Here is a 72,089-nt window from a genome sequence, read left to right on the forward strand (position 1 = left end):
ATCGTCAGCTCATGTATCAGGCCTGAAAGCACTCAGACAAGCAGATAAATGATGTTCTGCTGAAATTGGGAGACGCACCCTGTTAGTCTCTGTGACTTCCATGCAGAATTGTCTCCCACCCAGTCCTCTGGGCACAGCTCCTTTCTGGAACAAGAGCCTGGATTCCTTGTCAAAGGTCAATGCCCACTTGACAGGAGAGATGCTGTTTTTAAGATTTATTCTGGAATCCAGATGGCAAGTACACATTTAAAACAAGGCTTGTTATTTCCACAGCACGTTTTCCCAAAGGGGCCTTCTAGGTTTTTCGTAGGAATGACAAACTGAACACGTACCGGACTCATTTCTCTGTCTGTGGTTTATTATGGGGGAAAGTTGGTGGCTTGACCAAATCAGCGATGCTGTGAGGTCTGTCAAGAGATGTTTATGGATTATCTAATATAAGTAAGGCTGTGTAAAGTCTGCATGGGTTTCCAAGCTTCACTTAGATTCTGAGTAAAACAGAGAATTTGAAAATGGAACTATCCAGAAAACTCTGGGTTCTGTGATCTTTGCCAGCCCACACTGCATGTCAGGAAATGTTATTAAAACCTGTTGTTGGGGCAACTGGGTGGCTCAGTCGGTTGTGTCCAACTCTTGGTTTCTGCTGGAGTTGTGATCCCAGGCTTGTGGGATTGAGCCCTGTGTTGGGCTCCACACTGAGCAAGTAAAGGAATGAAGAAAAAAAAAATTGGTGCAAAATGTTTGCAACACCATTGTCAATCAAATAAGTGTTTTCTTTAAAAAGTAATATAAGGGTGCCTGGGTGGCTCATTGGTTAAGTGTCAAACTTCACCTCAGGTCATGATTTCATGACTTGTGAGTTCAAGCCCCACGTCGGGCTCTGCACTGACAGGTCGGAGCCTGGAACCTGCTTTGGATTCTGTGTCTCCCTCTCTCTCTGCCCCTCCCCTGCTCACACTCTGTCTCTCTCTCTCTCAAAAATAAATAAACATTAAAAAAATTTTTAAAGTAAATGATATAAAATACATACTAAGAGTCCCAACTTGGCCACCAACACACCAAACAAGTTGGGTGAATGCCCCTCCATCTCTGAGTTTTGGTTTCCTCGTCTGTAAAGTCAGGCTGTTGGAACAGAATGATCCCATTACATCTATTGCAGTAGGAAAATCTATGATTTTGTGATTCTACCCAAGACACTCTTCCATTAACACTTAATTTCTTTTAACAGAAAACAGATAATAAGCATCAAAACAGCAAAACACATGTTTTGTCTTTCATCGTTAACATACATCTCCCAACACTTAAATCCACAGTATGCCAAACTGCATTACATAATTACCATGCAGCATCTACTGGTATTAACTACAAGTGCTATCTTTTGCCAAGAGTCAGTTTCCAAGAATAATTAAAAATTCTGACCATTGAAATCTTTACAAAGTGCACGCATCAACCACTAATACTCATTCTTATTTTGCTGGGATTAACTTACCTCTCGTCTTATTATCATAATTGGTAGTAATTCCCTTGTTCTTCCTTAGCTGAATAATTCAATGGACATTTAGGGGAACATTAAAGGAACTGGTATTTTCATAATGTAAGTAGAGGCTGAGATACAGTTATTAATTACTTTCTGGAATATGAAGCAACAGATGATGAAGCAACAGATGAACAGCTATTTTTCATTTCCACAAAGAACAAAGAAGGACTAAAGCAGCAACAAGAAATTTTGTGATCATAAAAGAAGACGTTCTGATCATTGTTATTTTGTAGAGGTTGAAACCAAGAAAATTGGCAAACTTATTGTTCTGGATATATTTGAAAATATGGCAGATCTATTTTGGGTAGTTGAATTGAAGAACTTCTTGAAAATGAGACAGATTAACTTTTCTTCTAGTCCTATTTGAGAAATGGTAGGAAGAACACTACCTGTTCTGCCTTAGGTCTTCCAGGATCACTTCTCCCTAATTCCAGATCTTGGTATCTTCAATAGGCAACCAAGAACATCTTTCTATTTACTTCTATAAATATTGACTCTATTTCTGAATTTGTATCCTAAATAACAGTGCTAAACATAGTTTCCATTAAACTATGTATAAGCTCAGCCACATCAAACACCCACGTATACCCCCAAGGAAATTTGGAACAGACTATCTTGCTTCAGCATTTCCAAGGAAATTTGGAACAGACCTATCTTGCTTTGGCATTTCCATGGAAAAGGTTTCTGAAGCATTTTGGCACTCCTTTGGGGTTTCATAAGCAAAAGAGGAATGGTAAGATTGTTATCCATTGCCAGATTCTCTGCAAGTGGGGGAATGGAAGAATGGGCTAAAACAGGACTTGGCAATAATTAAGCAATAAATTAATATTAATAATTGTTATTTATGTATTCTTTCCTATAGTCCTCACAACAAACCCAAAGCCATACTCTCAGAAATGTTCTCACCTAGGATTGCACAACTAGTAAATAGATAAGGACTTGAATCCAGATAAATGTCTGTATTTCCAAAGTGTTAATGATTCAGATATCACCTCACGCCAGTCAGAGTGGCCAAAATGAACAAATCAGGAGACTATAGATGCTGGAGAGGATGTGGAGAAACGGGAAACCTCTTGCACTGTTGGTGGGAATGCAAATTGGTGCAGCCGCTCTGGAAAGCAGTGTGGAGGTTCCTCAGAAAATTAAAAGTAGACCTACCCTATGACCCAGAAATAGCACTGCTAGGAATTTATCCAAGGGATACAGGAGTACTGATGCATAGAGGCACTTGTACCCCAATGTTTATAGCAGCACTCTCAACAATAGCCAAATTATGGAAAGAGCCTAAATGTCCATCAACTGATGAATGGATAAAGAAATTGTGGTTTATATACACAATGGAATACTACGTGGCAATGAGAAAAAATGAAATATGGCCTTTTGTAGCAACGTGGATGGAACTGGAGAGTGTGATGCTAAGTGAAATAAGCCATACAGAGAAAGACAGATACCATATGGTTTCACTCTTATGTGGATCCTGAGAAACTTAACAGAAACCCATGGGGGAGGGGAAGGAAAAAAAAAAAAAGAGGTTAGAGTGGGAGAGAGCCAAAGCATAAGAGACTGTTAAAAACTGAGAACAAACTGAGGGTTGATGGGGGGTGGGAGGGAGAGGTGGGTGGGTGATGGGTATTGAGGAGGGCACCTTTTGGGATGAGCACTGGGTGTTGTATGGAAACCAATTTGACAATAAATTTCATATATTAAAAAAAAAGTGTTAATGAGAGGAACAATCATGGGCAACATTTTCAAACAGATGATTTCTGGTTTGGGGTCTTTATGTATACATTTCAACTGCATTCATTTATCTCACCCTATTAATTGAAGATGATTAATTATTAGAAATTCAAAGTGGTGAAGAAAAAGTGGATTCATTAAAAAATGATATTGGATAGCCATCTAGGAAAAAACAAAACTAAGTTGGATCCTTTCCTGTTGCATTCAAATTGTTCAAAGATTTTAATACAAGCAAGAAACGAAACCATGAAAGTAATTGAAGAAACAGGAGGGGGAAATTTAATAATCTCAAAGTAGGGAAGGTCTTTCGAAGAATAATACAAAACTCAGAAGAAATAATAAAAAAGTATGATAAATTAGACTTTGCTAAAAATAAATTAAACATGGCAAAACCATGATAAGCAATATCAAAAGAATGCCAACACCTGGAAAAAATTGCAATTTGTATCATAATCAAAATTTTCTAAAATATGAATAATGTCTACAAATTAACATAGAAAAACATGCCATGACAGGATGTTGATAATGGGGGAGGCTGTGTTTAGGGGGGTTAGGCTAGAGGGCATATGGAAATCTCTGTATCTTTCACTTAATTGTTTTTCTTTCTGCTCAATTTTGCTCTGAACTCCAAACTGCTGCAAAAAATAAAGTCTCTTTTAAAAAAGCAAAGCCTACAACCATCCAGTAGAAAAATGGACACAGGATATAAAAAGATAGCTGACATGAAAAAATTTAAAATACCTCTTGAATATAAGAAAAGATATTTACTCTAACTTATAATAAGAGAGAAAAAAACACCATAAAGACACCACATTTTGTTTATTAGGTTGGCAAACATTAAAAGGTCTTATTCATACATCATGTTGAAAAATGTGAAGAAAAGGGTGTTATAACAATCCCTCACACACTTCTGAGTGGATTGCTACACCGTCCATATAGGGCAACTTGATAATGTCTCACAAAAATTTTAAATGCACACACTCCTTTTCTCCAGGAATTCATCATTCTGATATAAACCCATATGTGCGAAATTTTATATGTACAGTGTTATTCATTTTCAAATATTCATATTCATTTTTTTTGTGTAACAGCAAAAGATTGAAGATTCATATTCATTACATTTTGTGATAGGAACAGTTTGGAAGCATCTTTGGTGTCTGTCAATAGGAGACTAGTTAAATCAATTACCGTTCATTCCTAATGTTTGGTTTGTGGGGGGATGTTACTGCCATGCTTTTTTGACTTTCATCAAAAGGAGTTGTTCCTAAACATTCTTAATTTCTTGCTCCATTACTTGCCGAAGTGAGTTGCCTAATTAGTGAGTCTGAGTGAGAAATCGGGCCAGTGTAAGTGAGCCCGTCCATCTTTCCTTTCAGGATGTGGCTGCTTCACCAGGTCATGAGCCTTTTAGGGAGGGAGCTGTGTAGGGAGGCTTGAGGCTCTCTGAGCTGTTTATGACTGGATGGTAAGTCTGTCTAAGTTGGGGTTTCAGTATTAGGAAATTGTTGCGCATCTGGGCTACATTCTCTAGTATCAGTTTATCAGTAATACATATATTTTGCTGTCCATCTTCTTTGAACTTTGTCTTATTTTCTCAGTGAACTCAAAACTCGGGTAGGAAAGGGACAGCTGCCATTTACTGTGTCTCTCTTATACAGTGCATACCTTTGAATCCCATCCTTTCACCCAAATGAGAAATCTTTTCTGCTGAAGGTAGGAGATCATCTCCAAGTCAAATCGAGGGAGAAAACGCAAGGTGGAGAACACCATGTGCAGAATGTTATCATCTGGGTAAAAAGAGTGGAGGAGAGAATATATGTACGTCCACGTCTACATGACATACCTCCAAAATGGTACACTGGAAACTGATAGCATTGGCTGTGTCTACACAGTGGGAGAGAGAGGCTAGGGACAGAGAAGGGAGGAGATTTTCTGTGGTGTTGACTTCTGTACCTTTTGGAGTTTGAATACATGAGGGTATATGAGCATATGAGCTCATTTCTTCTGCACTACATGTTTTCAGAATTATCTTTCTCATCCCCGCTCTTTCTTGCTCCCCCTACAAAATTCTATTTCTTGAGTACGGGTGTTAATAAAACAATATAATGACTATTCTTGTGCTTTCCTCTCCCCTGAAAACTAAGAAGACCTCTTCCTGACCTTCTTTCCCCAAGAAAGACTCTTTCCACAAGGTTACTGGGACTTGGCGATTAAGAATCAGGAGACAGGGAGGGGCTGGTAACAAGTTCAATTGGAAAGGAGGCTGGTGGGGAGCTGACATTGTTTGAAAGAGATTGGTACAGATGAACTGGGATGTATGAGGAAAATAGGTAGGAGAGAAGTATGGACTTCTGGAGGTATCTCTGAGAACCTGTATCAATTCCATGCTTTTTGGGTTCTAAAAGGACCGTGTGGGTCACAGCTTCAATGGACTTAACAAATATTATGGCTTGGAGCTGAAAACAGGCATGATGGTCTTGCTGCCTTGGATGGCCCCAATATCACCATCCTGCAGACACATAAATCAGCTTATGAGGATTAAAACCCTCCCATAGATAGACTTCTACCAATTCATTTATAGAAAGGCATAGCCTATTACCTAAGCCACTAATGAGTCATCAAACCACATATCTATTTTCTTTTCTTCCTAAAGAATATAATAGGGGTACCAATAGCCTTAGGGTATTGGTAGTTCCCAATGACCAGTTTTCTTCACCACCAAATACCAAATATTATTTGATATCTTGGGCAGCCACTCTGGACACAGCTAGTTTAACCAAAACCCCCATGCCCTAAGGCTCTGTTGGAGGATCCCCTCCCACAATGAGGAGAGCTCACCTTAGACCCTTTTCCAAACCCACTGACCCTACAGTCCACATCTTTCCCACACTGACTACTTTTCTCTCCCCCAGTTTAATCTCCAAAATGCTCAATTTGGCTATTCATATAAGACTTACATTTTCATTGATGGGACTGGCTTGCCATTTATATGTAAAATACAATACTCCACAATTCTTATGCAGATCATTAAGAAGCATTACATTGTCTTTGTTACAAAGACATGAAATCCTGTTCACATATTTTCAGTTTTCACAGTTTGTTGCTCACATAGCTCATAACTTGGAAATACACACACACAGGGAACCTTGGGCTTAAGTGAGATTTAGTAACACTGGTCCTCACTGCTAAGATCTGTTAGGGAGTTTGTCAGAGTCCTTGGGTTTCCAGCATTATCATTTGTTTCTATGACGATGGTGGTGATGGGAAATAATCACCAGCAAGGACTCTTATCCTCTAGACAGAGAGGTTTGAGGTATGAAGACAGAGCAGCGTAGAAATTTAATTTATAACTCTAGGGAAAAAAATTTTGCCACAATAAATGTTGACTGTCATTCAGATACCTAAGCAGAAACAGAATTCCCTATGGAATAGAGACTGCTCTGAAATATAACAATAAGGAATCTTTTCTTAGACTTTTTATTATTATCTAGGAGAGCAGGAAGAACAAAGACAGCTTAAAAAATGATATGCTTTGGATGTCTTTCAAAGCTCTGATTTTATTTTTGGCTATCTCCCCTACTCATGGAAGTCAAATTATCCTAGCTAGACACTGTTTTCATTTGGAAGTGCTGCTTACAACAGGAAGATAGCATCAAATTTCTATCATACATGTACTTTTGAAACCTTATTGCAGTTTTCCTATGTTTCGAAATCCACAGTCTTTCTTGCTCCAAGGAATCACTAATCCATTGAATCACTTATGGATTAATGAATTTGAGTCTCTTCATCTGCTACACAGAACTGTGTTCCACTTAATGAAACATCACAGGTGAACTATCCTGTCTTCCCTAAACTTCAGTGAATTAGGGTGAATGATGGCAAATGAACACTTCTTCCCTTCTGTTCAAGGAAAGCTGCTGACACCAGGCCACACATCAGGCAATGCATATCAGTGCTCCCTCCTCTGATGCAAGGAAGGATAGGGAGCCTTCACCCGGAGAGAGCCCTGCAGCTGGGAAAGCTCAGAGTCCCTGCCAGTGGAGGGATTGGTCAGATAACCTAGAACAACAGTAACATTCCAGACTTGTAGCCAGAAAGGCAACTTGGGACAAGGAATTCTGCCTGTCTGAGCTATTGCCATCAAATACTCTTTTGCCCAGATTCTACCTAAAACCTCCCATGTCTTCTTGTTTTTCTTCCTTGGGATAATCCCTGCGTTTCCCATTTCTTTGCAGCCCTCACATTTCAGATCGTGACTTCAACTTGGAACCCTGATAAGCTCGGCATTTAAAGGGCTAGGCAACATGTGGTCTTATTGCAAGTATGACACAGACAAAGGAAGGGGATATGTGCTAGCGGTAAATATTATAAGGAGATGACAGTCATAATCATGCTTTGTTCTATTTTCTGTTGTGATGAAAAATTAGACCTACTAAAATCGTGACTCATCTTCTCAATTTATCCATCTGATTACAGAATGTTTGATGGTTCTTTCACATTCCCCACTGTGACGCATTCTGTTGCCCTCTTTGAGATTCGGGCATTAGATTGTGGGGAAAGGACAGGCTACAGGCACCTTCTTATGCCACTGGTATGGTTAAGAGTTTGAGTATGCTTAAGTGCTATTTTGTTGCTCTAAACTCACATGCATGAATGATCCTGCAATGAAGTCTTGAAGGATGAGCAAATGCTACATCTTGGTTAGAAGACAGCAGCTGTAATCAGTCTCTGCTCAATTTGGCTGCAAATGACTAATGATTAGAGCAAGGTTATATTACTCCAAATGCAGGTCACTTCTTAAAGTTATGGCCTTGATTAATAGAAAGCTGCCTTGCCACTGTACTTTAAAGAACAAGATTGCAGTCCTACTAATTAAGGTGATGGTAGAAATACTCTGTGATTTAGCAATTCAGCTTATAAGCAAAGTGAGTTTGTAAGGGAATCCACACAGCCTCTTGGCTCATCTGCCTTTACACAAGTCAAGACACCAGGGCAGCTTTTAGGCATCCCTTGAGAGTCTGGAAATAAATTTGCCTCTGACAGTTTGAAAATCCACATATGGGATCGATTACCTGTGGGAGCAAATTCTAAGGGATTATCAATAGGTGACTACAAAACTTCAAAAGTTGTGATCAGGCAGTAATTTCAGAATGATTAATCAGCCTATCTCAAGATGGCAAGAAGCAAAGACCCACTCGGGTTGCCTCAAATAAGGGACAACTATTGTAAAGAATCACAGGGAAGTGAAGGATACTGGAGACCTTCTCAAGAGCCTCACAGACAGAGATTGTAGACCCTGCAAGTCTGCTCAGGAGTCAACAAGAGCCAACAGAACCTCTCTTATCAGAACCAGATGTCACTGCTCCTCTCCACGCTTTGCCATTGCAATGAGTTTACAATTCCATGTTTCTGCTTCATCTTCTAAATTGATTCTGTTCTCTCCTTATGTGGTGGTTTCTGCTTATGTGGAGGCTTTACTGCCTCGTGGCTTGCTGCCCCTCTTCATTGCTTCCACTGCCTTTTTGAAAAGTACCTTTTGCTTCCACTGACCCAGTGGCCAGCGTCCTCTGTGGGTGTCCTTCGGGTACACCACTCCTCAAGTGAGAGGATTTAAATAGGTTGGCCAAATTACTGGTGCACAGCGTCTTGCCAGACAGGAGTCTCATATCAAGCTGCCTGGCAGGCCTCCAGCTACGTGGAAGCCTCTGCCTTTGGGTCACTCAGCCTTGTCCTCATCAGCTGTAGCCAAGGGAGCAGGAACATATGGTATAAAGATGACTCACAATGTGTAGGGGACATTTCAGAAAGGTGTAGCAGGTACTCTGAGGACAACTAGAAGACCTCCTTCTATGGCTGACCCGGTACCTCAGGAAAGCAAGGCAGGACTATAACTCAGGAAATGGAAGCCTGGCCAATTGTATTGTGTGCGTGAATAGACATATTTCCAGAGGACGAAAAGCAAAATTCCAGATCACAGTGGTAGTTTAATCCCTGTCCAGCAGGGGGCATACCCAGACAGGCAAGCTCAGGGGTCACCCAAAAACTCCATCTATAGTAGAGATAACGCTGTTTCCTTTGACGCCATATATTAACCTTCCTTGTTCTGAGCCCAGACATACCATGCAGTCTTTAGATAAAGCCACCTTTATGCAGTCCGCATGCAGGACAAGTGTGAATAGCTTTGCCAACATGAGTATGCTGGTATATCTAACCGTCAGTTTTATTTCTCATTATAAACAGGCATTCTGGGGTTGTGTGTGAGTGTGTATGGACATGTGTGTGTGTATATATTTCTATATGACGTGTATCGTTCTAGAAAATATAGACAGATTTATACAACATATACTATATAATATTTTATATTATATATAATATATAGTCTATCAATATATTCTCATATATGATAGAAATACATATATTATATATGATAGAAATATATAGATAGATGTAAACAGAATTATATAATTGTTATGTATTTCTATAATATATATCATATATTCTATTACATACATTCTATTTATATATACCTATCTTTAAAAATCTTTTTTTTAAGTTTATTTTTTTATTTTGAGAGAGACAGAGACAGAGTGAGTGAGGGAGGGGCAGAGAAAGAGGGAGAATCTCAAGCAGGTTCTGCACTGACAGCGCAGAGCCTATGCGGGGCTCAAACTCATGAAATCATGAGCCAAAATCAAGAGTCAGTCACCTAACCAACTGAGCTACCAAGGTAGCATATATTTTTAAATATATATTTAAATATATGCATATATTTTTAAATATATTTATAAGCATATATTTTTAAATAACATTTGCCGATGTGAATGTATCCCCAAGAGATAGGAAAACTCACCAAAATTAAGATTCTGGGCCTGTAAAGTTGAGGACCAGCCACGAAATATGATAAATGCCTCCAAGGTGAATTTCATCTTCTGGGGCTCTAGTTCAGATTCAATAAACCTTCCTTGTACTCTATACCTCTGCCCCACCACGAACAATAAACTTGCTATTTGGAACTTTAATACAAAGTACTTCTTTCCCAAGAGAATCCCATTAGTATCTATTTAATAATTAATAAGCATGATTTTGATTTAAGCAGACTATTGGCTATTAACACTACCGGGTTCCCAAAGTAAGGTTTTCAAACTGAGCTGAAGAATGTAATTGAGTGGAAGAAAAAAAAATGCTTAAAGATGTCCTTAAGAACAATCTGAAATTGAGATAAATATATTATTATTGAGGATTATGGGCTCAAACTTGGCCGTTACCATCACAGTCTGCCTCCTGTTCACAGGCACAGCGCACTTCCGTCACTGATAACTCACGCGCACACAAACCGAACTTGGCCAGGGTGGCATGTGGGTGAGGACCGCTCCTCTCACACCTCACTGAGGATGTCAAGGCCACTGGTCCCTTGCAGTGTAAGTGAGCACAGTCCGGAACTGCACCATGTACAGCCTGCATGACTTCATGCGTTGGTACCACATCTGCAGGTGATAATGTGAACTCTTAAATAGACTTGTGAGAGTGGGCGGAGAACAAAAGACAAGAAAATGATGGAGGTAATTCGAGGGGCAGTAGCTACCTTTGATATAGAAAAATACTCTTCTGAAATGTGACCATTGTTAGCTAGCTGATAATTAAGTTGTTAAAATAATTGAATAATTATCTTAAATTCCCTTGCCAAATGTTGTTGAGCAAAGGCTCTTTCATGTGAAGAATAACGTAAGCATTACTGAATAGAGTAATTTGAGTATTAAGACAGACGACAAAAAAAAATATGCTTTGAGAACCTTACCATTAAGTTGTTTAGAAGGAAAAGATCAATTCTGGGGAAGAATGTGAGGGTATTCACATTATTCCAATAAACCTCATAGCATGTATTTTTGCTTTCAAGTGGGTGAGAAGGGGTAATATTGATGGATTCAGACTTGGGTGGAATTGAATATTTAAGTATTTTAGCAATTTCTAAATTACTGAGTCTGTAATTTAGAAATTGTTAATTTCCTTTGTTTTTCTTTACTAACTTCTGTAAGTAACCCAGAGCTATCACATACCTGTTTATAAAACGCTTTACCATTTTACTTTCTTTTTATTTGATTTATATAGGGTCTCAGTTTAAAGTACCAGTGTCTCTTCACTTTTTCTTTTGAGTTCTTAGAAAGCATAAAAGAAATATAATTATAGACAATTAGGGAACAAAAGACTCCACCGTACACACATTTACTAAAAGCAATCAGTGATGAAATGTTTAATGCTCAAGCTCAGAAAGAACCACAGTTGCTGGCTGACAGCATTCTTTAAGGTTCTGAAAGAAGTAAACTGCATAAGGAGGAAATATTGCTTTGTGCCTGGGGCCGTCTTGAGAGATGAACGGTAAATATAAGAACTCGCTCAGGGTGGGTTTACCTTTGGTCGGTAATTCCAGAAAGCACACTATATATCTTCATTCTTTGGAAATTGGCTTCTGTGAATTTCCAGTGTGTGTGTGTGCGTGTGTGTGTGCGTGTGCGTGTGTGTGTGTGCGTGTGCATGTGTGTGTGTGTGTGTGTGTGTCAGAGAGGGAGACAGAGAAGGTGGGGATGGGGAGAGAGAAGGAGGGAGAGAGGGAGGCTAGTTATATGCAAGAATGTCTCACTTCTTTCAATCAGAAAAATCATTTTGAATATAAATTGTTTGATTGTGGGGGTGGTTAAGAGATCTTTTCTGCTTAAAAGTAGCAATTCCCCACCCCATTAATTCCTTATTCAAAGTTCTTCATTTGAACACTGATGTTTGTCTCCTGCTCAGAGCTGCTGTTTTGGAAAGAATCCTGCCACGTTCATTAACCATTGAAGCATCCAGGGTTCTTGTTGCATTATCTTATTAAATGAGCGGTTATTTTTATGATGCATTATAAAAAAGCACAAGATCTACTTCCTGTCATGAAAAAAACCACCCTGATTAAAAAACAAATCTGGCAGAATGGCCTCAAAATTTGATTTTGCCAAATTGGCAATGACTGTGAAAACTGTTAAGATTTCTGCAAAATAGCTTTAAGATGAAACCTCACCAATAACTATTATTGCAAGGTAGAACAGCACTAAAATAACCAGTGTGAGGAGAAGAATCTGGCAAGGCAGAATGGTCTGCATCATATGCTAAAAATGCTTAGAAGCATTTAAGGTGAGCATGAATCAGAGGACTAAGGAACATGATGTGAGCAAATTGAGCACATCTCCTCTCGACTGCCTTGTTCCACTCCCCCTTCCTCAACTTTCTCCCTTCCAGTACAATCTCCATGAGGCCATAGAAATGTTTCTTCTTAGATTTTAGCCAGTTAAAACTCCTAGATGTTCCCTTCCTATTTACAGATGAAGTCGAAGCTTGTTGGCACCGTAAACAGGGCCCTCTGAGTTCTGATTTCTCTGTCTCTCCAGGTGATGGCCCGCCCCTAACCTCATGGGTCCCCCAACCCCTGCAAGTACTCTCCCCATCTCTGAATTTTATGCTGAAGTTCCTTCCTACCTTGTCTGCATTTCTTTCTTGGTCAGATTCAAGTTCAGAGATAATTTCTACAGGGATTCCTCCTCAGACTCCTTTTCCTCCTGCAAGCGTATTGTTGCATTATCTTGTAATGGGGGGGGGATCATTTGGGAAGGTATCTGCTGGATGTGGGCATTTGGTATTGGGGTTATTGCCTTTAAGTTGTAGCTGCTGAAGCAAGTACACGGACTCTATAGGTTGGATGCTCATTTGGGTGACTTAAGGATGCTGATGGAAATTTTATGGTAGAGGGCGCTGAAGTCCTCTAGGTCCATCTGGACAGCAGTAACTTACATAGCATTTGTATACATTTTTTTTCTTTAGTTTATTTATTTATTTTGAGAGAGGGAGCATGGGGGAGGGACAGAGAGAGAGAGAGAGAGAGAGAGAGAATTCCAAGCAGGCTCCACTCTGTCGGCATAGAGCCCAACGTGAGGCTTGAACCTACAAACCGTGAGATCATGACCTTTGTCGAAACCAAGAGTCTGACACTAACCCGGCTGAGCCACCCAGGAACCCCATTTTTATACGCCTTCTATTTAAGCTTGCATTTGAACCTCTTCGGGGCAGTAGCTTTCTCATTTCTGTGTCCCACTGGCTATAGTGTCAGGCAGGAAATTTACTGAAGTACTCAGGAAATGCTGAACTGGATATTTTACTTAATCAGAATAAGCATGTTTTGAATATTTCACTCTTAATGAACAAAGACTAACTTTCCTGAGAAAATGATAGTGATTAATAAGTGAATCAGTTTTTAACATTCGCAAGGAACTTGATACATGCTTCATTTAACCCTCATGAATAACTTCAAGAACACAAATCATGGTATAACTGAAGCCACCATCAGAGGGACACAAGAGACTATTAGTTTTTGCCTAGCTCCCTCTCCCTGAGTCTGGCGTCATCCTTCACCTCTCTCCTTCCGTGCTGCCATCAGGCAAATGCTGTGTCACGACCAAGACAGTTTGCATGGCTGAAAGCCAAGATATCTCACAAAGTGACTTTTACTACAGTAAATTCCCCCATGGTCCAAGGCTTAGCCCTTAGTAATAACAGTTAGAAATTCGGTTATAAAGGCTTTGTCAGAATCTTAATATTCCCCCTCAAAGAAACTTTCCCTGAATTCAAAAACACGGATTAGGCATTCTTTCTAAATAGTCCCATAGGATTCCACATTTACCTCTTTCCAAGCTCTTAACTCTCTATATTGTTAATACCCATATCTGTCTCCCTTATCAGACTATCGATTTCTTGAAGTCAGGACTGGTCCTGTCTCCTTATCTATATCTCCCTGTAAGTAGGATGCCAATACATGTTTGATAAATAATGAATGAATGTGTGTATTCAGTTTGAAGATGCTTACTCTTTTGAGCAAATGTCACAAGATTCTGAAGTTTAAAACTATATTGTCGATTTAATAGTTCTCAGAAATATAGCTACTAAAGTGTGGCGAACTTCACTTCTTTGATCACAAGGTATGTGGCATTTGATCTGCCCATTTCCAAGATGACTGACTCTGTCAGGGCCACATTTTAGTCCTGTGACTCTTTAGTTTGTGCTCTCATAGCTGACCAAACTTCTATTCTCCTGGGCGCACTCGTTTCTAGATACATGTATACTTCCAGTCAAATTTCTATTGATTCTTAACAGCCTGGGAGTCATTCTAGTTCCTCAGGATGGCCTTGCATATTTCTTCCTGATCCACTACATGAAGGGGGTAAGATTTGGACTAAAATTGATGTCTTTTGCTTCCTAGTCCATACTGCATCTTTCATTTTAAAAAACATTTTGTTAGGGGTGCCTGGGTGGCTCAGTCAGTTACGCGTCTGACTCTTGGTTTCAGCTCAGGTTTCAGCTCAGCTGAGCTCAGCTGAGCTTGGTTTCAGCTCAGCTCTATACCATGAGGTTCATGGTATAGAGCCCCACGTCAGGCTCTGTGCTGACAGTGTGGAGCCTGGCTGAAATTTTCTCTCTCTCTCTCTCTCTCTCTCTCTCTCTCTCTCTCTGCCCCTCCCCTGCTTGTTCTCTCTCTGTCTCTCAAAATAAATAAATAAACTTTAAAAAAAAATTGTTGAGGTATAATGCACATGAGAAAACTGTACACCTCAATGAATTTCTGTAAATTGGACAAAACTCTATAACCATCAACCAGACCAAACATTATCATATTCTCAGGAACCTGAAAATGCACTCACTCTCCCTTGCAGTCACTATACCATCCCACTTGAGGGGCATCCACTGCCTCCAGTTCTGAGCATAGATTGGTTTTCTCTAATTTTATGCTTTATATAAATGGGATTATATAGTATGCATACTTTTTGCATCTGTCTTATTTTACTTAACATTATGTTTATGACATTTACCCATATTGTTGTAGTTACTCATTTTCATGGCTATATGGTATTATTCTATTTTATGAAAAGATCACTATTTGTTTATCCATTTGATCTTGACAGGTGTTTGGATTGTTGTCAGTTTGGAATTAGTATGAATAGGGATGTTGGGTATTCCCTTCCCTTAAAATTCTGATCATATATCTCAAATTTTAGAGACAGAAACACAAATTCATTCCAGAATGAATCAAGCCAGTTATTTTTAAAATGTTGGTTTTACCTTAGAATGTCAAGGGTGGCATAATATTAAAAATTGTTGAATATAATTGGCAACATTGAAAGTTTAAATGAGAGAGGAGTATGATTCTCTGAAGAGATACAACTTGTTTTCAATAAAATTCACTATTGATTTTCTTTTTTAAAAAATTTTTAATGTTTATTATTTTGAGAGAGAGAGAGAGAGAAGTGAGTGGGGGAAGAGCAGAGAGAGAGGGAGACACAGAATCTGAAGCAGGCTCCAGACTCTGAGTTTTTAGCACAGAGCCTGATGCAGGGCTTGAACTCATGGATCACAAGATCATGACCTGAGTAGAAGTCTGATGCTCAACTGACTGAGCCACCCAGGTGCCCTAAAATTCACTATTGATTTTCAATAAAAACTGTTAGTAAACTAAGAAAAAAGGGAAATTTTCTTACCACATTAAAGGGCTAGAAAAATCCTATAGCAAACATCATACTTGTTTAAAGTGGGAAAAAACATTGTCTTTAAGATCTGGAAAAAGACAAATATGATTTTTCTCACTACTATTCATTATGCTGAAGGCACTAGTAAACACAATCAGATGTGAAAAATAAAGTTGTCAGATTAATGAAGGACGTGTTATTATTCATAGATTATATAACAAAAAAATAAAAAACTACACACAAAATATTAGAAATAATGGATGTGGAGAAAAGGGGACCCTTGTACATTTATTGGTAGGAATGCAAACTGGTACAACCACTGTGGAAAACAGTATGGAGGTTCCTCAAAAGACGAAAAATAGAACTATCCTATAGTTTAGAATATCTATTTCTAGGTATTTATCTGAAGTAAATAATAAACACTAACCCAAGAAGATAATATGCACCCTCATGTTCATTGCAGCATTGTTTATAACAGGCTACAGCCAGGATACAGAAATGACCTAAATTTCCATCAGAGGATGAATGAATAAAGAAACTGTGGAATGGAGTATTTTTCAACCATAAAAAAAGAGGGGTGCCTGGGTGGCGCAGTCAGTTAAGCGTCCGACTTCAGCCAGGTCATGATCTCGCGGTCCGTGAGTTTGAGCCCGGGCTCTGGGCTGATGGCTGGGAGCCTGGAGCCTGTTTCCGATTCTGTGTCTCCCTCTCTCTCTGCCCCTCCCCCATTCATGCTCTGTCTCTCTCTGTCCCAAAAATAAATAAAAACGTTGAAAAAAAATTAAAAAAAAAAAAAGAGTGAAATATTGCTATTGTGACAACATGAATGGACCTTGAGGGCATTATGCCAAGTGAAATAAGTCAGAGAAAAAGAATATTGTATCTTTCTGGAATGTGGAGTCTAAACAAACAAACATAAACTCACAAATACACAGAACAGATTGGTGGTTGCAAGAGGTAGGGATAGGGGTGAAAGAAATGGGTGAACTGTTGTTGGCTTTTTTTTTTAGTTTAAATGAATGGAATATAAATTTTAAAAATAAAATAAGTAATAAAAATAAATAAGAATTTAGCAAGTTTGCTGGTTGTAATATAGATTTAAAAAATTGAATTTCAATAGATGAACAAAAGCAGGTAGAATATATAATTTTATTAAAAATATAGAATTTAAGTAGCATTAAAAATAAATCATCTAAAAGTAAATCTAAGAAAAGAACTCTTACAAAAATAAATTTAAGAAAAGAACTCTTACATATCAATAAGAAAATGGCATGAAAATATTGACAAAAGACTTGAGAAGGCATTTCATTGAGGAATTCTCTGTAGTATAGAAATACACACACGAAAACATGTTCAGTCTCATGAGTAAGCAAGGAAATGCATAGAAATTCACCAGAATCCATTCTTTTTCTGGCACATTTGCAAAAATTGTGTTGTCATGGATATGGAACAACTAGTAAACTTATGCACTGCTGGTACTATATATATCATTTCAGAAAACAATTTAGCATTATCTAGTAAAGGTGATTTTGTGCAGTGAATGTAGCTCAACTATTCCACTCCTGGATACATACCTTAGAGAAAAACTTTGATGTATATAAATGTCTATCTACAGTAGAATGGAAAAAGAATTAGAATCATCATATGAGAGATTACTATATATCAGGGGAAATAAACACATTTCAGCTGCCTGCAAAAATGTAGATAAATATCAAGAACATAATATTGAACAAAAAAGCAAAGTTGAAGATGAATATATACCATATGATTCCATTTATATAAAGTTTAAAAACAGAAACAACTAAGCAGTATATTCTGAAGTCATTGGTGCATATTTGGTGAGTTTATAAAGTAAAAAATTTTTAAACTTTTTAAATTTATTTTGAGAGAGACAGAGACAGTGTGAGCGGGAAGGGACAGAGAAAGAAGGAGAGAGAGAATCCCAAGCAGGCTCTGTGCTGTCAGTGCAGAGCCCAACACGGGGCTCGATCCCATGAACTGTGAGATCATGACCTGAGCCGAAGCCAAGCTTAACCTACTGAGCCACCCAGGTGCCCCAAGTTTATAAAGTAAAGCAAGGAAATGGCAAACACAAAAAATAGGATAGTTATCACTGATTAAGGAGGAAAGAATGGGATGAGTTAAGAAAGGTACACAGAGAATCTGAAAGGTCACAAACAACAATGGACTTTACTTTCTTCATCTGCATGCTGGGTTCCTTGACAGGGCTGATATGCAGCTGGTACAAACTGGTAGAGCTGGACTAACACATCCTTACTAGTCCTAAAGAGTTGCTTCAAGGAGACCTCTGAGTGTCCCGTCCAAGCACTTGCATTGCTCCGCCCTCTTAATTCATTTGCATGCAATTTAATTATTGAGATTTTGAGTTTAGACCGACTATGTTACTATTTGTTTTCTCTTTGTCTCACCTGTTTTATGCTCCTTTGTTCCTCTCTTTCTGCCTTCTTTTGGTAGTTTGTATTATTATCCCATTTTCTATTTTTTTTATCGTTTAGGTTGGCATTCTTGTATATTTTCATTAGCGGCTATTCTAGAGATCAAAACATGCATCCTTAACTCATCACAATCTAACTCATACTAATACCTTACCACCCTTGCAGAGATGCTGAGAACAGTTTAACTCCTTTTGCCACACTCTCAACGTTATACTATAGCAATATATAATACTTACGCAACGTTATAATAGCAATAATATGTATTGCTATTACATATTTTGCTTCTACGTAAATTGCAAGCTCCATGAGACGTTGTTGTTATTGTTGTTTTAAAGTTACCATTTTTAATTACCTGAATTTTTATCCATTCTTATGCTCTTCATTCTTCCTGTAGTCTTTTGTGTCTGTCCAGAATCCCTTTTCCCTCAGCGTGGAAAAGGTCCTTCAGTACTTCTTGTAGTGCGGGTCTTCTGATGATGAATTATCTCAGCTTTTGTCTGCTGAAAAGTATTTCTTTTATGGTAATTTTTAAAGGAAAATTTTCTGGGCAGAGGACCTGAATAGACATTTTTCCAAATAAGACATCCAAATGGCCAACAGACACATAAAAAGATACTCAACATCACTAATCATCAGGGAAATGTGAGTCAAAACCACAATGAGATAGCAGCTCAGACCCATCAGAATGACCAGTATCAAAAAAGCAAGAAGTAACCAGTGTTGGCAAGGACGTGGAGAAAGGGGAACCCTCATACAATGTTAATGGGAAGGCAAACTGGTGCAGCCACTAAGGAAAACAGTACAGAGAGTCTTCAAAAACTTAAAAATAGAACTACCATGTAACCCAGTAATTCCACTTCTGAGTATCTAGCTGGGATAATTCAAAAAGACATATGCACCCTTATGTTTTTGCAGCATTATTTATAATAGACAAATTATTAAAGCAACCTAAATGTCCATCAATCTAAATAAATGTATAAAGTAGATGTTATATACATTACTTAGCTGTGAAATAGAAAGAAATCTTGCCATTTCCAACAACATGGTATGCCAAGTGGAATAAATTAGACAAACAAAGACAAACACCATATTATTCTAATTTTATGTAGAATCTAAAAAACAAAACAAACAAACAACAAAGAGAAATAGACTCATACATACACAGAAAAATCTAGTGGTTGCTAGAGGGGAGGAGGGGAGATGGGCAAAATAGGGGATGAAGAAGTCCAAACTTCAAGATATAAAATAAATAAGTCATGGAGATGAAAAGTACAGCATGGGAATATAGTCAATAATATTGTATTAACATTACATAGTTGTTAATAAATTGTGGTGACAGATGGTACCTACACTTAAGGTGGTGGGCATTTTGTAATATATATAATTGTCCAATCACTATGTTTTACACCTGAAATATAATGATATATGTCAACTATAACTCAATTAAAAATAAATAAACAGGAGCACCTGGCTGGCTCCATTGGTTAACCCTCCAACTCTTGATATCTGCCCAGGGCATGATCTCGCAGTTGTAAGATCGAGCCCTGCACTGCTCTCCTCCCTGAGTAGGAAACCTGCTTGGGTTTCTCTCTCTCCCTCTCTCTCTGCCCATCCCCTACTTTTGTGCTCTCTATCTCAAAATAAATGAATAAAAATAAAAAAAATAAACAAATTTTCTCACTTGTCATAGAATTCTAGATAGGAAGCTTTTCTTTCAGCCTTTAAAGATGTCATTCTATTGCCTCCTGTTTCCATAATATCTGTGCAAAACTCAGATAAAACTTATTACTGATCCTTTGAACTTAATGTGTCTCTTTTGTTCATTGCTTTTAATATTTTTATCAGTTATTATGTTTTTCAGTTGTATAATTTCTGTTTATTTTTTACAGACGTCAACTCTCTGGTGAAAATTTCCAAACTTCAGTAATTTTTGTTCCCAATTTCAATCTTTTTTTTCCCAATAAATTACTTGCAGTTTATGTGCTGTAATGTTCTCTGGTTAAAATATTTAAGTACACGGTTTTGGAGAAAATTAGCAATCTTTTATGAAATCTGGAGGTAAACCTCCTCATGGCTTCTTTCTCACTCCAAATCTGTTTTAGGATTCTTGTTTCCTAAAAATTCTTTAAGCTTTGATTTATCTGGATGGGGGGAGGTTTCTTCACAGAAGGGAAACCCAAAGTATCCCCTTAATTGCTTAGACTGATGATATTACTTCAATATCATATGTATGTGACAGACATAACCTTCCCCGGTTCCCTTTACAACGTTATTCCTGACGTCTTTAACTTCAGATTTATCTTCCTAGCCTGCTGCTGAGATTATAATTTGATGGCAAACTACAATGTTAAACATATTATGGTTGAATCAAAACTCAGCAAAGGCAGCTTGATACTTTGTGAAAGGTGTGTTCTCTGGGAAAATGTGAACAAATGCTATAGATCAAATGTTTCATAAGGGCATGTCCCACTGGTCTGGCAAGCTGATGGATTCCTTGAGGGCAAGGTCAAGGCTCTAAATTCTCTTCAGCTCTTTTGACACTACGTAATATAGATCTTAGTATATATGAGAGGAGTTCAATAGATGTCTGTTGTAACTATTCAAAATTTGATGTGACAGGAAGAAGGTATTTCTACACCACTTCAGAATTTAAGACCAAGAAGTAACTGATTATCTACGAATTTAAATTGGTAAAAATATCTCAAGAATGAGATTACACCACATGCACTTTTAGAGAGAAACATTTCCAATGGCATCAGGTAAAGTTGTTGACAATAATTAAGCAGCCTCCTACTATATAGCACCTATCCTTGTACCCTTCTATAAGAAGACGCCAAGAAAGTGTGGTTTGGACCAATCATTCACTAAATATAGTTTTAAGAACAGTCAGCACAGAAGAGTTAAAGTTTTTAAAACACATTATATTGTAAATACCTGGTAGGAGAAGGAGTGTGTACAAAGTAATTGCAACTAGCAGATGTAACAGGCAAGCTGAAATGGCAGAGGCTTTAGCATAATAAACATTTTGTTCTCAGTCAGTCAAAACCCAGTGCAGAGTTGATGGCTAACTCCATCATAGGCTGTGCAGCCTAGAACATGTGACCTCAAGGTTACCAGGGCACAGCAGACAGGGATAGAGAAACTGGGAAATAACTTTAAGCATTGGAATTACTTTACACATTTTCCATTGGCCCAAACCCAGATATGAAACCTAAGCAACTACAAAGGAGGCCAAGAAATGTTAAGGACAATGAGTATTTGGTGACCTAACAGTCTCCTCCATGGGAAAGATAGGAGAGAATATCAATACAATGTCAAATTGATTGTTTGGCCTGGATGTTTAACTCTTCTATTATTCAAATAGTATATATGGGTATAGAAACAGAAATCTGACTGTGATAATAACAGGGGTTGCTGGGTTTTTAAAAGCAGACATTTCCCTTTATTCATTCAATAAGCATTTATTATTGGATGACTCTAAGCACAGAACCCTGTGTGACACAATGAAGTAGAAATGAAGATAAATTAGTCAAAACATTTTCCTCAAGGAACATAGAGTCTAAGAGTGAAGATAAAGACAAGTGAGAGAATGTGTACTCTATTGTCATTTCTTTTTTTTAATACATTTTTTTAAACGTTTATTTATTTTTGAGACAGAGAGAGACAGAGCATGAACGGTGGAGGGTCAGAGAGAGGGAGACACAGAATCTGAAACAGGTTCTAGGCTCTGAGCTGTCAGCACAGAGCCCGACGCGGGGTTCGAACTCACGGACAGTGAGATCATGACCTGAGCCGAAGTCGGACGCTTAACCGACCAAGCCACCCAGGCACCCCTCTATTGTCATTTCTTTTGTCTGTCTTCACAAACTGCTGTGTTTTGCATTTGTTAACAAAAGGAAGCTCAACTCCACTTCCGGGTTATATACCTCAGAGAAATGGAAACAGGATATCCAAAAGGTACCTGCATTCCCTTATTTGTTACATCATTATTCACAACAGTCAAGATATGGAAACAACATAAGTGCCCATTGATGGATGAATGGATAAAGATGTCTGTGCATATACACAATGGAGTATTATTCAGCCATGAGAAAGAAGGACATCCTGTCATTTGCCACATCATGAATGGATCTTAGGAACATACTAAATGAGATCAGTCAGACAGAAAAGGGTAAATACTGCATGATCTCACTTATACGTGGAGTCTAAAAAAGCCAAACTCATAAAAACAGAGAGCAAAATGGTGGTTACAGGGTCTGGGAAGTAGGGGGATAGGAAAGATGTTGTTTAAGGGCGCAAATCTGCAACAAGTAGTAAATAAGTTCTGCAGATCTAATGTACAGTAGAGTGAAAAAGACAACAATGTTGGATTAGAATCATCAGACTTGCTAAGAGACTAGATCTTAATTATTCCAACTCCTAAAAAGAAATGATAATTATGTGGTATGATATAGGTGCTAATTGTCCCTACAATGACAATTATAATATATAAATACATCAAATCAACAGGTTGTGCACCTTAAATTTACACAATGTTATATGTCAAATGTATTTCAATTAAAAACCCACTTAAATGCTATTTCAAGTGCTTCATTTTTTTTAAAGTGGGAATTGTATTCTTATCGGCTTCTGCAGGCTAATGGTCAGCTGTTAAATTAGTATTAAAAACCATGAATATAGATAGCTGTAATAACTTTGGTTTCACGTGGTGGGAAAAGATTCTTCCAGTCACCTGGGCTCCAATTTTCCTCCTGCCACTTACTAGCCCTATGACCTTCAGGAAGCCAGTCACCTCTAAGGCCTTTGGTTTCCCTACATTCAAAGATGTTCTCTAAGGTCTCTTCCTAGCATGGATTCCACATTTGCTTTTCCTTTTAGGTTTGACCTCATCGTTTCTCCCATTCCTCTTCTCTTCCTACTCAAATGCCTTCCCCCACTTGTGCCTGAGCACCCTATTCTGGTGCCCCAGATGAGATTGACATCCCCCAAAGAGGCTCAGTCTCTACACTCTGGACCTTCCTGACTCTACTGTAATATGCTCTTGTTCTATGGTCCATTCTCTTAGGCCCTATTTTTGGTTCTAAGGGCTTAGCTAATCACCTAAACTAACAAGTATCAATGTGTTCATAAAGCTGTTGCTTTGTTCCAATCTCAAGTAACAGAAATGCTGGACAAGTGTAGTTTTGTGGAGAAACTTTCTTCCCACAAAGAGAACTGCTGTGAGGGTAACTATGAGGTTGTTTGGTTGGTGGGATAACAAGAAAAACCTTGCATCTCTTGGCCAATCAATTGTCTGTGCCTATGACCAATGAGAGAAAGAGAAAGAGAAAGAAAGAAAGAAAGAAAGAAAGAAAGAGAAGGAAGGAAGGAAGGAAGGGAAAGAAAGAAAGGAAGAAAGAAAGAAAAGGAAGGAAGGAAGGAAGGAAGAGAAAGAAAGAAAGAAAGAAAGAGAAGGAAGGAAGGAAGGAAGGAAGGAAGGAAGGAAGGAAGAGAAAGAAAGAAAGAAAGGAAGAAAGAAAGAAAGAAAGAAAAGGAAGGAAGGAAGGAAGAGAAAGAAAGAAAGAAAGAAAGAAAGAAAGAAAGAAAGAAAGAAAAGGAAGGAAGGAAGGAAGGAAGGAAGGGAAAGAAAGAAAGAAAGAAAGAAAGAAAGAAAGAAAAGGAGGGAAGGAAGGAAGGAAGAGAAAGAAAGAAAGAAAGGAAGAAAGAAAGAAAGAAAAGGAAGGAAGGAAGGAAGAGAAAGAAAGAAAGAAAGAAAGAAAGAAAGAAAGAAAGAAAGGAAGGAAGAAAGAAAAGGAAGGAAGGAAGGAAGGAAGGAAGGAAGGAAGGAAGGAAGAGAAAGAAAGAAAGAAAGGAAGAAAGAAAGAGAAGAGAGGAAGGAGGGAAAGAAGGAAGGAAGGAAAGAGGGGGAGGGAAGGGAAGAAGGGAAGGTGGGAAGAAGAAAGGAAGTAGGGAAGGAGGGGAGGAGAAAGGGAAGAAGGGAGGAAGGAAGGGAGGAAGAAAAGAAGGAAGGAAGACATGTCTCTGAACTATTTTGCTATTGATAATTTCACAAGAGAATACTTCCTATGCTATCCCCTCTTAAATAGCAACTCTCCATTTAGACAAATTAAAAACCCTTCTCAAATTACACTGGTTATATAACAGTGTGTAATAAAAAGGTACTGAATTTTATCAACTACTTTTTCATGTGTAATGAGCTGATCTTCTGGTTTCCTCCTTTATTTCATAACTATGATGCATTATGTCAACTGATTTCTGAAAGTTAAGCCAAACTTGCATTCTGGGAACAAACCCAATTTTTGATATGTTCCTGTTTTTACATATTCCTAAATTTGATTTGCTAATATTTAGATTAAGATTTTTGCATTTATAATTTTCTTTCTTACAAGGTCTTTGTAGGTTTTGGTATCAAGGTTATGCTGTACTCATAAATAAAATTGGGAAATATTTCTTCCTTTTCTCTCCTTTAGAAGAGTACATGTATATTTAGTGTTACTTCCTAATGAAAAGTTTATAGAATTCATTGCTAAAGCCAGCTGAACCTGGAACTTTAATTTATTGCATGGTTTTCAATTACATATTTATTTTTATTATATATCTGAGTAGCAAGATTTTATATTCTTTGAATCTGTGGTAATAAGCTATATTTTTTCAAGGAATTTCTTTTTATTTCATTTAAATTTTTAAATTGGTAAGCATAAGTTGGTTATATTTTTATTATTCTTTTAATGGATAAAATATCTGTAGTGTTTCCATTTTCATCCCTGGTGTATGCAATTCACATCATTCGTTTTCTCTTGATTAGTCTTCCCAAGAGTGTTTCATTTTTGTTACATTTTTCAAAGAAGTAATTTTTGGCTATGCTGATTTTCTTTGTTGCATGGTTGTGTTTTTTTTTATTTTATTGAGTTTAATTTGTTTTTTTATTTTTCTGATTTATTTACATGAATACTTAGGGCATTGATTTTCAACCCTTCTTTCTTTCTTTTTTTCCAACACATGCATTTAGAAAGAGAAATTTCTAAGCATGGCTTTAGTGGCATTGTGGATGCTGATATATCATATTTTCAGCATCATTTAATTAAACATATGTTCTATTTCCCATTTTGAAGTCTTACTTGATCTGTAACATGCAGAAAAGAGTTAACACACCAAACCTAACTGCTATCTATTGAAAGGACTGCTTGCAAGGTTGGCCGTTGACTGACATCTGGAAACTTGGATTTTGGAAGCTCTTATCATCTCCCCATCCCAGCTGGTATGAGTGGTTCCCTCTGCCTAAACTACACAAACAACATAGTTTATGCTGAACTATAGTCTGTGCTTTCCTCCTGGGAGTCTGGGATTTTGGTACACACCAGGCAGAGGCTGCCTTCTTGACCAGTGTCCAGTAAAACTCTAGTCACAGAGTCTCTATGATTCATGGTTGGCAGCAGTTCACACATGTTGCCACAAGTTGCAGTTGAGGAAATTAAGGCATCCTGTGTGACTACACTGGGAAAAGATTCTGGAAACTTCCACCTGATTTCCCTCCATCCCCCCCGTCCCTTTCCCTTTGCCAGTTCTGCTCTGTATCCTTTCATGTAATACATCATAGCTGTTAGCATGACTATATGCTGACTCCTCTGACTACTCACAGTGAGTCATTGACCCTGAGAATGGACCTAGCGATTTTCAATATGCAAGGGTTCAAGCATTTGGGAATTTCTCTCCTTTTTGTGCATTCATTTAGCGTAATTGCACGGTTGCCAGAAAACATATGTTGAATGATTTCAATTTTTTGAAATTTGTGGAAACTGGCTGTATGAAAAGTTAACTCTGTAAATTTTCCACATGTGCTTGTAGAAAATATGTATTTTGAAGTTGCTGTGTGCAGTATTTATATATGTCCATTAGGTCAAGTTGATTTATTTCATTTTTCAAATATTTTAAATATTTTCTTGTTTTCTTTGCTTGTTCTATCAGTTACTGCAAGAAATGCATGAAAAAGACATACTATGGTGGTAAATTTGTGTATTTTTCTTGCTAGTTGCATCTATTTTTGCTTTATATATTTTAAAGCTATGTTAGTACTTCCCTCAAATTTAGAATTGATATATCTTCCTGGTAGATTGACTATTATTTATAATGGCGTATCTCTTCTTATCACTAACAATATATCTTGCTTTAAAATCTACTTTACTAAGTAACAGCAAGACATTACCTTGTTTTGTGTGTGTGTGTGTGTGTGTGTGTGTGTGTGTGTGTGTTACTGTTTTGCTTAGTGTTTTGCTTTTCACAGTATATATAGTTTCCTTACTGTGACTTTTAATCTTTTTATGTCTTTATATTTAGGTATGTCTCTTATAAACAATATATACTGAAGTTTTGTTATTTTTATCCAGTCTGACAATACATTCATTGTAAATACTAATATTTTAAAAATTTAAACTACTGTCATGCTCTTTGGATTACATTTGTCCCACTTCTTCTGGGAAATAACTATAATGCCATTATATAAAAGTATAGATATTCAAAACCACACTGTCAGAAAAGAGGTTAGTTGGGTCCTCAAGGGAGGATGTGGCAAACTTTCTCTTAAAGAGCCAGATAGTAAACATTTTAGGCTTGCAGTTCATATGATGCCAGTAGTCAATTCTGCTAAAGTGGCCTCCAAACAGTCATAAACAATATGTAAATAAGCAGGCATGACTATATTCCCATAAACTGTATATACAAAAACAGGTAGCTGACTTGTAACCTATAGTTTGCCAACTCTTGTTCTAGAATCAATTACTTGGATATTTATTGGTAACCCATATGGTTCTTACATTCCTTTACATATTTTTGCTTTTTGTTCTCTTTGTCTTCAGTCTTAATATGTTTTATTGATTTGCTTGCTAATTCACTAATCTTCTCTTCTATATGTCTAATCTATCGTTAAGCCATCTATTGTGTTCTTAATTTCAACTATTCTATATTTTGCTTATACACTTTACATTTGATATTCTTACAGATTCCCATTCTCTGGTAAGGTTATACATCTTCTCATCTATTTCCTTTGACAAATTAATCATAGTTATATTAAAATCCAAGTCCATTTTTTTCTTCCAAGATTTTATTTAAATTCAAAGTAGTTAACACAGAGTGTAGTATTGGCTTTGGGAGTAGAATTTAGTGATTCATCACTTACATATAACACCCAGAGCTCATCAGAGCAAGTGTCCTCCTTAATGCCCATCATCCATTCATCCCTTATCCCCTGCCCCCGCTACACATCCCTTCCAGCAACCCTCAGTTTGTTCTCTATAGTTAAGAGTCTCTTATGGTTTGTCTCCCTCTCTTTTATCTTATCTTATTTTTCCTTCCCTTCTCCTATATTCATCTGTTTTGTTTCTTAAATTCCACATATGAGGGAAATCATATGGCATTTGTCTTTCTCTGACTGACTTACTTTGCTTAGCATAATATACCTTAGTTCCATCCTTGTCATTGCAAGTGGCAAAATTTCATTCTTTTTGATGGCTGACTGATATTCCATTGTATATATACCACACCTTCTTTATCCATTCATCAGTTGATGGACATTTGGGCTCTTTCCAAAATTTGGCTCTTATTGATAGTGCTGTTATAAACATTGGGGTGCATGTACCCCTTTGAATCATCATTTTTGTATCATTTGAATAAATACCTGGTAGTGTAACTGCTGAGTCATAGGGTAGCTTCATCTTTAACTTTGTGAGGAAGCTCTACACTATTTTCCAGAGTGCCTGCACCAGTTTGCATTCCCATCAATAATGTAAGAGGTTTCCCTTTCTTTGCATCCTTGCCAAGATCTGTTATTTCCTAAGGTGTTAATGTTAGCCATTCTGACATGTGTGAGATGATATCTCATTGTGATTTTGATTTGTTTTTTCCTGATGATGAGTGACGGTGAGCATTTTTTCATGTGTCTGTTAGCCATTTGTATGTTAAAGTCCAAGCCCCTTAACACCAATATCTAAATTCTTGTGGTTCTATTTTTATTATCTTTTTTTTTTGGCTTTTAGTCATTTGTTACCATCTTTTAGCCTGACTAATAGACTAATGATTGCGTATGAACAGTTATAGAAAGAATTTAAAGCTCTTGCTAATGTTATCTTTTTTCCAGATAGAATTGACTTTTTTGTTTTGTTGAAGACATTCAGATTAGGACATGTCATTTAATCCAAACGGAGACATAACTAGTTTGAAGATAAGTTTTGATATTTTCTGTACTCTGATTAATTTCTTTTTTTCTTTAAAAAAATTTTTTAATGTTTATTTATTTTTGACAGAGAGAGAGAGAGACAGAGCATGAGTGGGGGAGGGGCAGAGTGAGAGGGAGACACAGAATTGGAAGCAGGCTCCAGGCTCTAAGCTGTCAGCACAGAGCCCCACGCGGGGCTCGAACCCATGGACCGTGAGATCATGACCTGAGCTGAGGTCGGGTGTTTAACCGACTGAGCCACCCAGGCGCCCCTGATTAATTTCTTTTTTTATCTTAATCTTAGAGTGTGCAGATCTCGTAGGATTCTGACTAGAAGTCCAGATGCCTCTTCTGCTTACAGGCTTTGACTTCAAGTGTGGTGTTCTCACCTTTGTGAAACTATTGAGAACTCAGCTCAGTTCCCAACCTCTTAGTCAAATCTTTCTGCTCTGCTCTGTAGCCCTTTAGTTCTGCCCTGTTCATGAACTGGCAAATACCTCAAGACGAAAAGCAGTGCAGACTATTGGGACCACTGCAGTGTGTTTTTCCTTTTTCCAAGATCTTCATTTCTCAAGTCTTGACTGCTATAATAGCTCTGCTTTAGAGTCTTAATGAGACTACTGAAAGCTTAACCCAGGACCCCAATCCCTTATCTTCCACTGATTCTCAGCTTCTTAGACTTTTGCTAAAACATTACAAGAGGAAAATTTCTATAGAAATCCAGACCTATATTGATTCGTTTTCCTTGTTTCTGGGATTCTGGTACCTCAAATCATGACTACCTAAAGAGCCTTCTAATGCCTTCAAACATGTATGTTCTTACACACACATACATGCTGCATTCTTCTTGTTAATTCTTTTTATTTTGAGAAGGTTAGTCTGTAAGAAGATACACCACCTAAAGTAGGCAACTTTAATATATTCTTTATAAATCTGAGATTCTACATGCAACCACTTCAAGCTACAATGTGAACCTTATTTCCAGTGATTAGAATTCTTTTTTGTGTGAAGACTACATTTATATTCTTTTGAAAGCCTTGCAGCTCTGCCTTCTTACATTGACTTTACAGTCATATAAAACTCCTAGATATTTTTCATATGAGCAGTTATTAAGCAGTGCTTTTACTAGTATAATTTATTTAACTTAAATGCAAGGTTTTACTTTGAAATGGTATCTTGTTAATTTAAATCATTCTTTTTATAGTAAAAAAAAGTAAGAATTGAAAAGTTATCATTTCTCACTGTTTATATTTACATTATATCACTGATAAAACCATGATGAAGCCATGAGCTCTTCTACCTTTTTTGTTGTTGTTGTTTGCTTTTAAAAAAGATTTAAAACTACATGTAATTCCCTTAGCAACTGATTGAAAATTCATTGAGAGCTAAGAGCGTGACTGACTCAGTCTTAAATCCTTTTGTACATAAGGAAAATGCCCTTTATGTAGTAGATCTCCTGCATTTTTGGAAAGCTCTTTTGATTCTGGGTGTTTAGCTTTTTCTAATGCTATTTATGTAGCTCTGTGACACTCTTCTATAATAATTACTGGTTATATAACTTTTCCCCATTATTGTAAGTGTCCTTTAAAAGTGCAAATATTTTTTAGAGCCATTATAAATGGTTGTCTCTTTTCTTCTTACTAGGATTATTTGTGCCTAGCTTGCAAACTTTTCTTTTTGAAAGCTTTTCATCATTCTTGAGCTAATTCCTTCTTCCATTTTGGTTACTGGGTTGGTTTTTCCTGAACTTGTAGAAATCTGCTTGTCTGCGATTTTTAAAAAAATTGTTTTTATTTATTTTGAGAGAGAGAGAGAGAGAGAGAGAGAGAGAGAGAGCAGGGGAGGGGCAGAGAGAGAGGTAGAGAGAGAATCCCTAACAAGCTCCATACTAGTAGCTCGACATGGGATTTGATCTCAGGAACCATGAGATCATGACCTGAGCTGAAATCAAGAGTCAGATGCTTGACCAACTGAGACACCCAGGAACCCCTGCTTGTCTATGCTTTAGTTCATATGTCTATCTAGGCTCATCATTCCCTCCCTTGGATATAAAAACGTTAAGATGGTGAATACTTTCTTTTGCATCTTATCTTACCTTGATAGCACCAAAAAAAGACATACTTCTTGATTAGATTTAAGTACAAAATAGTAGTTCTGGTTGTTTCCCCTTTCTTAAGAGAAAACTGTCAAAAAAGTGAGTCAAGAATTTATCAGATGTGCTGCTTTTAGCAAAAAGAGATTTCAGCAGATGTACAGCTTGTTGAATTACACACAGTCCTTACTAAATCTTGCTTCTCTGATGGTTTTGTGATTTATATTAGACCACAAAGTCTCAGTCCATGAAACAAACATAAGGAGAAAATGCCAAAGTAGAAAAATCAGAAAAGGAAAAAAAAAGAAATGAAAAATAATTTTATATACAAATCAGTAAATGGAGGAAAAACATAAACATATGTAAGTTCTAATTAGATGTTGATTTCTTTCTAAATTGCAAATATATGATCTCTTATTTATATGGAAACCTGAAAATACTTAATACAAAACACATTTAAAGAACACAGAATTGGATTTCAAATAGAAGTTGACTTTGACTTCAGCACAAAGGCTGCCAAGTCTGGAGGGAAAGAAGGAGAAACGCCTGGAAGCTTAGCCAACCAACTTCTTCCAAAAGGTGTACCAAATGCTGGTATATAAGTGCTTCTTCCAGGCCAGTAGTATCTGTACCTGCAGTTAGCCAACAAGAAATAAAGGGAACAATTGTGGTGGAGCTGTTGCATCCAGGAGTTGGCGAGCTACCTTCAAGACACATTCAGATGGAACTTAGACATTAATGGAATTGGAAGTTAGTGTAGAATTTTCAAACGGATCTTTCAGTTTTAGCTTGAACTCCAAGGGCCAGATCTCCTAAGGTGGCTGCAAGCTGTGGCCCCTTCCATTTGCCTCAGGATACAATTGAACAAGCCATCCTGAAGCTGGCCAGATCCTCCACTCTAGGCCCCTACAGACTTATTTTCATTCTTTTTTTCCAAGCAAGGAACCAGGATGAAATTCAATGTCAAACAGAGATGGTTAGTTTTTCTGACTTAACAAGCATTTTTTATATACGCTTCCGTGTGGCAGTGATAGCTGTTCCCCAACCACTTGCGCTCCCCTTCTACAAAGTGGTTGTGGCTTGGAATGAGCCGCCCCATCCGTGATTCTGTTCCCAGCACCACTACTTGCTGCTAAGTAGTGCCATGGGACTGGTTCTCTCCAACAGAACATAAGCAGGATGGTGTCACTTCTAACCTGAGGTGGCTATAAAGTACATACACATATTCTAGCCTCTCTGTTCTCCCATATGTTGCCTGAATTTTGTTGCCCAGGGAAACTTCAGAAGCTACTTCTTTAATCTCCTCAGGGAGGGTTTCTAAACAGGTGCAAAAAAAGAATGTGTTCTCTCCATATCAGGCAAGAATACAAATACTAGACTTTTATAGAGCAAAGAAAAATACCTATTGTGCTAAATTGTTAAGTTTATTTTGAAGATCTTTTGGTTTCAATAGCTGGTATTATACTAACCCACAGTGCCCTTATGTTGGTCATATTCATGTGTCTTCACACATGCCACACACATATACATACGCACAGAAAGATCAGCACTCTTAGGCAATTTACTGCTAAAGTCTCACAGACTAGCTGTATCAATCAAGGTTCAATAGAAGTGCCACCATTACACACACACACACACACACACACACACACCTATTTATATAGGTGTGGGATGTGCATTTGTATGTGCATGTGTGTAACTGTATTTGCTACAAAAATTTCATCTTACAAGTTGTGACAGTTAAGCAGACTCAGTATGGCTATTGTCCTCAAATCTGATCCTGTAGCTTCAAGTCCACGGGCAGGCTGTCCAAAGGCAAAATGGCTGGGGAGTGAGGAAAGCAGGAGCAAGCTGGAACCCACAAGGACAAGTGGAACCAGTTCTCAATTGTCAATGCTTCCAATCTTGAAAATATAAGGGTTCCACAGGACCCACTGGCACCCTTCATAATGGTGCTGACCACATATGTGACCTACAAGTTGGAAAAAATCCAAGAGGATGTGGGGGCAGGTGAAGGAGGTTCAGACTTGGCTGCTATCCCATGCTGAGGAGGTGAATCAGCAAATAGTCAACGGCATTTGTGAGTTACAAAACATCTGATGAACTTGCTTCAACCTTTGAGCATTAAAAAATAAGATGGTTGCTGCATCACTTCCACCTTCCAAATCTTATGCAAAAAGCCTCTCATGGATCATCTTAAAAGAAAATTTTCAGGAAAAAGAAATCTTGTAAACATTTCACCCTAGCCAAGTCAACACATTGCAAAGCCCCAAATGCCAGTCCACTGATGGAATTACCAGCCAATTTTTGTTCTTTAAAAAGTTACTGCTCTATTATTCAACAAATGTACATTGAGGGCCACCTATTTTCTAGTATTTGGGAAATACTGGAGATAACAATATGAGTAATATATATTCCAAACTTCTAAGAAATCACTTCTAGTTGAAGAAGCAAAGCTATAAACAAAATCATAATAATGTTGTCATTGTGTGGTATTATTCATAGGATATTGTACGAACTCAGAGAAGAAGCAATGTAAGATATTGATTACACTAGACAACCTTGCCCATACCTACAATTACAAATATCTTGGGAAACATCACACTGTCCCAATACCAGCAACTTCCAATCTGCTTTTTGTAATCAGCTACATCCCCTACTGTCTTTCCAAGCCATTAGATTGATAATCACAAGTGTAGAAAGAACAATGAACCTCATATCAACTTCAGAAGCCAGAGTTGAGGCTAAAAGCAATCACCAGTCGAATGATGTCAACTGCTTTATTTTAAATTGAACACAGTATCCAAATAAATAAATAAACTTTAAAAGAAAAGAAAAATAAGTAAATAAATTGAACACAGTAGATAGGAGAAATTAACAGAGTGAACAAAGATTTGGAGACATGTGTTAAGTCATTTTTCATATACTAATCACTTAACCAGTAGTATGATTTGGTGATATAACATACAACTGATAAGAAATAAGAATTCATTTTTATTCCAACACTGCACAGTATATTCTATATAGGTCCATCATCAAGGCACAGACCATACAACATGGTTCTCAAATTATTCAAGGCATTTCACTGGCATTCCCTAATTAACCAACAAACATCAACAAAATTAAAATCTAATTATTATGGTCTTCACTTGCCAAATGGGACAACTGAGGACAAAGATTTATTCAAGGTCAGGAAGGCTTTGTGACACAGTGAGAAAGAAAAGCCAAATCTCTAAGTCTTCCAGAATCCATGCTGATAGCCTCCATTCCCTGGCAGTAATGGGATGGACTGTAGGGTTCAGAATATTCCTCCTGCCACTTCTCAACCAACTTGCCATTTTCTTCCCTCTCCTCCTTGCTCCCTGATCCCAGAGGTATGACTGATGGTGTTCAGTCTAACTGATTTAAAAAAGCTAGAGCATTCTTTTTTTTCCTTTTTTTTTAATGTTTATTTATTTCTGAGACAGAGAGAGACAGAGCATGAGTGGGGAAGGGCAGAGAGAGAGGGAGACACAGAATCAGAAGCAGGCTCCAGGCTCTGAGCGGTCAGCACAGAGCCCAGAGCAGAACTCAAACTGTGAAATCATGACCTGAGCCGAAGCCGGTTGAAAACGACTGAGCCACCCAGGCGCCCCCAGAGCATTATTTTCTAAGGAGAGTGACCAGGAAAGAGAGGTGTAAATTTGTGAGTTCCGGAGTAAATTAAGCCCAAAGTAATCAAACTCCTGGAATATTGACCCTTCAATTTACTGCATTGTTGTAGGGATTTTGACTGTGATACTAGCAACAACTTTTTTAATCAAAAATATTGAACACAAGTGGTGAAATTTTATTTGTTTTTTCCTAAGTGCTTAATAGGGTACACGTAAGTAGAGTAACCATAATATAACATCCAAACAGGGATATTGTGAAAGTGAAAGGGGCCTATTATATCCAGAAGGTAAGCAGAAACAAGAACTGCTCGAACAGACCGAGACTCACTGGACCAACCTATATGGTAATATGTCTTTTGTTAATGGATGTATAGAAATCTTCACCGTTGGTGAATGCCTATAGCATGCATTATTGGTTTGCTGTGTATACTCGCTAGCTCACTGCCTTTCACTCTGAAGATCTAAGTTTAGATCATGCATTAGTTTCCTGGGATGCTCTAACAAAATACAACAAACTGGGTGGCTTTAAACAATAGACACTTGTTCTTCCAAGTTCTGGAGAAAAGAAGTCTGAAATAAGGGGCATTCTCTCTCTGAAGACCCTATGCGAGAATCTTTCAGTGCTTTGCTCTTAGCTTCTGGTGTTGCTGGCAATTTTTGGCATTCCTTAGCTTGTGGCGCATCACCCCGATCTCTTCAGCCACCACCTCCTGGTTCTGTCTTTGTGTCTGAAGCCTCTTCCTTTTCTTATAAAGACACCAGTCAAACTGGATTAGGGCCCATTCCAGGGACCTTACTTTAGCTGGATTACATCTGCTAAGACTATTTTCTTTCTTTTTTTTTAATTTTAATTTTAATTTTTTATTTTTTTCAATATATGAAATTTATTGTCAAATTGGTTTCCATACAACACCCAGTGCTCATCCCAAAAGGTGCCCTCCTCAATATCCATCACCCACCGACCCCTCCCTCCCACCCCCCATCAATCCTCAGTTTGTTCTCAGTTTTTAACAGTCTCTTATGCTTTGGCTCTCTCCCACTCTAACCTCTTTTTTTTTCTTTCCCTCCTCCATGGGTTTCTGTTAAGTTTCTCAGGATCCACATAAGAGTGAAACCATATGGTATCTGTCTTTCTCTGTATGGCTTATTTCACTTAGCATCACACTCTCCAGTTCCATTCACATTGCTACAAAGGGCCATATTTCATTCTTCCTCATTGCCACGTAGTACTCCACTGTGTATATAAACCACAATTTCTTTATCCATTCATCAGTTGATGGACATTTAGTCTTTTTCCACAATTTAGCTATTGTTGAGAGTGCTGCTATAAACATTGGGGTACAAGTGCCCCTATGCATCAGTACTCCTGTATCCCTTGGGTAAATTCCTAGCAGTGCTATTGCTGGGTCATAGGGTAGGTCTATTTTTAATTTTTTGAGGAACCTTCACGCTGCTTTCCAGAGTGGCTGCACCAGTTTGCATTCCCACCAACAGTGCAAGAGGGTTCCCGTTTCTCCACATCCTCTCCAGCATCTATAGTCTCCTGATTTGTTCATTTTGGCCACTCTGACTGGTATGAGGTGATATCTGAGTGTGGTTTTGATTTGTATTTCCCTGATGAGGAGCGACGTTGAACATCTTTTCATGTGCCTGTTGGCTATCCGGATGTCTTCTTTAGAGAAGTGTCTAATCATGTTTTCTGCCCATTTCTTCACTGGATTATTTGTTTTTTGGGTGTGGAGTTTGGTGAGCTCTTTATAGATTTTGGATACTAGCCCTTTGTCTGATATGTCACTTGCAAATATCTTTTCCCATTCCGTTGGTTGCCTTTTAGTTTTGTTGGTTGTTTCCTTTGCTGTGCAGAAGCTTTTTATCTTCATAAGGTCCCAATAATTCATTTTTGCTTTTAATTCCCTTGCCTTTGGGGATGTGTCAAGTAAGAAATTGCTACGGCTGAGGTCAGACAGGTCTTTTCCTGCTTTCTCCTCTAGGGTTTTGGTGGTTTCCTGTCTTACATTCAGGTCCTTTATCCATTTTGAGTTTATTTTTGTGAATGGTGTGAGAAAGTGGTCTAGTTTCAATCTTCTGCATGTTGCTGTCCAGTTCTCCCAGCACCATTTGTTAAAGAGACTGTCTTTTTTCCATTGGATATTCTTTCCTGCTTTGTCAAAGATTAGTTGGCCATACGTTTGTGGGTCTAGCTCTGGGGTTTCTATTCTATTCCATTGGTCTATGTGTCTGTTTTTGTGCCAATACCATGCTGTCTTGATGATTACAGCTTTGTAGTAGAGGCTAAAGTCTGGGAATGTGATGCCTCCTGCTTTGGTCTTCTTCTTCAAAATTACTTTGGCTATTCGGGGCCTTTTGTGGTTCCATATGAATTTTAGGATTGCTTGTTCTAGCTTCGAGAAGAATTGTGGTGCAATTTTGATTGGGATTGCATTGAATGTGTAGATAGCTTTGGGTAGTATTGACATTTTGACAATATTTATTCTTCCAATCCATGAGCCCAGAATGTTTTTCCATTTCTTTATATCTTCTTCAATTTCCTTCATAAGGTTTCTATAGTTTTCAGCATACATATCTTTTACATCTTTGGTTAGATTTATTCCTAGGTATATTACGCTTCTTGGTGCAGTTGTGAATGGGATCAGTTTCTTTGTCTTTCTGTTGCTTCATTTTTAGTGTATAAGAATGAAACTGATTTCTGTACAATGATTTGTATCCTGCAACTTTGCTAAATTCATGTATCAGTTGTAGCAGACTTCTGGTGGAGTCTATCGGATTTTCCATGTATAATATCATGTCATCTGCAAAAAGTGAAAGCTTGACTTCATCTTTGCCAATTTTGATGCCTTTGATTTCCTTTTGTTGTCTGATTGCTGATGCTAGAACTTCCAACACTATATTAAACAACAGAGGTGAGAGTGGACATCCCTGTCGTTTTCCTGATCTCAGGGAAAAAGCTCTCAGTTTTTCCCCATTGAGGATGATGTTAGCTGTGGGCTTTTCATAATGGCTTTTATGATCTTTAAGTATGTTCCTTCTATCCCAACTTTCTCGAGGGTTTTTATTAAGAAAGGGTGCTGAATTTTGTCAAAGGCCTTTTCTGCATCGATTGACAGGATCATATGGTTCTTCTCTTTTTTTTTTATTAATGTGATGTATCACGTTGATTGATTTGCGAATGTTGAACCAGCCCTGCATCCCAGGAATGAATCCCACTTGATCATGGTGAATAATTCTTTTTATATGCTGTTGAATTCGATTTGCTAGTATCTTAGTGAGAATTTTTGCATCCATATTCATCAGGGATATTGGCCTGTAGTTCTCTTTTTTTTACTGGGTCTCTGTCTGGTTTAGGAATCAAAGTAATACTGGCTTCATAGAATGAGTCTGGAAGTTTTCCTTCCCTTTCTATTTTTTGGAATAGCTTGAGAAGGATAGGTATTATCTCTGCTTTAAACGTCTGGTAGAACTCCCCTGGGAAGCCATCTGGTCCTGGACTCTTATTTGTTGGGAGATTTTTGATGACTGATTCAATTTCTTCGCTGGTTATGGGTCTGTTCAAGCTTTCTATTTCCTCCTGATTGAGTTTTGGAAGCGTGTGGGTGTTTAGGAATTTGTCCATTTCTTCCAGGTTGTCCAACTTGTTGGCATATAATTTTTCATAGTATTCCCTGATAATTGCTTTTATCTCTGAGGGATTGGTTGTAATAACTCCATTTTCATTCATGATTTTATCTATTTGGGTCATCTCCCTTTTCTTTTTGAGAAGCCTGGCTAGAGGTTTATCAATTTTGTTTATTTTTTCAGAAAACCAACTCTTGGTTTCGTTGATCTGCTCTACAGTTTTTTTAGATTCTATATTGTTTATTTCTGCTCTGATCTTTATTATTTCTCTTCTTCTGCTGGATTTAGGCTGTCTTTGATGTTCTACTTCTATTTCCTTTAGGTGTGCTGTTAGATTTTGTATTTGGGATTTTTCTTGTTTCTTGAGATAGGCCTGGATTGCAATGTATTTTCCTCTCAGGACTGCCTTCGCTGCATCCCAAAGCGTTTGGATTGTTGTATTTTCATTTTCATTTGTTTCCATATATTTTTTAATTTCTTCTCTAATTGCCTGGTTGACCCATTCATTCTTTAGTAGGGTGTTCTTTAACCTCCATGCTTTTGGAGGTTTTCCAGACTTTTTCCTGTGGTTGATTTCAAGCTTCATTGTATTGTGGTCTGAAAGTATGCATGGTATGATTTCATTTCTTGTATACTTATGAAGGGCTGTTTTGTGACCCAGTATGTGATCTATCTTGGAGAATGTTCCATGTGCACTTGAGAAGAAAGTATATTCTGTTGCTTTGGGATGCAGAGTTCTAAATATATCTGTCAAGTCCATCTGATCCAATGTATCATTCAGGGCCCTTGTGTCTTTATTGACCGTGTGTCTAGATGATCTATCCATTGCTGTGAATGTGGTGTTAAAGTCCCCTGAAATTACCACATTCTTGTCAATAAGGTTGCTTATGTTTGTGAGTAATTGTTTTATATATTTGGGGCTCCTGTATTCGGCGCATAGACTTTTATAATTGTTAGCTCTTCCTGATGGATAGACCCTGTGATTATTATATAATGCCCTTCTTCATCTCTTGTTACAGCCTTTAATTTAAAGTCTAGTTTGTGTGATATAACTATGTCTACTCCAGCTTTCTTTTGACTTCCAGTGGCATGATAAATAGTTCTCCATCCCCTCACTCTCAATCTGAAGGTGTCCTCAGGTCTAAAATGAGTCTCTTGTAGACAGCAAATAGATGGGTCTTGTTTTTTTATCCATTCTGATACCCTATGTCTTTTGGTTGGCGCATTTAGTCCATTTACATTCAGTGTTATTATAGAAAGATATGGGTTTAGAGTCATTGTGATGTCCATAGGTTTCATGCTTGTAGCGATGTCTCTGGTACTTTGTCTCACAGGGTCCCCCTTAGGATCTCTTGTAGGGCTGGTTTAGTGGTGACGGATTCCTTCAGTTTTTGTTTGTTTGGGGAGACCTTTATCTCTCTTTCTATTCTAAATGACAGACTTGCTGGATAAAGGATTCTCGGCTGCATATTTTTTCTGTTCATCACATGGAAGATCTCCTGCCATTCCTTTCTGGCCTGCCAAGTTTCAGTAGAGAGCTCGGTCACGAGTCTTATAGGTCTCCCTCTATATGTTAGAGCACGTTTATCCCTTGCTGCTTTCAGAATTTTCTCTTTATCCTTGTATTTTGCCAGTTTCACTATGATATGTCGTGCAGATCGATTCAAGTTACGTCTGAAGGGAGTTCTCTGTGCCTCTTGGATTTCAATGCCTTTTTCCTTCCCCAGATCCGGGAAGTTCTCAGCTATTATTTCTTCAAGTACACCTTCAGCACCTTTCCCTGTCTCTTCCTCCTCTGGAATACCAATTATGCGTAGATTATTTCTCTTTAGTGCATCACTTAGTTCTCTAATTTTCCCCTCATACTCCTGGATTTTTTTATCTCTCTTTTTCTCAGCTTCTTCTTTTTCCATAATTTTATCTTCTAGTTCACCTATTCTCTCCTCTGCCTCTTCAATCCGAGCCGTGGTTATCTCCATTTTATTTTGCAGATCATTAATAGCATTTTAGCTACTCCTGGCTGTTCCTTAGTCCCTTGATCTCTGTAGCAATAGATTCTCTGCTGTCCTTTATACTGTTTTCAAGCCCAGTGATTAATTTTATGACTATTATTCTAAATTCACTTTCTGTTACATTGTTTAAATCGTTTTTGATCAGTTCATTAGCTGTCATTATTTCTGGGACTTTTTTTGAGGGGAATTCTCCCGTTTCATCATTTTGGATAGTCCCTGGAGTGGTGCGGGACTGCGGGGCCCTTCCCCTGTGCTGTCTTGAATAACTTGTGTTGGTGGGCGGGGCCGCAGTCAGACCCGATGTCTGCCCCAGCCCACCGCTGGGGCCACAGTCAGACTGGTGTGTGCCTTCTCTTCCCCTCTCCTAGGGGCGGGATTCACTGTGGGGTGGCGTGGCCTGTCTGGGCTACTTGCACACTGCCAGGCTTGTGGTGCTGGGGATCTGGCGTATTAGCTGGGGTGGATCGGCAAGGTGCACAGGGGCAGGAGGGGCAGGCTCAGCTCACTTTTCCTTCGGAGATCCGATCCACTTTGGGAGGGGCCCTGCGGCACCGGGAGGGAGTCCTTTTTTTTTTTTTTTAATGTTAATGTTTATTTATTTTTGAGACAGAGAGAGACAGAGCATGAACGGGGGAGGGTCAGAGAGAGAGGGAGACACAGAATCTGAAGCAGGCCCCAGGCTCTGAGCTGTCAGCACAGAGCCCAACGTGGGGCTTGAACTCACAGACCATGAGATCATGACCTGAGCCAAAGTCAGAAGCTCAAACAACTGAGCCACCCAAGCGCCCCTAAGACTATTTTCAAATAAGGTCATGTTCACAGGTACCTGGGTTCAGGACTTTAACATATCTTTTTGCGGGACACAACAACTTAACCCTTAGCAGATGATGATGCATCAAAAAGCATATATTTAGATTTCAAATGAAAAAGTAACAATGGCTCAGCTGTCTCTTGAGTATGCTTTGTAGTCTACTAGTCTTGTGGTTTCTTGAACAAATAAACTTGTAGAGAGGCCAGAAGCAGGTTATTAAAGAGGACACAGGGGAATTGCAGAGCACAGAAGTCATTTCACAACAAGGTTCAAATCCATATTGGATCCGATAGTCTTTAGAAATACAATATGCCATCTTTATGACATATTCCTTTGTTGAAGAGATTTCCCCCTTAGATCAAGTCTCTTAATTCAGACAACACACCTTTTAAATATTTCTTGGTTATTGTGCTAGAAAAAAAAATTGCATGTCTGTTTTAAAATACTCTTGGAAAGGTTAGTGACCCAACACATGTTGTTGTGAGCTGAAGTGATACAAGAGAAACACGTGGCCCAGGCGTTCACCTTCATGGTACATAGCTAAATATATGCACTGATGTTTTTGATAAATTATTCATGTTATTTCTTCCCAAAAGCAACACTGCCATTATCTTTATTGCTTATCAGATCCACTTCCTCTTTACCATATTCTTGCTTCATCTTCAGACACCTGAGAGAAATCATTGTCATGTCTTCCTAAGGTAGTGTTAGCACTTCCATGCTGTCATTTCACAGGTTACATTACCCAGAAATAAGTTAATTATTAGCCGGAGTGATATAAAATCTGAGATGAAATGTGATCTAGAAAAGCAAAAATAAAGGAGGGAGAAAATATTCATGCCTTCAGGCATTGCGTTTCTGTTTATAGAGTATTTCACATTTTATCGTTCACGCTTATTCCACAAAAGATGCTTTAGGTTTTTGTTCCTATAATTCATGGAGGAATGCATTTCAAGACCATTTGTTTATTCACGGATAGTGACATATAGACCCCTCTCTCTCAAATGCTAGAATCAAAATACCAGTGTATGAGATCATTGTAAATTCATCATAATTTATTGGGAGAAATAAGGTACTATAAGCTGAATGGTATATATCACTATTATTCCATAGTGTTTTCAAACCTAATTAAATTTTTTTAAATGTTTATTTACTTTTGAGAGAGACAGAGACAGAGACAGAGTGTGAGCAGGGGAAGGGCAGAGAGAGGGAGATATAGAACTCATAGCAGGGTCCAGGCTCTGTGCTGTCAGCAGAGTCCTAGGCGGGGTTCGAATTCACGAACTGTGAGAACATGACCTGAGCCAATGTCCATCCCATTAACCATTGAGGCACCCAGGCACCCCTTTCCAGACCTAATTCAAATGGAATCCTCTTTCTTTTGTTCAGAAGACTTGCATTGCATTGCTAAAGGATTTGCTTACTTAATGCAAATGTATACCACATACTGTTCCATAACCTTTAAATTATGCGTGCCTCCAATGATAGTGGTCATTTTGTGCTCTGTGTGTTGAGGAGATTATATTTTATCTTGCATTTTCATGTATCCCTGTGCAGACAGCCAAGAGACAGATTAAGAGTTTTGAATTAAGGATTGGGAGAGCGCATTTTAATCATTTTAGGTTTGAAAAGGGAGGTTTGAAGGGAATCTGATCAATAACAGAGATAAGGATGTGGTTTCTGGTATTGCCATGATAGGTAAAGGTGACAGTATTGACCTTATACTGGGATGGAATGCTTAAAATTGTAAGAAGACATCAATCTTGAAAACACTACCAAATGTCACCAACTGTACTTAATCCATATTACAGCTCCTTTACCGTAAATATCTTGGCAACTGTGGTAAAGTGTACATTTTCCATTTATAGACATTTTGACTCATTTCCTTTCACAGTGTTTTTGTTTTAATATAGACCAATGTGTGACAACTGGCTGACTGGTCAGAGTGTCGAGTATGCGTATGTAGTATTACAGATTCGTATTGATTCGTGACCATGTTTTTATTCTCCCCAAAGTCTCTTTAACTTTTAGAAACCTTTGTGCCAAATAAGACCGCCTTTGGAGTATTCACCTAGAACACATGAATTGTTCATTTGCTTGTGTAGCAAGCCAATGCTCAGAAATTGTTCCTAATGAAGCCACTAAAAAGCAAACTTTTGCACATTTTACTATTTCTTTTCAACTAATACTTTGTTATGACCTCTATTGGGGGGCTTGGTTCCTTGAGCTATTATTGCATTGAGAATGATAGGGAAGATGAGGGAAGGAGTGTGCGAGGTCTGCATAATGTGACAAAGTCATGGGGCTTGGTAGGGTGGTGCTATGGACTGAATATTTGTGCCTCCCCATTCATATGTTGAAACCCTACCTCCCACCCATGTGGTGGTATGAGACGGTAATGCTTTTGAAAGTAAGTATGATTAATGAGGTCATAAGGGTGGAGCCCTTGTGAATGGGATTAGTACCCTTTTAAGAGTCACAAGAGAGCTTACTTTCTCTCTCTGTTCTCTGCCATATGAAGATGTAATGTGTCAGGCCTTTGCAATGTGAAAGAAGGTTTTTACCAAAATCCGGCCATATTGGCCTCTGATCTCAGACTGTGAGAAATAAATTTCTGTTGCTTATTAGCCACCTAATTTATAGTATTTTGTTGTAGCAAATCTGGTTAAGACAGGTCGTTATAACCAGGCTTATATTTATCTACCCTCTGTAACTTTATGGAAAAGATTTCATTTGTACATTCTTTATAATTTTTTGCAGATGATTTTAAGATTCATCATATCTTTCTTTTGGTTAAAGCTCTCATTGCCTGAACTAAAGGATGGTTGCTCTATACGATGGTGACCCACTCCCCCAAAGGGGGAAAAAAAAAAGAAACAGATCCCAGTGAAACCTGGCTAGAATACCTATCATGAACTCAGTGGGTTGCATGTGAATATTATTATTATTATTATTAAGTGCCAATAACTATTGGCTGCTAATAATAATAATAACCTAATAGTTCAGGTACTATCCTAAGAATATTACATGTATTATTTCACCTGATTCTTATAAGAATGCCCTGAGAGTGGTATTATAATTGCTCCTATTTTAGAGATGAGTGAACTGAACCATAAGAGGATAAAATCTAGTAAGTAGCAAAACCAGAATTTGCACCCAGGAAGTCTCCTTCTAAAATGTGTCATATTAAAGCTATTCTGAACTGGGTTAAGATTAAAAGAGAAGCAAAGAGGAACAGGGTCAGTGAAAACAAAGGTACTAGCCACTCAGAGGGTTTTGCAGTATCATGGCTGAACCTCTTGGACCACAGAATAGTCCTTGAAGCTGATGTCTATACCTGATACATTTGTCTGACTCATTTCTAGCCACCACATGTGTCACAAGTCTTAAGCCCACAGTCATTATTATGTGTTTCTTTCTTTAACCCAAAGGCACACAAAGCAAGAATGGTTGCCAAGGATAGGGAATTTGAAGAATTGTAAAAATACAGATAAGAAGCTAGAATAGGTGGTAAAATGAATTAATGTTGGTTTCAACTCAACTTTAAGCTAGAAAATGCTCCTGCAGTGTAGGAAAAATTTAGATTTTAGATTTTCTTTAGTATGAAGCTTACAGAGAAGCTCTTGTTCCATCCAAGGTGCAGTTAGCATCTCCCATGGCAGATGGACATTCTTTAATCTTGAGGGCCTTACACGATGTCTACTGGGAACTTAAAGAATACCTTGCTAACTGTGCAGAATCCAAAGATGTTCCCAAGAAACATAATTTGGTCCAATGTAGTCCCTGAGTTAATCCTTGACAGTGATGTCATCATTTGGAAGTCACTGAGAATGAGTACAACCCAAACCCTTGCCCCAACCCTGTGAGCTACTTACTTTACAAAACTCCCCATCAAACAAAAAATAGGAGGACAAGAAATGATACCAGGAATGATCCACATGTGACCTTTGCAAAGGAAAAAATGGAAAAGAAAAAGAACTAACTGCAATAAGGGTCAAAACATGAAATGCATTTAAGGAAAGATGGTTCTTCTCTTGAGTATTGCCAGGACGAAAGAAAAGAGAGATGAGGAGGAGGACGGTATTGATGCCATTCACCATTTGTTGAATGTTTAAAGTGCTAAGTACTGCAATAGACATTGACGCCACACAGTTAGGGATTATTTTCCCCATTTAAAAAAATTTATTTAGTAAAAAAAATTTTATTTATTTTTGAAAGAGACAGAGTGAAAGAGGGGTAGGGGCAGAGAGCAGGAGAGAGAATCTGAAGCAGGCTCCAGGCTCTGTGCTTTCAGCACAGTGCCCGACGTGGGGCCCGAACTCATGAACTGTGAGATCATGACCTGAGCTGAAGTCAGATGCTTAACCAACTGAGCCACCCAGGCACCCACCACCTCATTTTTTTTTAGATAAGAAAACCAAAGCTTAGATAAGCAAAGCATTTTTGTCTGAAGTCCCACAGCCATTCTTCCCATGGCAAGATTCAAATCCATTTTTTTTTTATCATTCCAAAACCTGTGTTCTTCACTGCTTAGCTATATTACCTTTACACAGATGATAAGGATCCAAGTTTATGTTTCCGATTGTTGTAGACAGAATGCCTCCAGAATGCTGCCTTTGCTACTTGACTAGAATGATTTAAGAATGCACTAACGAGCTATCGAGGAGAACCATGGGGGCAATGTCCTTCTGCAGACCATCCAAAGTCCAGTGGTCTCTTGTGTCCCTATCCATGAGGTTCCATAGATGTCTGCTTATGCTGTGTATTTATGAGCACATAAGCCAAAGGGATTCAGGAAACTTTTACCCAAAGCTACTGAAAATGCTTTTTAGTCTGTCTTTCTTCCAAAATTAATTCAGTCCCTGCTGAGCTGAAAATAAAGAATAAAGACAAATACCACAGCATCTGAAAAACTGAAACATTTATTAGAACTGGAATAACCATTTTAAATAAATCAAGTTTGAACTTCAGTTTCTTTGGAAAACAAGCAGCAAATCAAGAATTGGGTTTCTCTTCTAAAACTTTGTGCGGGCTATTGAAACTAGTCCTTCTACATATTATGAAGTGGTAGGGCTGAATGACTTTGGAAAGTGGATTCCTGGGAGTTCTGTGCACGGAGTCTGTTGTTTGCTGACAGACGTGTCAGCAGAATCTCCAGGTACTTCCTCAAAGGATTGATACATTGTTAGAGTTACCCTTTCACCACTCTTTTTACCTCTATTATTTCTCTCTTCTTATTTGTGCTGATAAAAACCTAGACCTTAGTCCAGGAATCCATTAACCAGAAATGATCACGTCTGCTGGCTTTCCAAATGCCCTTGGTCCACAGATTTGTTGATAAGGAGTCTTAGAAGAGAGCATTATTTCTAAGCATAGGCAATATGAGGAATAACCGCGTCACCTTGGCTGGGTCTGCGCCAGGCCTGTGTGTCTTCACCTGCAAGAGACGTAATAGAAAAGCTCTAGCAGCATGGAGAGGCACTGCCCAGACATGCCTCCACAAGAGCCCTTGCCTCATAGTCCCAGAGTGTGTTCAGTGAACAGCCACCAGGTGTCTGCTTCTTCATAGTCTCTTCCAACTGTAGAGCGCTACCTCACACAAGGCCATAAACTTCCCTGAGGCAGCCTATATCTGGTGATTGGCAGGCAGGGGTCAATAAAACAAAGTCTGTCAGGCAGTATTCCCTTGAAAACTCATCATTGCCAGAAGTTGGTCTTCTTCCTCTGTCAAACTCTGACTCCTGCTTCCTTTCATAGGTGTTGATCTTCAATAAATAAATTTGAGCCAGATTCTATCTTAGCATCTTGGACAAACACTTCACATTTTTTGAGCACTCACCCTGTGCAAGAAACCCTCTAAGGTTTATATGCATTATCTTATTTCCTTGTATCAACAATCTTACAAATTAAGTACTGTTATTACTCCTTCTGTAAGTGAAGGAACAAACTTGAAGTCACAGATTTGGGATTTGGGCTCAGGCTGCCTAAATTCAAAACTCGGATATTTAGCCACTCATTTTATTACTTATGTTTGAGGCATATTTGGTGTTTTCAGGTAACTTGGTATACGAAGCATAGTCAGAGGGCTGCGAATATTAAGAAAGTTGATGAGAAAGAAAGGTTTGAAACTCAAGAAAAAATTAATCTGGGGGAGAGTGTAAAGGTTAAATTCACAAAAGGACCGGTATGAAGAAGATGATCTACTGGTGGCCTGTGGGGGGAAAGCAGGGTTGTGGGGATTTCTGGGTTGAGAAAACAGAAGGATAAAACCACAAGCTCTGAGTCTCAAGAAGTTGCTTGAGACAGGAGTTGAAGTCGAAACTATTTGAGACCAAAAGAGTTTCTAGCAGATATGGACGTGAAATTGGTTGGAACTAAAAAAAAAAAATAAAAAGCTTCCTGAAGATGGAATTCTGCAATCATGTTGTGCAGGGTCAATTATTGCCTCCCTATGTCCATTTTGTAAGCTCCAGAATTTCCCCCACACTTTGTGGCCATCAGTGGGATAAGCTGGCATTCTGCTAAGAATCAGAGAAAGGAACTCAGCACTTGCCACTGAAATGCAAGAGCAGGATAGTTAAAGTCCACAGTCTAGGATCAAGGAAATCAATCCAGAACTTGGAGAGTAATCACGAACGAAGCCAGTTTACCACAGAGGAACAGTAGGACAGAGATTCTTGGAATGAAACCTGCAAACAGAAATTGAAATCAGGAATAGAATCAGATGAGCCAAACCAAAGGCAGAGCACAGAAGATGGAGTTACAAGAGTCAGTCAGCTGGACCAGCTGTTCTGCAACCCTGACTGCACATAAGAATCACCGGGCGAGCTTTCAGAGAAAAACATGGATGCCTGGGCTTCACCTCCAGTCAGGATGGGACAAGGCATTGGTTTTTTAGGTGAGTCTCAGGCATTATGACGGTCATGTTCTATTGAGCTAGAGACACAAAATGTCAAGAAGTCACCAGGATTCATACATAGGCTAAAAGAGAATTGCCAGGAAAGGTCATTCCCAAGTTGTGCCCAATCAAGGTAGAGTCTCAGGTCTACCTTGACTCTGCAAAATCATCTAGACAGCCTGCTTCACAGCACAGAGCATGAACAAGTGGAAAACAGATCATGCCAGCATTCTCCTCATTATGGCCTCAAGGCAGCTCAGAGAGCAGAAGTTCACCACCTATAGATTCATCATAGTCACCATAAATCCACATATTTTAAAAATAATTGAAAGTAGATTATATAAATTCACACAAGACAGCTAATTTTTGGTAGAAAATCAGATAAAAATAGTATAGAAATTGATTCAGAATAAAGTTACCACATAAAGAAATGCAAAATAAATTTGTATGTAATAAGCAAAGGCAATTTTGGTCCTAAACCACTGTCTTTTGCCTATCCAACAACATGCTTCCTCCTTATCAGCAAAGCTTGGGGCAGGACAAAGACAGAAGTCTTTGATTTTTGGACAGTTTGTTCCTCCCCAGGCTTCCATACAGGAGGAGTCAGAGGAAGTCAGCTGGGTTGACTCAGAAAAATTTTTTTCTATTTAGCTAAGAAGACAGAACCTCATGAAAGGAAAGACTTTTGCCCTATTTTTCCCTTCTCGTCTGGAGTGGCAGACACTAGAGTTCTCAGGCTTTGGATTGTATTAGGGTCACCTGAGGAACTTGGTGACCATGGGCCTGGGCTCTATTCTCAAGGAGCATGTACCTCTGCTTTATCCACTCTCTATGTGATTTCAATGCACACAAAAGTTTGAGAACTATCGCTAGAACCTGAGCAGCTATCCTGTGTCTGATAGGAAATGCAAAGAGATGGGTTCCCAGATGAGATGCTGAACCAATCCCAACACTTATCTTCAGCCTTCTTGCTATGTAAGAAGAAAGGAAAAAACCTACTTAAGTTATTGTAAGTAATTGTAGCTAAGAGCATTCTCAGTTGATACACAGCCAAAGCAAAAGCAAAGAATCACAACCAATTATAATATCCCCAAGCCCATAAAATCAAAATGTTCCAGCTGCTCAGAAATAAGTCAATTTAAGCCCTAAGGCCAAAGAAAAATTCTTCCCTAGGTCCGCATAAAGGAGACACTGCCTGCCATGATGAGTAACACTTTCAGTAATATTCCTACAGGAGATAAAAAGAACATTTCACACAATCTCTCCACACTGTCTCAATGCAAACTACCAAAGCATAGTCCAGTAAAGGTAATTCACAAAAAAGATGTAGATTGCAGAGAATCTGACTCAATCCAGGAATGCTATTTGAGCTATCTGGATGACTAGTTGTTGCATAATATGAAAAGATAAAAATCATAAAGGAAAGCTAAGAATTGATTGATTGATTGATTGATTAGCATGGGCTTCTCATAATTTGGTTTGACAATCTTTTCTGACTTCAGATATAAACATGAATTTTTAATTATTCATAATTACCCAATACTTACCAAATAGTCCGTACTAACTCTATTTTCCTCAGCTTTATCATTGAAATATAAACAAAATTTCAAACTCTGCTTGGTCCAGTTGTATTTTGGGCTTGTTTTTCAGCTCTAGGAGTCTTCTTGGGCTGGACCCTCACCCATCCCAACAGCTTCTAAAAGGAGTTCAAACATTACTGAAAAGAGCAACCATGGTCAGGACTGCTTATGAAAAATCAAGTGACAGCAGCCAGGAATGGAAAAACATTGGGCCCTTTGATGCACATGCAGGCACAGGAAGGTTGCTCTGGTGCTGGCCTACAATACCTCCAAGCCACAGATCTGGACCTGGTCATTAGGTCTCACTGAATAGCAGAATTATTGCCTTATATAATTATAGAAATCACTGCTTTGTGCTGAATTGGATTAATTATAATCCATAGCAGACACACGGTTCTATAAGCCAATAGCTCCTTCTTCCTAGGCTAGAGATGACCAAATACTGGATGCATTTCCATAAGATTCATGGGGACAACCTCTTTTGTTATCTTCCTCTTCATCTCAGATTTTTCTCTGGATCAGTACCCATACTTTCCTCCTTTAGTCCCATCTCAGAGGGAGAATTACTTTATCTTTTTGTAGAATATGTATTCCACTTGTTATCTTGATGCCTTTTGTCCTTCTATTCTCTCAGCCCATCAATCGTCCTTGTTCTTTATCTTTAACTCTTCAGTTTCCTCTATTTTTGCCCTTCCAATTACAAACATGTCTCTACATTCCAGATCCTGAAACAAATCCCTCCCCTGGTCCTCCCTTTGCATAAGCGACTGTCTGATCTCTTCTCTTTAATAGGGAACTTCTAAAAATAGCAGACTGTGCTCAAAGACTTCACTTAGAACATCCTCTGCACACCCCCCCACCCAGTTTCAGTTTACTTTCCAATGCTTTGAAAAATAAGATCATTGTCTAAAACTCCACTATATCTTGCTTTTTAGAATAACTTCAATAAATTAATTATCCAAGTCTATTGCTTTTTTACAGTCTTATCTTGTTTTCCTCACCACCTGACATTGCTAATCACTCTGCTTTCAAAATTTTCTTCACCCTTGGTGTCAATGGTGACACTCCTCTGGTTTTTCCTGAAACTTATTTTTTTTTAATTTTCAAAATGTTTATTTATTTTTGAGGTAGAGAGTGTGAATGGGGGAGGGGCAGAGAGAGAGGGACAAAGATATCCAAACAGACTTCATACTGATGGCAGCAAACCCTATTGGGACTCAAACTCACCAATTGTGAGATCATGACCTGAGCTGGAATTGGATGCTCAACTTACTGAGCCACCCAGGTGCCCCTATTGTAACTTTTACTTCTTTAGTAAATTATTTTTCCCCCACCTTCTTATACACACAGACACACAAATAGACACATTTATACACACATGCACACAAAAGCTTTCCATGGAAGAATGATACCATGTCTACTCTCACTCTCCACTGAAAATGACTAGTCACCAAGTGGCAGCTGAATTCGGGCAGTAAGGCAGGGTGAGTGGGAGATGGAGATTTAACTCTCTTAGAATATAGGCAACTTCAGTACCCCAATTCCGTTCCTAGGCCATTTATCATCTCACTGTGGCAATTAAATTAATCATTTTTACCCAAATGACACCCATATTTATTCACATTTAGCCCTGATTTTTTTTTAAGTAGGCTTTATGCCCAGCACAGACCCCAATGCGTGGCCAGAACCCAGGATCATGAAATCAAGACCTGAGCTGAGATCAAGTCAGGCACTCAGCCGACTGAACAACCCAGGTGGCCGTAGTCCCAATTTTTCTATCCAGATTCAGACCAGAATAGCCATTTTCCTGCCTGTTCTGTATGACTATTCTGACAACCTTTCCAATGCTTCATGTCCAAAGTCAAGCCTCTAGGCTTACCCACAACACACTGTATCTAGCACAATACCTTGTAAAACAAATGTCTAATTTTTGTATTTTAAGAGTTTAAGCAATTATATACTATTTTAATAAAGCCAGGTTTTAAAGCATATTTGTGCATAAAAGTTGTGACCAATTTTTAAAGTCATGAGAAGGTTTTACCACTGAGCTACATTGAATGGCAAGAGCCTAAGGCACTTCTGGTTCTTTCCATTATTTCTCAAATATACAATTTTCAGACCCCTTAACAGCTCATTTGTCCCTCTCTGGTCAAGATCTGTCTTGTTAATATTCCTTTTAAAAATATGACTGGGGCGCCTATGTGGCTCAGTCGGTTGAGCGTCCGACTTCAGCTCAGGTCATGATCTCGTGGTCTGTGAGTTCAAGCCCCGCATCAGGCTCTGTGCCGACAGCTCAGAGCCTGGACCCTGTTTCGGATTCTGTGTCTCCCTCTCTCTCTGCTCCTCCCCTGCTCATGCTCTGTCTCTCTCTGTCTCAAAAAAATAAACGTTAAAAAAAATTAAAAATATGACTCCTGAAATTGACAAAATGAGTTCAGCACTACTGCATTACTCTGTAAGTTTTGTAGACACAGCTAAGCCTAATAACCATTTCAACCTGCTATGTGGCTACTGGCTTCAATTTCAAGTAATAACTAGAGCAGCATGGGCCTTGTGTGTGTGTGTGTGTGTGTGTGTGTGTGTGTGTGTTTGTGTGTGTGTAAGAGAAAATGGTAGAAGAACAAAGGGTGGAATTTGCTTTTTGTATGTAACTTACTTCACAGTGCCCTTCCATCATCAAACATACCCATCGTTTTGTGAAAATAGTTTGGGGAGTAGAAATAGGTCTTTAAGCTGCATGGATGTTCTGCTGTGATCCAATGATTAGACAACAGATGGACAAACACATAAACACTAAGTAAAAAATATGTGCCAAATTCATGTCCCAGGATTTATTCATGAGCCTATGAAAACTTGAAGACTTATGTGCAGATATGCATATTTATGAAGCTGAAAACAATGGCATATTATTATTTTCTAACCTACAGGCCTCTTGATTTTATGTGTGCATAAAATGACTAATTTTGAGATGCAATGTTTTTTACCTGCATCTGTCTTTTTACATGATGGGTGAAAGAGAAATCCCCACAGTCATATAGATTGATTTAAAGTCATAAAGTTAAAATTGAATTCAAGATCTCGTCTGACTATCGGATATTGCCCAAGTCTTTGCTGTTTGCTTTATTAAAGAGTTTAATGATTTTGAGTGATCTAAGATCTCACTAAAAGCAACTGAAGCCTATATTAGCCACATAAAGAGCCGAGTCCAAGTTTATGCAACAAAAATTTAGACTTGTATTATTCCACAGTTATTTAGTTAGGTGAGAAAAAAGTGGAATTAATTTCTCTTGTTGAACATCTGAATGGAAAAAACAAGAGCAATGAACATTTTTGAGTGTTCCTATGGGCCAGGCACTGTTAAAAGCACTTTTCATTTTAATCTCATGATAACCCATCAAAATGGGTAATGCTAACACTCCCATTGCACAGATAAGGAAATTTGGACCCAGAGCAGTCCCACTGCTAGTTAATAATGGAGTCAGATTTCAATTTAGGGGGAAAATCTCCAGAGTCAATATTTAACTTTTGTGTTATGTTAACTATTTCCCAAATAAATATGAGTAGCATTTTAATTTTGTGGTAATGCTATATGTATTTAATTCTCGATTAATTCATTCAATTATCTTCATAATTCTGGCTAAAATTTCAGCAACTTAACATTCACTATGTGAAAAGTCGAAAGTACAACATACCAACATCTTGGGTTTTCCCAATACTCCCCCAACCCACAAAACTTTTCAAGGAAAATACCTCAAATTCGGGGGAACCTGACCCATGTATGCCAATCCATAGATCTGAAACCAGAGTAGTAATTTTGCAGGATGACCTAGTGACCCCAGCCACAGTTCATTCTTGGGATAGGTACTTGACTTAGACTGAGTCAAATGATCCCTTCCTTGGGAACTTGGGGACAGAAACTCTCCCTGTCATATCTCTCAGTTATGATATATAAAATATGAAATTTATTGTCAAATTGGTCTCCATACAACACCCAGTGCTCATCCAAAAAAAAAAAAAAAAAAAAGAAAAGAAATGTAATTAGTAATTATCAGGGCATGGTTCTCCAAACTGAATTGGGGAAGGGATTTCACTTTGAGTTCTGTGAAAAAAGTATAAATACTGTGCTTTGATTATGAATAAAAATAATTTTTCCAGTTGTAAAGATAAAAAAATAAAATAAAATATGAACACTTTTTGAAAGTTATGCTGCACCACTATGTAGACTTGGGGGCAGCACAAGAAGAGAAAAATATACATTCATGGGAAAAAGTCAGATAAAAGACAAAGGAGTGCTCCAAGTTCTCCATAAGAGTTCCAGTCTTGTGGCCCATTTCTGAAGCCCACTGGACTTCACGTCTTCTGGTTCCGTAATACATTTTGGTATACATAGTGCCTTTGGGATATCTTTCTAATATCCTTTCTCTTTTGCTTCAACTGGTTCTAGTTGTGTTTCTATTACTTGCAAACAAAAGAATACTAATGAGTTTCAACAAAACAAAACACTGTATTTAGAAAAGGTATGTATGTTATATATATTCATTATATTTAATTAAATCTATAATAGGAAAGCACTTTAAACATTTTTGCTGAAACATTTTTCAAACATTTTTTACCAGCTGCACCAATCTCTGAAGTTTCACCCTTTGAAGGGGTAGATGAGAAAAAAAATAATTGAGTTTTACTAGGCTGGGCTTATCAACAAAACTAGTCATTTATAGTTCTACTTGCCTCAGGACACGTAGTTGTTTTTTTTGTTGTTGTTTGTTTTTTTATGTTTATCATCTAGGGTCGTGAAATAAAGTTTCCAGCATTTCAAAAGAATGCTGAAGACACGGTGTTTCTTTTGACCTCTATTTGCAGCTCCTGGGTCAAAATGTTACCTATCTTGGGCAACTTTCCAGCGGGGTTGTGGGTCTTTTAGCAGCCAAGGTTCTGGGACACTGGATGTGAGCCAGGCTCCATGTGGGCAGAATAATGATACATTGAAGACAAATGAAAGGCTCCACCCGGTTTTAAAAATTTCCCTCAGACACTGCCCCGGTGAGAATGCTTTAGTGAGGAAAAGGGGAAACAAAACCTTAAAATCATTCTACCATTGTCCATTTTAGTCAAATGCCAAGTGAGAAGTCGGGACAGGCACAGAATTAAAATGCTATCACTAAAATGAGCTGTGGCTAACATGGTACATTGACTAGGTAGTAAAAAATTCAATCAGAGCCAAAGCTGTGGCATTAGTACAGTCTGTATTTTATTTAACTGGACTGTTCTCATGTTAGGTGGTGCTTTATTATCAGGAGTCAGGTGGCTGGGATGTAATACTGATGTTTCATTTAGTGAGAGTATTTACCCTGTAATAGCTAATGAGTGCTCAGTGTTTGAGAGAAAAAAAAAAAGAATAGGAAAAATTATCACAGGTAATCTGAGTTAATGTTCAAAAGAGATCATTGCTGTTATAGTTTGACTGAACAGTAAATGGTTCTCTCAAATATTTGAGAAAAATCATTTGCTACTGAATTTTATAGCTCCTTCTTGGTTTTTTTTTTTTAGGGCTCCTGATAGTCACTTCTATAAGTGGCTGTAGATGCAGATTCAACAAATACTTATTGAGCACTGACTTTGCATTTACAGGAAAAGTATGATGGAAAGATCTTTGGAATTAGTGATCTTTGTCACAAATCACAGCTCAGTCCCAGTCTGGGCCATGAGGATAACAAATTAAAATTTATTTTCTCACCACTACTCTAACACTGCCCTTGTTTCTTTACCCCTAACACCTTTGGTCATGGAGTTAGAGGGTGTTGCTGTAGGTTCAGCCTGCCGGTGCAAGGAATGTTCAAGGGTTGCTGTGGATCAGAAGGAGAGAAAGACTTTCAGATGTCAGAGGAGTGCCATTATTGGTCTATTTATAATGACCACAAAAGGGGCAGAGGAATAAGAGCAGCCAAAACCTGGAAGCGAAGGCCAGATTACTGGAGCTGAAGAATACGTGCCAGAATACAGATGTATTCCCATGGTCCAAGGACCTGCAGGACAGAGTGTCCAGGGGTGTTCCAAAAGCCCTAAAAAATGTCCCCAAGAGAATCAGCTGCCCGCTGGTCCCAAGGGCCCAAATCTGTCTAGAACAACTTTAAGCAATACTTTTCTTGTATATTTACTGCTCCAAGTATCAGAGAGGGGGTGGCAGGCAGGGGAAGGAGGACAATAGCGATGTAGAAAAATAAGAAAATGTACAATCATAATGACATCTTCCATTGCCTCCTTCCAGCAGCAAGGGCTGGGGAGAACCTGAAGTTAAGAACTGTGGTCATGATCTGAAAGTAGCAACCTAATTTCCGAATGAGAATATAATGCTTTTTGAAGTAACCCAGGACTCAGTTACCTAAAAGTGAACAGAAAAGCCACAAGGACTGTGAGAAATTTCAGCTCGAGACTGGTGATGAATACATTTGATGAAGGGTCAATGGGAGGCAGAACCAAAACATTTATTTTAATTACATCCTGAGTTTTTCTTGTTCATTAACTTGGTAGAATAACTGAGCCATTATTATTTTCCAAACACTATACTAAGTGCTTTTTGTGCATTATCTCATTTTAACTCTCACATCAAATACACAGATTAGATATAATTGTCTCTATTTTGAAAATGAGAAAAAAGGAGCTTGGACGAGTTCAGCATTTTGCCCAAGGTCATATGTGAACTAAGTGGAAGAACTGAGATAATAGCTAGGTCTGTCTGATTCATGAGTCCATGTTCCTAATGACTGCGCTTTTAACCCCTAACATGTACTGTGGGCACAAAGGAACTAGTCATAATTCAGTAAAAAGGTTTGAGAGAAAGATCTTTCATGGAACAGCATGTAAGACATTCCAGTCTTGTAAGTATATATATACATATATATATATATATTTCTATATAATATATTTATTTCTATATATATTTCTATATATATTTACTTCTCTATATATTTCTATATGTGTTTATATGAACGTGTGTGATGATTATGTGTGAAATATTTTTAAAGTCTAGATAAAGACCATGCCTTTTCTTCAGCTGGCTGTGGCTTTTTCCTTCTATTTGCTTACCTTTGTTTCTGACCTTTCTACTATTATTGCTTTTGTACAAGGTTGAATAATCTTTTATTTTTTATTAATTAAAACTATATAGCCCTTCTGTGTCTTATATTTTATATTCTTGGGTTTAATTATGTGACTGATGTTTCCTTAAATTTATTTCAATATTTCTATCCCCAGATTTGATTTAAATCAGGAAACTGCCCTCCCGAGCAGTTCAGCTTCTCTTGGTCCGCATGTATACCAAGGGCCAAGGCTCTCCCAAGTGCTCCACGGTAGGTAGGGAGGACAGCTCAGTTTCTCTTTCAGAAAAGATAGTTGATCACGTCACACCTTCTGGCACAATATACACACATTCATTATTTTCTATCAGCATATTACTATTAAGAATACAATGAAACTGCAAGACTCCAGCTGTATGACATTCAGGAAAAGAAAAATAAGAATAGAAAACAGATGAGACCCCCAGGGTCTGGGGGTGGGGAGGTGTTGGCTACAGATAAGCATGGAGTAATTTGAAGGGTAATATTGTTCTATAAGGTACAGTTGCTCACTGTATATGTTTGTCAAAACTTGCAGAACCGAACATTAAAAATAGGGAATTTTGGGGGTGCCTAGGTGGCTCAGTCAGTTGAGCGTCAGGTCATGAGTTCGAGCCCCACATCAGGCTCTGTGCTAATAGCTCAGAGCCTGAAGCCTGCTTTGGATTCTGTGTCTCCCTCTGTCTCTGCCCCTCCCTCGCTTGCACTCAGTCTATCTCTATCTCTCTCAAAAATAAACAAATATTAAAAAAATTAAAAAAAAAAAAGAAATTTTCCAGTAGGTATATTGTACCTAAGTAAAAAAAGGGGGGTGGGCAGAGAAGAAATACAATATAAATCTTGACATGTCTTTCTCAGTTTTGCTTTTTAGTCATATGAGAAAAATAATATTCAATACAAGATCTTATTGCTCAAAGCGTCCTCTTATCAACACCACTAAACTTAATTGTTCTTCTCCTTGAGGTCTCCTTTCTCTTCTCACTGTTAGCAAGTTCGGTAAAGAACACCATTGTGGCCACATATAAATGAAGGCATTGTCTCTCTCTCCCCAGCCTCCATGTATCTTGGACCAATGATTAATTTATTTTCATTCTATTTTTTAAATAATTAGCTTTATCTTTAAATTTCATTTGAGGAAAAACAATTTTTTCTTAAGAAATGTTTAAGATCATTATTTATTTATTTATTCTGGAAAACATCTAGAACAGTGGTTTTTGACCATGGCTGTACAATGGAATTACTCTGGGAGCTTTATAAAAATTACTGGACCTGCAGTTCAACTTACAGGGATTTCAGACATATGGTTTGAGTGTAGACTGGGGACAAGGATTTCAGAATCTTCCCAAATTATTCTAATGTGTCTAATTGTTATCAAAGTTGAGACAATAGAAAGATTTTAGAATAACCTTTTCTTCCCAATATAAACTTCTTTCATAGCTATTCTTAAAGAAGGAAATGTTTATTTTTACCTGTACAGTGATTGCCTTACACTGCTGAAGTGATTTGTGCGTGTGTTCATGACTAATGATGATTCATTGTATTTCTTATATTTCCTTTCCAAGTGACACTTGTGGCTGCACAAAGGTCTCAGCAGTACCTTACCTTGGCAGGCAGGCTGGAAGTAGAGATGACAGGTGTAGAAGAATCAGATAATCTAGATTTTCAAATTGTACTTGGTTAGTAGCTACCTAATCCATCTGTGCGTAAGGAGTAACATTATGCCAAGTGAATACAACTGCAAGATCTCTCATAAAAGAGAAAAGAGAATCAAGCCACAGGTGGGAATGAAAATGAAATGTGAACAGTCAAGACAGCTCAGATTCACAAGATAAGGGGAAAGGATATCTGATTGCATTTTATTTAGGAAAATACATTTTGTTGGTGGTGTCCAGTCCAGAATCATGTGTGGACTTCCCTGACCAAACTCCCTGAGGGTACACTAGGTACCCAACTGAAACAGACGGAGATCTTTCTGGGGAAGTGAAGCAGGTGAGAATGTTTTTTATACTTTCAATATTTACTGATTGTAGGTCTCTACTAGAAATGGTATCATTCTGGGCTGGACATCAAAAGGCCTATGTAATGCTCCTACTCCAGCTTCCTGGCTGAAATCAATGATTAAACCATCCTTACTCTCAGTTTTCACATCTATTAAATGTAAGTACAACCTACCTAGATAAGTATTGTTTGGATGAAAGGGTATTATATCAGTGCTGTAAAGTCAAGGCATTATCATCTAAATAATAACCTCTATATTAATTCATAAAGATTATAATAAAGTTTAGGGTCTAATGCATAACTGTATGGACTTCCTGTCTCCTTGTCCAAAAGTTCCATTCCCATCACTGGTGCTACTTAGCTTGGACCAGCTCATTCTAATCAGACAAGATATCAGACAAGGAGCCTGGACCAGTGATTCACTATAAAACTAGACTTTTAGATTCTGGTATGCCCTAAACCTCAGCTCTCTAACTAATCTCTGGCCTTCTCTCCCCATCCCTTAGCCCCTGTTCTCATATCTTGAACTCTGAAACAATTCCTTTCAAATGTCTATACTATTTTTCTCTTGCCAATTCTCCTGGCTTCTAAAGTCTTACTCTTGAAACTGTGTGACCCAATATCCTTGATTTATGTCTGTCCTGTCCTCGAGCTTCCCAGTTTCCTAAGCAAGGCTTCCTTAACTCTGGGCTAACCTGCCAAGACTTCCCATCTTACCTCACAGACACTGAGAACACATACAGATCATTGAGATTTTCTATGGGCCAAGATCTTTGCCAAGCACTTCGGAAGAGACATATTACTTGTCATTGTTATTTTGTATCTGAGGAAACTGGGGCTTGGAAACCAATATTTGTATATGACAATGGTGTATTGGATGAATGTACTCAGAGGAGTCCATGAGCTTTGTGATATTTGTAACCCAACCCAGTACAACAAAATAAATCATTAAATATGAAATGCAGAATGTAAGTCCCTCTGTCAAAGTGAAGTCAGTCTTTCTATTAGTCACATAAAATGATTAGTCAGAATTAAAGAAATTTTGGGGTTATCACAGGATTGTCATCCAACCTCTCTAAATTATTTCTGAAGAAGAAATAATCAAACAAAGCTTAAAAACTCCTGGCACCAACTCAGTATTTTAAAAAGTATCTTTATGGATTTAATTTTTTTCTCTTAAAATGGCCTTCCATTTTGACTGAGTTACAATCATACCTAGGACCAATGAATCAGCCTTAATCTTTCTATGTTCCCATGGCCCATTCAATTATTCATTTATTTAGTATGTATTTATGGAGTGCCTACAATGCATCATGAACTGTGTTGTGGTTGGGGGTAGGCAATCATGAGGAAAAAAGACATGATTATGACCCTCATGGCTCCTAAATCTAGTAAAGGAAAAATACAAAAAATAAAATAATTTTGGATAAAGGAAAAATGCCTATTAAAAAATAAACAAGGTGTCAGGGTGCCTGGCTGGCTCAGTCAGTAGAGTGTGAGACTCTTGATCTCAGGGTCATGAGTTCAAGCCCCACACTGAGCGTGGAGTCTACTTTTTAAAAATACAAATAAAATAAACAAGGTGCTTTATTAGAAACACTGGGTTAGAAGTGTTGTCCTTTAAATAGGACATTAAATTAAATAATTTATTTTTTTTATTAAAAAAATTTTTTTTAACGTTTTATTTATTTTTGAGACAGGGAGAGACAGAGCATGAACAGGGGAGGGTCAGAGAGAGGGAGACACGGAATCTGAAACAGGCTCCAGGCTCTGAGCTGTCAGCACAGAGCCCGACGCGGGGCTCGAACTCACAAACTGTGAGATCATGGCCCGACGCGGGGCTCGAACTCACAAATTGTGAGATCATGACCTGAGCCGAGGTCGGCCGCTTAACTGACTGAGCTTAACCAACAGGCGCCCCTAAATTAAATAATTTAAATAAATTATCCAAGGAGGCATCTCCAAAGCAGAGGCGTTTAAACTGAGACCAGAAAAGCAGGAAATATCCAGTTGAGCCATATGAAATATGTAGGTGCTAGAAGAAGAGTGACCCTGGCGTGAGAGATCACCAAACATAAAAATAATACAGTGGCAGGGTGCTGGGTGGCTCAGTTGGTTAAGCATCCAACTCTTGGTTTCAGCTCAGGTCATGATCTCACGATTCGTGAGTTTGAGCCCCTCATTGGACTCTGCACTGACAGCACGGAGCCTGCTTGAGATTCTCTCTCCTTCTTTTTCTGCCCCTTCCCCAGTTGTGCTCTCTCTCTCAAAATAAATAAATAAACTTGGAAAAAACAAAAAAGAAAATTCCATCAGCCTCTTAAAAAAAGATAATACAGCAGCAAAGAGATTGACATGTTTTGGCCAGGGACAGATGGCCCTGTAATTAGAATAGAATGAACAAGTGGAAATTAGTCCTGAGATGAGGCTGGAGAGTGAAAAGGGCCAGGTCATGTGGTACCTTGAAGGTCACAGAAAGGAGTTTGGATTTCATTTTGTTTTTATTTTTTTAATTTTATTTATTTATTTTTGTGTGAGAGAGAGAGAAAGCACAAGCAAGGGAGGGGCAGAGAGAGGGGGACACAGAATCCAAACCAGGCTCCAGTCTCTGAACTGTCAGCACAGAAACTGATGTGGGGCTCACACTCATGGGCCATGAGATCACGACCTGAGCTGAAGTTAGACACTCAGCCAACTGAGTCACCCAGGGGCCTGGATTTCATTTGAAACGTGCTGGGAATCTGGGAATGCATTTGTGATGCCTAATTTTAGGTGTCAACTTGAGTGGGACAGATATTTGGTCAGACATTATTTTGAGCATTTCAGGGAGGGTTTCCTGGATGGGATTTACATTTAAATAAGTACTGTGAGCAAAGCAGATTGCCTTCCCTGATGTGGGTGGGACTCATCCAATCAGTCGAAGGTCTGAATAGACCCCAAAGTCAGAGATGACTTCCTGCTTGACTGCCTCCACACCAGAACACTGGGTTTTTTCCTGCCTTCAGGCTTGAACTGAAACCTCTGCTCGGCTCTTCCTGGGTTTCGAGACAACTGCCATTTGGAGAGGAACTATACCTGCAACTCTTCTGGGTCTCCAACTTGCTGACTCACCCTGCAGATCTTGGGACTTGCCAGCCTCCATAATCATGTCAGCCAGTTCCTTATAATAAATCTCTTTTACACACACACACACACACACACGTCCTATTAATTCTATTTCTCTGAAGAACTGTGACAACAGAGCAGTGAACATTCTTCTTAAGCAGGGGATTGATATAATCCAATCTGGTTTTAACTCCACTGACCGCAGTGTGGAGAGTAGATTGAAGGGAGATGCGTTAAATACAATTTTGTTTCTAAATGTTCTTTGGTTCTCCCTGTAAAAAGATATACCTCCTTCCCCTTGGAACCAGTGTTGACCTTATTACTTTCTTTGGCCAATAAAGTCTGAGCAGAATAATTGATGACACATCATAGCATAAGTTCTAAGAGCCACATGCAGTTTTGCCATTGTTCTTTTCCCTTGGCCACGAGAGCAGCATGTCCCAAATAGGGGCTTCTTCTTCAGCCTAGACCTCCAGTAAAGAAGACACATGGAGCAGAGCCATAGCCAACATGTAATGTGAGCCAGAAACAAGCCCTTACCAATGTAAGCTACTGAAATTGGGAGTTGACTGGTACTATAGCAAAAAGTGGTGTAAACTTACCAATAGAGAGAAGTTAGAAGGCTGTTGCATTTGTCCAGGTGAGGGAAGCCGCAGGCTTAAATAAAAATAGTAGCCGCAAAGGTAAAGATAAGTGGAGGGGCTTGAGATAGTTTGCATATTGTGAAGGTTAATTCTATGCGTCAAGTTGGTTGGGCTACAGTACCGGGTTGTTTGGTCCAGGATATTTGTGAATGTGGTTAACATCTATAATCACTTGACTTTAAGTGAAGCAATTAACCTTCAAGATGTGGGTGGGCCTCATGCATCGGAAGGCCTTAAGAGCAAACATGTGAGGTGTCTCAGAGAATTCAGGGAATTCTGCCATGAGGCTGTAACCAAAATTCTGCCTTACTTTCCAGCCTGCTGATTTACCCAGTGGGTTTCAGACTTGCCAGCTTCCACAATCATGTGAGCCAATTCCTTAAAATAGATCTGTCTCCCTCTCTCTGTCCTTCTCTTCCCCTTTCTGTCCTTTTCTCCCTCTCCTTCTCCCCCTCTCACCCTCTCTCTGTCTCTGTCTGTATGTGTATATACGGAGAACCCATAGCAGATAAATGACTAATAGAGATCCAGAATAAAAGGACTTGCTTGTGATTGGATACGTGGAGCTATGTTTCTTAGGGCCTTGCCCGTACACCTTGGTGGATGGGTACATAACACACGATCTATGTCTCTGAATGATGGTTACATTCAGTAGTAGAAAAATTGAATCTCTAATTCAAAAAATACCTCAAGCATTTCTGAAAAGCTTGGAAAGCCATTGGAATTTCATTGATAAAAATTTTAAAAGGTACCGAAGTATTATTGGTTTTTCTGGGCTTTATGGAAAAAAAGAAAATCTGCACCAGAACTGTGAGCAGCCGTCAAGAAAGTCCTATGAAATAAAACAGTCCCTGAAACGGGATATTGATTTTCCACATTGTTTAGTAATGCACATCAAGAGCTATTCACTCGTATCCTAGTCACCTTAAAATGCAACTCTGAAAATAGTGAAGGTGGAAGAAAGCTCCTAAGATGTGCTGAGCTTCAGAAATTGAATGCAAAACAGTTACTTCCTCCTTCCTATGCACCGCCCCCCATCAGCCAGCCGGGCCACAGGCAGAGAAAGCCAGGACCTGCAAATATGATTTACAGACCCTTGGTGGCTACAGGAATAAAATATTAATTCCTCACAGTTCTCCCACTGGGGTGATCCTTCATTACAAACACAGACGGAATAAACAGCAGTACTCACACAACTAGAGTGTGCATTATACAGGTCTGGTCACAAGGCCAGACCAAGAGAGCACCTGGAGGTCGTAATGGAGAATCATGGGGCTCACACTGTATCTCCGCCCCTGCAATCTTAGCTAGGAATCACATATCTGCTACGCCGAAGACAGAAGTCCACATGTACTATCAAGTTGGGTAGTTAGCTCATTACAGTCCAGTGATCACAGGCAAAGGAACCAACACATATATATATTTTTTCAATATATGAAATTTATTGTCAAATTGGTTTCCATACAACACCCAGTGCTCATCCCAAAAGGTGCCCTCCTCAATACCCATCACCCACCCTCCTCTCCCTCCCACCCCCATCAACCCTCAGTTTGTTCTCAGTTTTTAACAGTCTCTTATGCTTTGGCTCTCTCCCACTCTAACCTCTTTTTTTTTTTCTTTCCTTCCTCTCCCCCATGGGTTTCTGTTCCAACACATATTTTTTTCTTGAAAGGCCTTCTTATATTCACAATTATAAATATATGTGATAATGATAATTAGAGCCTAATTTTTCAAATTCACTCCAGGGTCTCCTGCTAATTTCTCCTTTTTGTTTGTTACCTTAAATCATTTTAAAAGGTAAGTTCCCTATTGTATCCACCTGATCTTTTCTCTCTTTCTTTCTTTCCTTTTTTTTTTTTCTTGACTGAGCTTCAGTTATATGTTCTTGTTTTGACTGTTCAGTAGTTACCAGGAACCTTATCAGTAGAAAAGTATTAGAATTTTTTTTTCTCAGACATGTACTCACTTCTGCTGGTGAAAAAAGTTATTTATTATTTTAATGAGCAGAGATTTCATTCTTGACTTAAAAAAAAAAAAAAAGGAATGTCCAAGGATTCTAGACTTATTGAAAAAAAAGACACTTTTTATAGTGGGAATTAGATACAGGTTTTGCCATGGCCCTTTCTTGAGTGCCAACTATTCTTTTTTCCCCATTCCAATTTTGTATTCTCTCTTTTCCCTCTTGCTGGGAGCTTCAGATCTCATCTAGCAGGACTGGCGCTGTGCTGTGGACAGTCTCAGAATGCTGAGGCATGGATGGAACGATGATGGCAAGGACAAACCAAAAGAGCACCCGATTTATCTTTTTCCTTTCCCACACCTTCAAGATTCAATGGAGAACACATATTTAATCTAGCAGTTAAGCACCCCCCGACCACCACCTTAACAGCTTAAATAACTCTAGCAGTCCCAAAGTAGAAGCTGAGAATCATTGAGGAAGGACCATATCTAGGTCCATGGGATGGATGCCATGGGTGCTGAGGATGCCACTTTCCTCACCTCTGCTGGACCCAGATCCTTCCAGTGATCTCTCTTACATTCTGGAAGATCAGACTCAGGCAAAACAGCAATCAGAGGGTCACATTTATGCAATGATGTTCATGCCCCACAAAATCTTTGAATATTGTCAATAGCCTGAAAAAAGTAGAATCTTCAAAACTTCGAAACCCTCTTTTCCCAGTGCTTCATTCACTGTCTCCCATTGCACACCCACCAGACCTCCAACACTTATTGAGCTAAGAAGTCCTACTTCTCTCAGGTGCAGCATCCCCATCTGCCACCTGGTGGAAAAGCAAAATGGTGCATATGTGGAAAGAGAACTTTATTCTTCTGCTCCACTGCTCTCATTACCTTCCATTACCCCATGGAAGGTCTTAAGTTTTTCCTGATGATTCCTCCACTGAGGGGGAGTTACATGTTGGGGAAAATGTTTTTTAAACAGTTCTTGTGCCTAACATCATAGGATTGAAGCCCACCCCAGTAGTTTGGGGGGGCGGGTTCAGTTTATATTCCCACCATGTTAGTCACCCATCCATATTCTACAGAGAAGGTGCCAACAGGAATAGACCCTTTCTCTCTGTTGTCTTTTTGTCCAAGATAGGCATGCATTTTGAGAATAACTTTGAAGCTGGCAGCTCAGCCATCATGAACTTAAGGTTTCAACCCATTTTTGTATTCCAGAGGAAATATTCAATTGATATGTAAAATGTTCAATTGTGACCAGGGCGAGTGGGAAGAGACTTGAGCAGCAATTTCCTTCCAATTTTGCCATCCATCTTCAAATACGTTGTCTCCTTAACCTAAACACTGTCCTGTAGGGGCACCTGGGTGGCTCAGTCAGTGAAGTGTCCAACTCTTGATTTCAGCTCAGGTCATGATCTCACATTTTGTGGGATCAAGCCCTGCAATGACCGCACAGAGCCTGCTTGGGACTCTCTCCTTCTCTTCCTGCCCCTCTCCAACTCGTGCACACACCCATGTGCATTCTTTCTCTCTCTCTTTCTCTCTCTCTCTCAAAATAAATAAATAAACATTAAAACTGTCAAACTGTCCTGTAAATTGAGTATTACTATTGCATTTTTGTATTAGAGTAAATTTAGGCTGAATGGTTAAGTAACTTGCCTAAATTTACTCAATGTCTTGTGAGTAATAAGTTTAACTCCTACATGTTTATTATTTCAGAGTGAACACATTATCTTTCAAAAACAAGGCAAAGAAAGATGGGAAATATATAAAAGTCAGGGAAATTAAGTCATTTTATCAGTAAAGGAGGCAACTCTGCAACTAATTTCATTGGCTCTGGCAATACCCAGGTGACAAAATCCCTCCACGTTGATATACTCTCTTTAGCTTAAAAATGATTCCTGTTAAAGAATTAATACAAAAAGAAAAGAATGCAGTGGAACATTTCTTTAACATTTATACTTTTAATGAAGGAACTTTCAATCTTTTGGGAAAGAAGAGCTACTTTTCATTTCTTCCAAAATACCAGAAACCTGGAACAATTGGAACTCTTTTGCTAGAATTGTATTCAAGGCTAATTTATTGACCACATAAGGATATGTTTCCTTGCACATGTTCACAGTTTTTAACCCCACTTATTTGTTTACTTTTTATTGGGCTCTAAACAGCTTTTAGCTTATCGCTACAGAAGATAGTCCAAGAAATGTATATCAGATCCTAAAGACAATTCCAGAAATATTTTGAGCAAATGCAGAGAAACTGAAGTAAGTCTCTGACTTCCAAGGAGTTCATTTCTGAAGGGGCTCAAACTGTTCTCAAGGCAAAGGTTAGGATATGTTATCATTCTCATTACATTCAGGGTAGCATTTCCTTCCTGTTGCATAAGGATTAAATAAGATTTTAAAACCCTCTTCTTTCTTATATTTAGGAATCCAGGCAGAGCACTGTTTATGAACCTGTGTAATTCACAGAAGTACTTGCAAACATTACTTTTCTGCATTAGGAGTATGATCTTGTGTCAGTGTGAAACTGATGTAAGATAAATGAATATATATACTCACAGGAATCTTGATAGAATAGGGGAGAACTCTGCATAATGTGTAAAAAAAAAAAATCCAAGGATAAAGCAATCAGATGTTGCTAGAAACTCCACCTCCTGAAAAGCACAGTTTGGCTCATCAGTTGCAGTAGGCATTGGCGACAAATAAAAACTGGAGTTGGAATGTTCAGCCAAGTAGCATGGGACTAAGAAAGAGGAAAGGTAGAAATAAAGAAAAATTAGATTGTATAAATGTGGCACCTGTTGGAAAAACTGTTCAGAGTATTACAGATAAAACACAGGACCAAGAGACTGATATCTCTGCACCAGGACTGATTTTTAAAAGAAGGAGAGGGAGGGGGAGGAAGAGGAGAAGGAAGAGGAGATGGAAAAGAAAGAAAAGTAAAGTTATTGTGTGATAAGAGAACTCTGTGGAAATTGACAGGCAAACTGATAAGTATTTATCTCTTAGACTATTAATATGAATAATTGGAGCATATTTGTGGAGAACTACAGGAGCAAGTCTGTATTGGGAGACAATTGTCAATGAGTTTCTCAGTGAAAGGAACTGACAGCCTTTTGTTCTAGACTATTTTTTCAAGGATGCTTGTAAAGCAAACAACATTGGAAATAGAGTGTCTCCCTTTGAGGCAGATAGCAGATTTTTTTTTTTTTTTTTTTTTTTGCTGTCCAGGATAATAAGGATAACGTCTTCAATGAGGCAAAGGTTGAGCATTGTTTGTTTGCAGCTTCTTTAAAAGACTGTTTCCTCAACTCAGGTTCATCACCTGGGACACAAAACCACTGTGTGTGTAGCATCCACTTGGGCTGTTCTGCATTGCCTGCCTTGGGACTAGGGGGGCAAAGGAAATCGATGTGAACATGAAGCCATAAAGCCTGTTGTGCCATGAATAAAAAAGTCCCTTGTCTTTGATACAAGAGTCTCATGTCTTCTGCTAGAATCCAGAAGATTATGACAGCCTAACCTTTTTAGTTTGCAAGCAGGGTAAAATTTCAGGCCTTTCACAGTTCTGAACAGTTTTCAACTTCCAAAGAAAGAATTACATAGGATCTTTTAATAATCTATCAAACAACAACTTTTTAGTTTTTAGGAAAAAAATTAAAGCAGACATACATGTCAGTGAGAAAAAGACAGGTACAAGCAGGAAGAGAATAAAAACTACCCCGCACAGAAGCAAACCATATTTTAAATGACTTGTAAATAAAGATAGATGGGTAGATAGATAGATGAGATAGATCATGGATAGACTGAGGAAAACAAAGACAGAGACACAGAGAGGCAGAAAGAATAGAGTGTATATTTGGGGGTGTGAATGTGTATGTGTGTGTGTTTTTCATGTGTGAGTATGGCTATTGAGTTTTGCATTAACATACAAGTTAAGAGCATATGTACATAAAAATAAAAAGTGGACTTCAAAATTTGTAGTTCAGAATTTGTATTTTAAGAAGTGGCCCTCAGGCAAAAATATTAAGTCTTTCTTCCAAGAGATGAGTTGAAGACAAAATAAGTTGGTTTTCTCTTTGATTTCTATCATTGGTGAACCTTCAGGAGAAATGATACTGTATGAAAATTAGCTCTAAAATTGGCTCATTCGTTTCAATTTTATTGCTTGTTCCCTAAAAGAAAAATGGAAGAGCAATAAATGATCTCTCTCCTCAGCATTATCAATTTGTGTTCACTGTGCTTTATATCTCGCATTCAGACATGGCTGTGTCCTGACCTTCCTTTTAATTTAGTCCCAACGTATTTTTAGCATTTTATCTCATGGTCAGTCTCAAAAACTTCTGGAGCATTTCAAAGCTTTCTGAGGTTACATTTCATGAAGATCTCAACCACTTAGCTTATTTTTCCCCAGAACCCAAACACATTGAAAGCTTTTGTTTCAGAGGCCTCAGAGAGTCTTAGTATATTTTTCACTGGCTTTGTTTCTTCAGGAAATTTGGCATATCAGCACCAAGCTGGATAAGGGAAATTGAGGCAAAATGTAAGATTTATCTAATCACTGGAAGCCATTTTAGCAGTATGCACTAAGAAAACCTTAATCTCAGTCCCTTGACTGCTTAAAAGAGACTTCATTGGAGGGGTCTACATGAGATCAGAGCCTCAGAGGTGAGCTTCCCAAGACATAGTCCCCCAAAACCTCCAAAATCTTATGTCATGCTCATTTGGGTTTCTGACACAAATCCTTTCACTTTCTTTTATTCATTTTTCCCCTATTAACATTGAGTCTAGCAGCAGGTCAAGGGATGGGAAATCTTTATCCCCAAGAGTGAGGGCCTGATAGCTCCTATCACTTTTTATTTTAATCTTTAGGCTTTAGGAACACTAACCTATTTATATTTGTCCTTGTACACCCTCCCCCCCTACAATAACTTACTTTACTAATGTAACTTTAATTTTTAAATTATTTTTTTTTACCTTGCCTCCATTTCAAATGAATACTTAATCTCTTTCCTAATGTTGAGATCTCTTCAAAAAAGATTTCTCTGTCACTTTTGCCTTCATTACTTTTTATGTAACTTTGGGTGTAGTTCCATTTTCCAGTAGAATACATATTTCTATAAAAGTGGTTGAAAGAAGAACTATTTTGTTGACTTGCTCAATAAGAAATGAAGTTGAAATAAAAATTGAGCACAACGAAGTCCCTCGGGAAGAAGGGTTTATTACCCCTGCTGGTCCTGACTCTCCCCCAAGAGTCCATTATTTTTGTTCCTTATACTTATCAGCTTTGGAAGCAAAACCAAACCACAGTGTCATTTCCAGACTTCACTAAGATCTAGGCAAGTGTCACCAACATCATAGCTCCTCTTTGAAAGTTTCCAGTTCTTTCTATCCTTTGCTTTAAACCTGTCTCTTCCTACTTTGGCATCTCTGCTTCTATTTCTAATCCTTGGGGTTCATTTCTGTTTTCAGCACATTTGTGGAGCAGGTGCATATAAAGGCCCCTGATTTTCCTAAATGACAAAACCTTTCCTTGATCCATTTGCCAGCTTTGTCACCTTTCTGAGCTTCTCTTTGATGACATATCCCTAAAGTATGTGAACTTCTTGGGATCTCTCATTGCAATTTTGTGTAGCAGAACTATTTTAAACACACATTAAGAGCAAGCTTTTGGTTCTTTCTGACTGCCCACCACCAAAATGTTTTCTTCAGTCATTCAAAAACTATATTGAGTATCTACCATGAGCTAGATAAGTTGCTAGGCACCAGCAACAGGGGGTTTCATTAGACATGGTTCCTGCTTTCTTTGAATTTACAACATCTCAGAAATATTAACAGGTGTTTTCTTTTGCTGCTCATAATCGATTCTTAATACTCAAGTTCTGAAATGTCAAATGCACTCATTTGTTTGAATTTCTTCTCAACTCTATACTGCACCTTTCACTGGGTAATTTACGTAAAATATAAAACTCTACATGGCTAGAACTTAAAAAAAAAGCCTAAATGGAAAGATATAGACTTTTAACATAGATTTCACACAATGAGCTAGTTACAAAAGAGTTATCTTAAAGTGGAAATGCAAGAGCTCTGAAGCATCATTGAGAATATCTGGACACTGTCACAAAAAAAGCTACATGGCTTCAGAAAAGCCACTTAACTTTTTGAATTTCAGTGCCATCATCTGTGATGGGTGAGAGTAAATGTTCTCTTAGCTTTCGGATCTAAAATTCAGTGATTCTAAATGTGGAAGTATTTCAGGTATGAAATACTATCGTAAACACAATTTTTATGGGCATTCAGTGAAATGTAAAACCTCAGCCAGCAGACGGAAGAGTATACTGGATAGAGAGGCTGGAAGTTCCCACCACGCATAGCTTAGGATGGCCAGGCCTACCCATGGGTGGGGAATGCGCAGTCTCCGTCTGCTATTTGTCTCAACCTCCTCTCTCAGCAAGGTCAGGCTCAGTGCCAGCAAACATTATCAGTCAGCTATGGCTTTTCTTCTGTACATGGTGATGATCTTTCCAAAGTTTTCAGCAAAATTAGACTAAAAAAAAACACTATTTGCTATGAATATGCATGGCTATCAGGTCTGGTAGTCAGATCGAGACAAAGAGGCACCCATCTAATTCTGTACATGTGATGAAAATGGATCTTTCCTGTATCCTGTAGGATCTGCCATTCCCAAAGCTGTAATCTACAGAGAATGAGAAAATAAAATGTGGATTATAAAATCAGGAGAGCAACTGCAATGTTGATGACTGCAACGGTGCCTCTCCCAAGGACAACAAAATAGGGAAAACAGCAGACATTTTCTTCATAAATTTAAAATATGTATGGACTTTAATAAAAACTGTGTATGCATAAAATTTATCTTCATGCAAAATAGTCTTGGGGATGAATATCCATGGCTCACTTAATGATTCACTGAAACACATTTTAGATATTGGTATTGAGTAAAACATGTCGTTTTTCTTACCCTTTACATAATCACTAAAAACATTAAATAATCCTCTCTGTTTCTGCTATGGTTTTTGTCAGACATGTATTTTTAAGACAAGCTCTCTGGTACCATGTCTGCACAGCATGAAGCTGACATTTGGCTTATTTCTCACCTCATAGTGGATAATGTCATAATCTTGATGGAAGTCTTAGTCTCTACTGACTCAGAGACGAAATCGATGACAGATCTCCAGTTTTCTATTTTCACCAAGAACATGATGACTTCAAAACCAATAAGTGTGCCTTCATTAGAATCTGATCAAATGTGAAATCACATAGCAAATTATCCATAGACATGTAAATATTATCTTAAAACAATGCCTCAGAAGCAAGGATCACACTAATTTTCTACATTTTCCATGTATTTTAGAAAAATGCACTATTCATCACTAGAGAAACATGATTTGACTCCTAGCATCCTAAAATCTGACTACCAGAAGGGGATTTCCAATGGCTTTAATTTAAAAAAAAAATATATATATATATATATATATAAACACTACTTTGTATTCAATATATGTATTATCACATTCTATTATTATTTCAGCCTCTCAGGGACAGCTCTTAATACTTTAAAATGGCTAGAGATGTAAAACTCCATGCATATTCAATAACAACAGCCATTTTCCTAGACACTGTACAAACCAAATTAAAGAGAATATTGGATAGAAACAAATCATTTTTTTTCTTTTACTGTTCTAATCTAAAAAGTGGTATCAGATAATGGTTATTGCCGTCTTGAAACTTAGTGTGTCATAGTAAAGTGATCTAGAAAGTTGATAAATATTTATTAGTGTGTGGGTTAAATGGATGTGTTTGCGTGTTTCCAAATTTTATGTATTATGCAAAATACCCATAATATTGCTTTAGAGTCACTAAAAGTTATCCTAAAATTTTATCTGTGATTTTTTTTCAAAGCTATCATTTCCTACTCCAAATCTCACCTTCCCATGAATGCTCTACTGGAAATTGCTGTGTGCTCACATAACTCATCTTGTGGATTGAGGCCATAAGTATTAACAAATTAGCTGCAATCGAATTTGGCACTTTCCAGTTGTATCTATCCTCTTCAGAGCTTGCTGAGTCAGAGCCTACCAAGTGATAAAGTT

The sequence above is a fragment of the Acinonyx jubatus genome, chromosome B2 (genome assembly GCF_027475565.1).
Source record: "Acinonyx jubatus isolate Ajub_Pintada_27869175 chromosome B2, VMU_Ajub_asm_v1.0, whole genome shotgun sequence".
NCBI lineage: Eukaryota > Metazoa > Chordata > Mammalia > Carnivora > Felidae > Acinonyx > Acinonyx jubatus.